General features: G+C 40.5%; 1 pseudogene; it reads right to left on the bottom strand.

Annotated features, from left to right (window-relative positions):
• Positions 1-28,362: 28,362 nt before the first annotated feature.
• On the bottom strand, positions 28,363-59,900 carry LOC128594752 (heterogeneous nuclear ribonucleoproteins C1/C2-like; annotated as a pseudogene).
• Between the last annotated feature and the right edge of the window lie 12,189 nt (positions 59,901-72,089).

The following is a 72,089-nucleotide window of genomic DNA, read 5'->3' as shown; positions in this document are numbered from 1 at the left end:
GACATCTGTACCAGAATGTTTATTGCAGCCCAATTCATAATTGCTAAGTCATGGAAGAAGCCCAAGTGCCCATCGACCCACGAATGGACTAGCAAATTGTGGTACATGTATACCATGGAATACTATGCAGCCTTAAAGAAAGATGGAGGCTTTACCTCTTTCATGTTTACATGGATGGAGCTGGAACATATTCTTCTTAGCAAAGTATCTCAGGAATGGAAGAAAAAGTATCCGATGTACTCAGCCCTACTATGAAGCTAAATTATAGCTTTCACATGAAGACTATAACCCAACTATAGAACAAGACTATGGGGAAAGGGCCAAGGAAGGGTAAGGGAGGGGGGAGGTTTTGGTGGAGGAAGGGTAATGGGTGGGCCACGTCTATGGTGCATCTTAGAATGGGTACAGGTGATTGCACTAATGTACACAGCTATGATTTAACAATAAAAAAAAAAGAGTGAAAGTTTGATCTCTTCTGACCGTATGTGGATACCCTTGATCACCTTTTCTTCCCTAATTGCAATGGCTAAAACTTCCATTACAATGTTAAAGAGCAATGGAGACAATGGGCAACCTTGCCTGGTTCCTGATCTAAGTGGAAATGATTTCAGTTTAACTCCATTCAATACAATATTGGCTGTGGGTTTGCTGTAGATGGCCTCTATTAGTTTAAGAAATGTCCCTTCTATACCAATTTTCTTAAGTGTTCTGATCATGAAGGGATGCTGGATATTATCAAAAGCTTTTTCTGCATCAGTTGAAAGAATCATATGGTCCTTATTTTTTAGTTTGTTTATGTGCTGAATTACATTTATAGATTTACGTATATTGAACCAGCCTTGAGACCCTGGGATAAATCCCACTTGGTCGTGGTGTTTAATTTTTTTGATGTGTTGTTGGATTCTGTTTGTTAGGATCTTATTGAGTATTTTAGCATCAATATTCATTAGTGATATTGGTCTATAATTTTCTTTTCTTTTTGGGTCTTTCCCTGGTTTGGGGATCAAAGTGATGTTAGCTTCGTAGAACGTGTTGGGTAATATTCCTTCTTTTTGTATATTTTGGAAGAGGTTTAGTAGTATAGGTACTAGTTTTTCTTTAAAGGATTGGTAGAATTCTGACGTAAAGCCATCTGGTCCTGGGTTTTTCTTTTTAGGGATATTTTGTACGGTTGATGCTATTTCAGAACTTGATATAGGCCTGTTCAACATTTCCACTTTGTTCTGGCTAAGTCTTGGTAGGTGGCGTACTTCCAGGTATTGGTCAATTTTTTTCAGATTTTCATATTTCTGAGAATAGAGTTTCTTGTAGTATTTGTTAAGGATTTTTTGAATTTCTGAGGGGTCTCTTGTTATTTCATCATTACCATTTCTGATAGATGAAATTAGAGATTTTGCTCTTTTTTTCCTAGTTAGGTTGGCCAAAGGTTTATCTATTTTATTGATCTTTTCAACAAACCAACTTTTGGATTTATTTATCTATTGTATAATTCTTTTATTTTCAATTTCATTTAGTTTTGCTCTCATTTTGGTTATTTCTTTTCTTCTGCTGGGTTTGGGGTTGGAGTGTTCTTCCTTCCGCAGTTGCTTGAGATGTCCCATTAAGTTATTAACTTCCTCTCTTTCCGTTTTCTTGAGGAAGGCTTACAGTGCTATAAATTTCCCTCTTATGACTGCCTTTGCAGTATACCAGAGGTTCTGTTAATTTGTCTCTTGATTGTTGTTTTGTTCCAAAAATTTGGTCATTTCCTTCTTAATCTCGTCTATAACCCATGTATCCTTTAGCATAAGGTTGTTTAGCTTCCATGTTTTTGTATGGGTATGCAGGTTTCTGTTGTTATTGAGTTCAACTTTTATTCCATGATGGTCTGAGAAGATGCAAGGAATAATTTCTATTTTTTCAAATTTGCTAAGGTTACATTTGTTGCCTAGGATGTGGTCAATTTTGGAGTATGTTATGTGGGCTGATGAGAAGCATGTATATTCAGTTCTGTTGGGATGAAAAGTTCTATAGATGTCTGTTAAGTCCAGATGTTGAATGGTTGAGTTTAAATCTAAGATTTCTTTGCTTAGCTTCTTTTTGGAGGATCTATCCAGCACTGCTAAAAGGGTGTTAAAATCTCCAACTGCTATGGAACTGGAGGAAATCGAATTGCTCATGTCTGTTAGAGTTTCTCTTAGAAATTGAGGTGCGTTGTGGTTGGGTGCATAAATATTAATAATAGTGATCTCATCATATCAAGTATTACCTTTAACATATATGAAGTGTCCATCTTTATCCTTAATTATTTTGGTTGGTTTAAAGCCTATTGCGTCTGCGAACAGGATTGCAATGCCTGCTTTTTTCTGCTTTCCATTTGCCTGGAGTATAGATGACCATCCCTTCACCTTGAGTGTATATTTGTCTTTTAATGTAAGATGCGATTCTTGTATGCATCAGATATCTGGGTTGAGTTTTTGTATCCAGTCAGCCAACCTGTGCCTCTTTAGAGGACAGTTTAAACCATTCGCATTAACTGAGAATATTGATAAGCCTTTTTAGAGTCCAGTGGACATTTTTAATCCTTTTGTGACTGTGGAAATTCAAATTTGATCAAAATTTTCTGGGCGAATTTACTTTTGTGGTGGAGGATTATGCTTGTCTTTATGGAGGATAGGTCTGAGAATATCCTGGAGACATGGTTTAGTTATGGCAAATTTCTTCAACCTGTGAATGTCATTGAAGTATTTTATTTCTCTGTCATAAATGAAACTCAGTTTAGCTGGGTACAGGATCCTGGGTTGAAAGTTATTTTGTTTTAGGAGATTAAAAGTCGATGACCATCCTCTTCTAGCTTGAAAGATTTCAGCAGAGAGATCTGCAGTTATTCTAATATTCTTCCCCTTGTAGGTGATGGTTTTCTTTCATCTGGCAGCTTTCAGAATTTTCTCCTTCGTATTAACTTTAGTGAAATTGAGTATGATGTTTCTGGGGGATGTCTTATTTGGGTTGAGTCGTGCTGGAGTTCTGAAACTGTTTGCTATCTGAATTTCAGAATCTCTTGGCATATCTGGAAATTTCTCCTTTATAATCTCATGGAGAAGAGACTCTGTGCCTTGTGAAGCCACTTCATCGCTTTCAGGGATCCCTATAAGACGAACATGAGTTTTCTTTGAATTTTCCCAGAGCTCTCTGAGAGAGTGATCTGTTTTTGTCCTCCATTTCTCATCCTCTTTGAGAGTTTGGGAGCGTTGTCTTCAATGTCAGAAATCCTTTCTTCTGCTTGCTCCATTCTGTTACTGAGGGATTCTACTGTGTTTCTCAGATCTTTGAGGGCTGCAACTTCTTGTCTCAAAGTGCCAAAATCTTTGGTCATTTGGTCTTTGAAGTTGTTGAATTCTTGAGATATTTTTGGGTTACTGCTTGGAGTTCTAATTCAATCTTATTTGCTATCCAGATTCTGAATTCAATTTCTGACATCTCAGCTATTTGTTTGTGGATGGGATCTTGTGCTGTGTCTGCCCCATTGGTCCTTGGGGGAGTTGATCTACTCTGATTATTCATATTGCCAGGGTTTTTCTGTTGATTTTGCCTCATGATTGTTTTTCACTGTTGCCTCTGGCTGTCCTCAGAGTTAGGGAGGTGTCTCTCCAAGATTAGATCCTAGCGGGATCACTCTATTGTTGCTTGATCTTTATAGGGAGTTACCCTGTGTAGTTCCTCTGGGGCTGCTCCAGCTAGGGAGTTCTGGTTGTGGAAGCAGCTCTGGCGTGTGACACACCCAGATCCAGCAACAGGGCGGGAGGTGGTGTGCATGGTTCTGGGAGTGGCTGGCACCCAGTGACTTTGGCACAGAGAGCCCAAGCGTTCAGCAGTCTCTGGCCAGGAGAAGGGCTCTGCGCAGAGGCAGGGAGGGCTCCAGGGGGCATGCGGCTACCAGTATCCCTGGCCAGACGAGTGGGCCAGTGTGGAGGCTAGGAGGACACAGGAGGGAGGATGTAGGATTGCATGGCTTTCGCAGTTCCTGATCAGGGCATGCAGCGGTCCGGTTGGTGCGGGGTCGCGCCACAGATCTTATGGAGGTCCGGGCAGCACCAACCCCAGGAATTTGAGGTTGCTATGAGCTGTGACACCACCGCACTCTAACCAGGGCAACAGCCCAAGACTCTATTGTGCTGAAACCATCTCACTCTGCCCTGAGGGTTAAGGCTGTAAGGCAGCTCCGTCCCTGCCTTTAGGCTGCTCAGTCACCAGGTTACTAGGTCCTGCCCCATCCTTGCTCTGGGAACCTGAGGGTGGAGCTTGCTGAGGCAGTTCTCTCACACAATGGCTCCCTGCAGCCCAGCTCAGTGGCTCTGTCTGGGGCCCCAGACAATGCCCAAAGTTCTCCACACTCCTGCTCAAGCTCTCCCCAAGGCAGTTCAAGTGAGTGCCAAGTCCAAAAACACTGAAACAGTTCACAGGTAAGGCCTTTCTGGTTTGCAGTCTCACTGTTGCTTGTACTTACAGTTGCCGGTGTGATTAGGTCAATCGAACACACGCAACCACTTGCCAGTTTCCCACTGTTTTTGTCCTCCTCTTGGGGTCCAGAAGTCCCTTGCTGACTCCCTGTATCCTCAAAGGGATGATTATAGGAAAATCCCACCAGCCAGAGATGTCTGGAGTCTTATCTCCCCAGACTCACCATGTCCAGTTGCAGGGAAGCTGTTACTCGGCTGCCATCTTTAATCTCTCTCAGAATTTATATCTTTTGTATTTACCTGGATAGATTCGGAGACTATCCTCCTAAGCAAAGTATTACAAGAATGGAAAAGCAAGCTTCCAGTATACTCAAAAATAATATGAAACTAGTAGTTGAACAACTACATGCCCACATGAAAGAAAAGCACAAATTCAAGTTGGGGGAGGGAAGAGGAGGGAGAAGGAAGGGGAAATTAGGAGGGGGTCTGGTAAGCTCTCACCTCCTAGGTACAATGTAGAGGTATATGGCACACCTCCTGGTAGGAGGGCTCAACTACAACTTAGACTTTACCTAACAAATGCAAAAAATATAACCTAATTGTATGTACCCTTATATTAGTCTACAATTTAAAAAATAAATAAATAAACTTTATAGCCTCACGATCCAGCATACTGCCTGGGTCAGAGCTGGTAATCAGTTGATGTTTGCTCTTTCCTGCAATAACGTTGCCATTCTGTTTATGTTGAAGGTAAGGAGAGACAGAATTAATGTGACCATGAGAGATTCATCTTTTTATTCCTATTGTTTCTCTCAGTACCTCAAATATAAGAAGATCTCAATAAATGCTTGTTGAACTAAACTCAGCTGATGTAAGATCATGAGATTCCTTCCTACTCGGGTAGATATTTCTTAAGAAATGTTTTTATTATGTAGCATATCATGGAAATTTATATTTGCTAAACACCTCATAACATGATTATTACTTGATTACTTTTTCATTCCTTCTTGTTCACTGTACACAATGCTCTCTTTCTAGTGTGACAGATCTTGGCGTTAGTAATTCCAGACCTCAGCACTCTCTCATCGTCTAGCCCTAGTGCAATTACGTGAGTGTTTGTGACTCTGGCTGAGTCAGGAAAGTGGATGTAAGTGAAGCAGACAAGGTATAAATGAACAGAGCGACATCTGGAGAGGACTACAGCCAGCACTGCAATCTAGCCTGTCTCCAGCTCACCTCCTCCCTCCCTGATCACTACTTCCTCCAAATCAGCATGTGATCAATCACAGGACTATTCACATGGGCCATGCTGGAGCCATTCCCCACTCACCCTTCATCCCCTTTAGGTAGGCAGAAGCAAGGCATGTTCATGGTCATTTTTCCAAGCACTGTGGCTAAGTTTGGGTCTGGCCTAGATCCCCTGAAAAATGATCTTATGTGTATACTCTTAAATAATCTTTAAAAAATCTCTAATTTCTTTGAGTTTTCTACACTCAATCCACATAGGAATTCCAGCTTGGCCATGGCCGCTTTAATTAAATTAAAGGTGGAAGGAAAATGAGAATTCTAGTCATCCAGGTGGCAGAATATTTGGGTTTAAAGTATGCATACTCTTTCCTGGATCTCTAAGATAGATTTTTATGGTTTTAATCAAAAGTATAAGCTTTCAGGATAATGCTAAGAGATGGTCCATTGAACTGCATTCTTAAACTATGAAAGTCATCCAATCTTCCAACAATTCCTATATTGTAAAATTTTATGTTTCAACTATATTTAATTTTCCATCACCCCAACTCTTGGCTGGACTTCCACATTTTCTCAGTAAATGACTTCTTTGACTTGGCTAGTCATATTATATTTAGCAAAAGCTGGGATGCTGATCACCTCTGCCCCAGTTCCCCTCTATTGGGTCATTTTTGATGCTGTCTTTGACTCTGTCGTCATATTGTGCGTCCCTACATTACCATGCTTGCTCCATGTTCATGACATAGTTCTTATTTGGAAATCCATCCAAGCAGCCCCATCAGCTCACCTAAATTTGCAATCCAAACTGTTGGCTGCAGGAAAGAGGCCTTTGTGTTCTTGCATGACTACAGAGGACTGGAATGTGGTATCTACCCTGTTTCCCCGAAAATAAGAGTGTCTTATTTTATGGTGTGCTCCCAAAGATGTGCTAGGTCTTATTTTCAGGGGACGTCTTATCTTTCCTGCAAGTAGATCTTATTTTCAGAGGATATCTTATTTTCGGGGAAACAGGTTATTAAAATGTTTGTTCAGATGCCTCATGGTGCTTGAATGTCTTACAAATTGGAGGTAGATTCCTTGTTCACAAAGGAATTGTGAACTTCAGTGGCTTCAGTGGAAAGAGAGACCATGCTCTCCTTCTGCCTCATACCTACCATACTTAGGTTTTTTTGGGTCTTGCACAGTGATTGCTCTAAGCAGGAAGAAGTGGGGTGAAGACAGAATTGGAGGATTTTCAGGTTCTAGCTGTGAATAAACCACAGACGATTATTCCAGGGATTGCTGTGCTAGCTCAGGGTGAGTGAGGGAAATATGATGTGGAGCTCCCATTGAACACTCGGGCCTGGGAAATGTGATAGAGGTGCTTCCCTCCTCATGTGAATACTCACAGTTCCTCCAGCCCCAAACTCAAAGCTACTTTCATGCTGATATAGTCACATTGGGCCTTTGATATTGGAAGGTATAAGCAGTGGCACCCAGAGAGAAGGTTGCAGTGGAGATGTTCAGGCAAGGTTTATTGAAAGGGGAGGGTGACCAGCCAGGGCAGTGCAATAGTGGCATCTGTACCTGGTGGCAGTTAGAGACCACTTTTATATGGGGCCATAGGAGGTGGGCAAATTCCACAGCTTGCCTGGAAAATTAGGGTCTTTTGGCATGAACTTCTCAAGGGGGGTGAGCTAGCCAGATCCTTTGTGTCTTTGTTTTAGGAAGAGAGGAAGAAGAGGAGAAAAGGTTTATGTGTGACTGCATTAGGCATCCTAACAAATACACCTTTTCCTCTGACTAAAACACCTTCTTTCCTCCTAGACATTGCCTAGCTCCACTCCCATTCAACTTTCAAAACTCAGTTTTGATGCCATTCCTATGGGAAGCTGTCCTTTATAGGCTCCAAGACTGGATCAGGTGCCCCTCCCACATACCCCTTAGGGCTGTGGGCTTACTTCTGCTGCCTTTTGGCATGTAATTTTGAGGAAGTATGTTTATCCACCCTGTGAGCACTCTCTCTGTCTACACACATGCATACACATGCGCACACACACACTTGCTCACCCTACATTGGTACAGATATGCTGATTTAGATGCACACAGACATATAGGCTGTCTGTACCTTCAGGATGGTGTTCACTCCCATGATTCTTGCTCAAAGGAGGTGGTCAATAAATAGTTATACAATAAATGTTATATGAGGAATAACATACAAGAGTTTGTCCTTCTTACAGTCAACTGCTGTTAAACATTTAATCAGGAATTTTCTGCTCATTTTGATTCTAGCTGATAGTTCACTAATAAAAACCTGGACTTTGAAGCCCAATAACATCTCCCTAGTTCCTGAAATACACCCAATCAGATAAAGTTCGAGGCAGCTGTCAAAAGCAATGTAATTTCATCCCCTAAACAATTTCTGTCAGAGACTCAAACAAATAAAAAACAAACTGTTCCCACTCTTGGGCAAAGATTGTTTATATTGATAGTAGATTGACAAGAACATAGATAGGTCAGCCTATACCTACAACTGAAGCATCATATTAATGCTCACAACATAGCTAAACAAGATCAACCCACAATATAGCTAAACACACACACAAAAGTAAAATCATGAGCCACTTGTAGCAACAAAGACTGAGACAATTCAACCTCATGAAAAATATAAATGCAGAAAAATGTGTATATATACATAGATAAATGGACAGACTGATGGAAAAATTTAAATATAATGAGAGAAGCAAGCTTTTTTTTTTAAGGTTGATGATGAGATGAGCAAATACACTCTATATTGCACGACTTTGTGCTCAAGGATGGGTAGCAAGTGAGAACCATTGGTCAAAGTTGAATGAAAGCTGCATGAAAAATTTGAGTGAACAAGAGAAGTCCAGCAGCTCATTCCAGCTCCTTTGTGCTGGGGCAGGGTTGGGGGCTGTGGGTAAGGAACGTCAATGTGGGTAGACTGGACTAAAGAGAGAAATGAACTGACATGAAGGTAGAGAAGAGATTGAGGGTCAGTATAAGCCATCTTAACCCTTCCCTACATGGTGGCCCAAGACTTAGCTTCAAGCAACCTTTGGTGAAGATCCTTAGTTCCATTCAGTGCTTTCTGGAATAGGAGTGGTATTTCTTTTATTTTCCACACCCACCAAGACTGTGCCTCAGGACCCAATACAGTGTGCAAAATAATGATGATGATAATATCACTTGACATTTATATTGTACTTTGCAAAACATGTTCACACTTCATATCTCACTTGGCATGTATATTTGAAAACATGCTGCTTCCACACCCTACCTGCAAGGCTTTGGGCTGCCAAGCCATCCTCATTCACTGCAACTCCTACCCTCGAGGCCCTTTGTAATGTGCTCAACTCACATGGGCAGTAACAGTGACTCAACTGGGCATGGCCTTCCAAAGGCAGCGTCTTACCACACACCTCAAAGAATTCCCTGAGGCATATTATCTTGCTCTAAAATATTTCTTTATTTTTGATAGCTCAGAATTTCCTTCCAATGCTCATATTCCTCTCTATGAGATAAATCTAAAGATCCTTGCCACTCAAAGTGTGGTCTATGGGCCAGCATCAGCATCACTTGGGGTCTTGCTAAAATGCAGACTGTCAGGGCCCACCCATGCCTTCTAGGACCTGCATTTCAACATAGTCCCAGGGGATTCCTATGCACACTAAAGCTTGAGAGGCTCAGTGGTTATGGTTGCACATAGTACATACATGAAAAATGTTCAGCATGCAAGGCAAAGTCAAAGTTGTTTTTAAGAATTTTGCTCACTGTAAGCATTCATCAAATATATTAATATTTTGTTAGCTTTGCTAGGTTATTGAATACTAAATGATCATTGCTTATACTTCTAAATTTGTAGTAAGTTGGGGAGCAGGTTTCTGTTACTGATTGTTATCCATCTCTAATCCATAAAAGACATTGATTCTAAACTCCTGAATCAATGACTGGAACTTAAGTGTTTAAAAATAGGAGCATTTGGAAAAATCATGGGCTGATTTTACATATTGTTCAGGATAAATTCTTTAATTCCTGAGTGATCTTGATTCATCTAGTCTTAACATATCCAGAATAATTATATGTACTAAATGAATGCAGCTTTATTTATGACAACCAGAAAACTAGAGATTAGAATATTCTCTTGTCCACGAAGGTTTCACGTGATTTATAGAGAGAAAGATCATTGTTTTTACTTGTCAGGGTAACTTTAAAGTTTACAAAAAAAATTAGGAAGGGGGTACTTGAATATCAAGTACACTTGATAGAGGAGAAATTCATAATGGCAGAGTTTGAAGCATCCATGAGGGAATCAAATAATATTGCCTTCTATCTACATAATAAACAGTATTTATGATAGTCAATCGAGCAATCCAAGAATATGAAAACTTTGCTGCCTTGGTTGAACCTAGGGATCATTCATTGCACTTCTTTTCCCTAGCCAAGGGTCCTAGCATAGTATTTGACACAGAACATGCTCATTAAATACTTTCTGAATTTAAGAACTCAAAGTCTTATTTCAGAGAGATTTGCTAATCTGTCAAAAATGAAAAGAACTGACATATTTCAGAAATATTTAGTTGGGCACAGTTTCCAAATCATGACTTTAATCTCTTCTTCCACACCCATCATTCTGAGCTTCTGAAGGTAGAATACCTAAAAATGTGCCCAGCAGAACAGTAAAGCTGCAAGTATTTGCTGGGACTGGTGAACAAGTGTGTTGATCTTTCCATGTCCCTTTTATTATCTCCCATGTGGAGTCCTATGACATAGCTTAATCTGGTAGAAGTGACAATCAGGAACTGGATTGTTTTCTCAAATCAAGGTCTATATGAAGACAAACCAAATATTGAAAAAAATAAGTTCTTACTCTACACATATTTATTGCTGGGTCAGAACAGAACTCATATCTTTGAAAAAGACTTTCATGATAAAAATAATTTTTTTTCCTAATCATAATATATAATTACTGTCAAAATGTATAAAATAAAGCAAAGCACAAAAGAAAACTGAATTTCCTTGTACCTATCACTGCAAGATAGTCATGGGTATTATATAGATAGACTTTCTTTTAATCATTTTTTCCTATGCACATATACATTTTAAAATTTGGAATCATTGCATTCCTGATTTTATATTTTACCCTTCTAGCATGAAGTATTTAACATATTAATAAACATTCCTTGAAGATACTGTATTGATGACTGCACATATGCGTATAAAATGCAGTATTTTAAACATTTTTGTATTCTTGCCATTCTAAACAACACTCTAATAACCATTCTTGTATGTAAATTTTGTCCACATTCTAATTATTTTCTTGGGGTAGTTTTCTAGAAAACAGAAAAGGCTTCCAAAAGAATAGAACCATGTTTATCCCTTCATGTGAAGCTGGAGAAAAGCAATAGTTGGGCATCATTTTAACCCATCCTGGAGGGCATGATCTGCGCAGTAACTCAGGCCTTGCAGGGACCTGTAGGCCCTGGTTCCAGGCCCATCAAACCACCGAGCTTCTTTTTTGTTATTTCTTAAATTTTCTGGCTTCTAAAGGAGAAAGAACTTAAATATTTGTTCCATAAGCTAAGGTAAAAGGAGGAAAAGTGTATTATTCTTGAGAAAGTAATATATTTTTCAGCAATGTGATCTCATCCCACACATCTTTGAAGGACTACTATTAATCTGAAGCCTATTAAAGTTCATAAAACATGCTTTTTCCCTACAACCTTTTATTGGATGTATTTAAGATTTATTTTTATAAAAGTTCTCACTTAGATGAGAATCTTATTATAAAATTATTTTAGGCTCCATGCCCATAGCTCAGTGATTAGTGTGCCAGCCACGTACATGGGGGCTGGCGGGTTCAAACCCAGCCTGGGCTTACTAAACAACAATGACAACTACAAGAAAAAAATAGCTGGGAGTTGTGGTGGGCGCCTATAGTCACAGCTACTTGGGAGGCTGAGGCAAGAGAATCACTTAAGCCTGAGAGTTCGTTGCTGTGAGCTGTGATGCCATGGCACTCTATTGGGGGCAACATAATGAGACTCTGTCTCAAAAAATAAATAAATAAATAAATAATTTTCAAAATCAATAACAGTGTACCAAAGGGCCTAGAGTAAAATTTACTCTTACCAAAGTTAGAAAATGGATTTGCACTTTCTAAAATGAAATGACTTCACCCCCAGTTTTACTAAGAACACATTACTTATGTATTTGTGTATATACTATAATACATATACAAATATATATAATATATAATTACATCCACTTCAATGGTAATTTGAAGTATATAAAGCATCTTGCAAGCATGATGTCTTTTGATAGTCATAATAACAGATCATTTGGCATGACCAATATTATTTCAGGTTTGCTATTGAAAATAATGAGGCTTAAGGTTAAGTAAGTTCCAAGGTCACCTTCCTTGTTTATTGATTCCTAGATGGCACCCCTCACTTCCAGTGCTGCACAGCTACCCTAAGATCTTTCATGAACTTGGTAATTGATTAATCAATCTCATTTTGAGTTCCATCTTGCTGAACAGACAGACAACTTTTACCCTAATCTTCATAGAGATACTAAAAAGAACATAAATCAGTCAGAAAAGTTAGTACACACATGCACATACATATGCACACACACACGTCCTATTCACTAAAAAGGACTGAAGTGGTTGATCGTGACATTAGAGACAGTAATAGTTTCACTAAAAAAGACAACAAGAAGTAAATATTTGAAAATTGAAATGACAGAATCTCCACTATTTATTACATCCGGCATGTTCAAACTCTGGCACGATATCAAAATGATAATTTTTCTTCTTATCAATGACACTTCAAAGACTCATTCAAAAAATGTAGAGTACCATGAATTGATAAAAATGTAAAATAAGAGGTACAAAAAAACCCTTTGTTTTGTTTTACAGGGTTGCTTTTTGTGGGGAGAAGAAGGGGAATGGCTCTGCTGGTGAGAAGTTAAGTACAAACTCAGGGGCCCACATTTCCAAAGTATAGCTCAAAAATAATATGTGTAAATGCTACTGAAAGTTGGAATTTTCCGAGAACCTCAATTTTTGTTATCTGTAACAAAAAAGCAAACTTATTTCATGGGTTAGTATTCAGAACATGGATAGCTTATATAAGACTGCTTTTGTTAAATTACTTCGGTAATTTTACCCAGCAAGATCTTTTAAATAGTATACCTTGGAGAAAACGAATACAATGAGAACTACACCGCAGATATAAAGTGCAGTGTAAATGCTTCCTGATGGGGTGATGAAAACACGAATGATGTCTACAAATTGCCAGTTCTGCCACTATGGAGTGAATTTGGCAACTTTAATCTTGCAAAGTACAGATTTTTAAAAAATGAACATAGGACTCCTTCTGACAGATGTTACCTCTCCAAGCAACACCTGATACATAAGTCTTAAATAATGTGAAGACAAAATTGGGTTCTTAGCTATCAAGTCTGAAACATACATGCCTCTCTTCTAATTGCTGACCCCTTCACTGGGGGAGGGAATGGGGCTCTCTTTCCTATATCCTCCTACTCAGCAGAAGGCATGACTCAAAGCAGTGTTCTTTTTTAAATTTATTTTTATTACATACATTTAAGATTTGAGATGTACAACATGATGTCAGGTAGGCAGATTAACATATTTGTCACCTTCCAAAGTGTTGTTTATTATTATTATTTTTTATAAGAACACCTAAAATCTACTCTGCAGCTTTTGCAAAGGTTTCCAGATGTGACTACATTAAAGGTGGTTCCCTAGGGAAGGGCACATGCCACCAGCATGGGGGCTTACGTTTTCATCAAGTTTGTCAATTTCTAGATACAAGTTTTAAAAGAGAATTCCTTCTCCTTCCCTTCCACCTTCCTTCCTTTTCTTTCTTTCTAACATGAAAAACAGCAGATCACTTGAGTGATAATTTTGTCCTTGCTACTTGCTATAGAATCACTGGTGCCCTCTGTAGCTGAAGAGGGGTCGTTAGCCAGTTCTGCTAATGCCTCCTACTTGCAGTTGAACAACAAAAGTTGTTTTAACTAGTGTGCATAATTTTAGAGAACTAAATATCTTCTTAACACACACACACACACACACACTCACTCAATAGACATACTCAGTAGTTCTCTTACAGTTCCCCAGATCAGGTTTTCTGGCTAAGTTCTAATGTTTGTCAAAAATCCAGTCTTTTGCCTGGAAGAGCTGTGCTGTGACCTGCCACCGCTGCCCGCCCGGACCTCCGTAAGAGTTGCTCCGCAACCAGCGATCTGCGCCCGCCCAGACCTCTGTAAGACCTGCGCTGTGACCCGCAATCGGTGCCCGCCTGGACCTCTGGAACAGCTGCACTGTGACCCGTGACCCTCATGCTTTTGCCCTGGGTAGAATGCTGTGGCGTCACAGCTCATAGCAACCTCAAACTCCTAGGCTAGGCGCCACCCCGATCTCCTTAAGAGCTGCGCTGTGACCCGGACCAGTGACCCATGCCCGCCGGGCCTCCACATGCCCTGACCAGGAACTGCAGGAGCCTTGCAACCCTGCAGTCCTCCCTCCTATATCCTCCCTGCCTCCACACCGGCCCGCTTGTCTGGCCAGGGACTCTAGTAGCCGTGTGCCCTCCGGAGCCCTCCCTGCCTCTGCACAGAGCCCTTCTCTTGGCCAGAGACTCCTGCAGGCTTGGGCTCTCTGTGCCAAAGTCACTGGTTGCCAGGCACTCCCAGAAGCGTGTGCACCACCCCCCACCCTGTTGCTTGATCCAGGTGTGTCAAACTTTGGAGCTGCTCCCACAACCAGAAATCCCTGGCTGGGGCAGCCCCAGACGGGCTACACAGGGTCACTCCCTACAAAGATCAAGCAACAATAGAGTGATCCCGCTGGGGTCTAATCTTGGAGAGACACCTCCCCAACTCTGAGGATGGCCAGAAGCAATGGTGAAAAACAATCATGAGGCGAAATCAACAGAAAAACCCTGCCAATATGAATAATCAGAGTAGATCAACTCCCCCAAGGATCAATGGGGCAGACACAGCACAAGATCCCATGCACAAACAAATAGCTGAGATGTCAGAAATCAGATTCAGAATCTGGATAGCAAATAAGATCAAATTAGAATTCCAAGCAGTAACCCAAAAGATATCTCAAGAATTCAATGAATTCAAAGACAAAATGACCAAAGATTTTGACACATTGAGACAAGAAGTTGCAGCCCTCAAAGATCTGAGAAACAGAGTAGAATCCCTCAGTAACAGAATGGAGCAAGCAGAAGAAAGGATTTCTCACACTGAAGACAAAGCTTTCGAACGCTCCCAAACTCTCAAAGAGGAACACAAATGGAGGTCAAAAACAGATCACTCTCTCAGAGAGCTCTGGGATAATTGGAAGAAAACCAATATTCATCTTATAGGGATCCCCAAAAGCGACAAAGTGGCTTTGCAAGGCACAGAGTCTCTTCTCCATGAGATTATGAAGGAGAACTTCCCAGACATGCCAAGAGATTCTGAAATTCAGATAGCAGACAGTTTCAGAACTCCAGCATGACTCAACCTGAATAAGACATCCCCCAGACACATCATAATCAATTTCACTAAAGTTAATATGAACGAGAAAATTCTGAAAGCTGCCAGATGAAAGAAAACCATCACCTACAAGGGGAAGAATATTAGAATAACTGCAGATCTCTCTGCTGAAATCTTTCAAGCTAGAAGAGGATGGTCATCGACTTTTAATCTCCTAAAACAAAATAACTTTCAACCCAGGATCCTGTACCCAGATAAACTGAGTTTCATTTATGAAGGAGAAATAAAATACTTCAATGACATTCTCAGGTTGAAGAAATTTGCCATAACTAAACCATGTCTCCAGGATATTCTCAGACCTATCCTCCATAAAGACCAGCATAATCCTCCACCAGAAAAGTAAACTCACCCAGAAAATTTTGATCAAATTCCAACTTCCACAGTTGCAAAAGGATTAAAAATGTCCACTGGACTTTCGAAAGGCTTATCAATATTCTCAATTAATGTGAATGGTTTAAATTGTCCTCTAAAGAGGCACAGGTTGGCTGACTGGATACAAAAACTCAACCCAGATATCTGATGCATACAAGAATTGCATCTTAAATTAAAAGACAAATATAGACTCAAGGTGAAGGGATGGTAATCTATACTCCAGGCAAATGGAAAGCAGAAAAAAGCAGGCGTTGCAATCCTTTTCACAGACGCAATAGGCTTTAAACCAACCAAAATAAGGAAGGATAAGGATGGACACTTCATATTTGTTAAAGGTAATACTCAATATGATAAGATCTCAATTATTAATACTTATGCACCTCAATTTGTAAGAGAAACTCTAACAGACATGAATAACTTGATTTCCTCCAGTTCCATAGTAGTTGGAGATTTTAACACCCATTTAGCAATGCTGGATAGATCCTCCAAAAAGAAGCTAAGCAAAGAAATCTTAGATTTAGACATAACCATGCAACACCTGGACTTAACAGACATCTACAGAACATTTCATCCCAACAAAACTGAATACACATTCTTCTCATCAGCCCACGGAACATACTCCAAAATCGATCACATCCTAGGCCACAAATCTAACCTCAGCAAATTAAAAAAAATAGAAATTATTCCCTGCATCCTCTCAGACCATCATGGAATAAAAGTTAAACTCAGTAATAACAGGAACCTGCATACCCATACTAAAACATGGAAGCTAAATAACCTTATGCTGAAGGATAGATGGGTTATAGACGAGATTAAAAGGAAATCACCAAATTTTTTGAACAAAACAATCAAGACACGAATTACCAGAACATCTGGGATACTGCAAAGGCAGTCCTAGGAGGGAAATTTACAGCACTGTAAGCCTTCCTCAAGAAAATGGAAAGAGAAGAAGTTAATAACTTAATGGGAAATCTCAAGCAACTGCAGAAGGAAGAACATTTCATTCCCAAACCCAGCAGAAGAAAAGAAATAACCAAAATCAGCGCCTGTAGTCCCGGCTGCTCGGGAGGCTGAGGCAAGAGAATCGCGTAAGCCCAAGAGTTAGAGGTTGCTGTGAGCCGTGTGACGCCATGGCACTCTACCCAAGGGCAGTACAGTGAGACTCTGTCTCTACAAAAAAAAAAAAAAAAAAAAAGAAATAACCAAAATCAGAGCAGAATTAAACGAAATTGAAAACAAAAAAATTATACGATCAATAAATCCAAAAGTTGGTTTTTTGAAAAGATTAATAAAATAGATAAGCCTTTGGCCAACCTAACCAGGAAAAAAAGTAAAATCTCTAATTTCATTAATCAGAAATGATAAAGATGAAATAACAACAGACCCCTCAGAAATTCAAAAAATCCTTAATGAAAATTACAAGAAACTTTACTCTCAGAAATATGAAAATCTGAAAGAAATCGACCAATACTTGGAAGTATGCCACCTCCCAAGATTAGCCAGAACAAAGTGGAAATGTTGAACCGCCTATATCAAGTTCTGAAATAGCATCAACTATACAAAATCTCCCTAAAAAGAAATGCCCAGGACCAGATAGCTTTACATCAGAATTCTACCAAACCTTTAAATAAGAACTAGTACCTATATTACTAAACCTCTTTCAATATATAGAAAAAGAAGGAATATTACCAAAAATATTCTATGAAGCAAACATCACCTTGATCCCCAAACCAGGGAAAGACCCAAAAAGAAAAGAAAATTATAGACCGATATCAATAATGAATACTGACACAAAAATACTCAATAAGATTCTAATAAACAGAATCCAACAACACATCAAAAAAATTATACACCATGACCAAGTGGGATTTATCCCAGGGTCTCAAGGCTGGTTCAATATACGTAAATCTATAAATGTAATTCATCACATAAACAAACTAAAAAATAAGGACCATATGATTCTTTCAATTGATGCAGAAAAAGCTTTTGATATATCCAGCATCCCTTCATGATCAGAACACTTAAGAAAATTGGTATAGAAGGGACATTTCTTTTTTTTTTTTTTTTCTTTTTTCCAGCATCCTGTTTTTTGTTTTTTTTTTTTTTTTATTGTTGGGGATTCATTGAGGGTACAATAAGCCAGGTTACACTGATTGCAATTGTTAGGTAAAGTCCCTCTTGCAATCATGTCTTGCCCCCATAAAGTGTGACACACACCAAGGCCCCACCCACCTCCCTCCTTCCCTCTTTCTGTTTCCCCCCCCATAACCATAATTGTCATTAATTGTCCTCATATCAAAATTGAGTACATAGGATTCATGCTTCTCCATTCTTGTGATGCTTTACTAAGAATAATATCTTCCACGTCCATCCAGGTTAATACGAAGGATGTAAAGTCTCCATTTTTTTTAATGGCTGAATAGTATTCCATGGTATACATATACCACAGCTTGTTAATCCATTCCTGGGTTGGTGGGCATTTAGGCTGTTTCCACATTTTGGCGACTGTAAATTGAGCTGCAATAAACAGTCTAGTACAAGTGTCCTTATGATAAAAGGATTTCTTTCCTTCTGGGTAGATGCCCAGTAATGGGATTGCAGGATCAAATGGGAGGTCTAGCTTGAGTGCTTTGAGGATTCTCCATACTTCCTTCCAGAAAGGTTGTACTAGTTTGCAGTCCCACCAGCAGTGTAAAAGTGTTCCCTTCTCTCCACATCCACGCCAGCATCTGCAGTTTTGAGATTTTGTGATGTGGGCCATTCTCACTGGGGTTAGATGATATCTCAGGGTTGTTTTGATTTGCATTTCTCTAATATATAGAGATGATGAACATTTTTTCATGTGTTTGTTAGCCATTCGTCTGTCATCTTTAGAGAAAGTTCTATTCATGTCTCTTGCCCATTGATATAAGGGATTGTTGGCTTTTTTCATGTGGATTAATTTGAGTTCTCTATAGATCCTAGTTATCAAGCTTTTGTCTGATTGAAAATATGCAAATATCCTTTCCCATTGTGTAGGTTGTCTCTTTGCTTTGGTTATTGTCTCCTTAGCTGTACAGAAGCTTAGAAGGGACATTTCTTAAACTAATAGAGGCCATCGACAGCAAACCCACAGCCAATATTGTATTGAACGGAGTTAAACTGAAATCATTTCCACTTAGATCAGGAACCAGGCAAGGTTGCCCATTGTCTCCATTGTTCTTTAACATTGTAATGGAAGTTTTAGCAGTTGCAATTAGGGAAGAAAAGGTGATCAAGGGTATCCACATAGGGTCAGAAGAGATCAAACTTTCACTCTTCGCAGATGATATGATCATATATCTGGAAAACACTAGGGATTCTACTACAAAACTTTTAGAAGTGATCAAGGAATACAGCAATGTCTCAGGCTGCAAAATCAACACCCATAAATCTGTAGCCTTTATATATACCAATAATAACCATGCTGAAAAAACAGTCAAGGACTCTATTCCTTTCACAGTAGTGCCAAAGAAGATGAAATATTTGGGAGTATACCTAACAAAGTAAGTGAAAGATCTCTACAAAGAGAACTATGAAACTTTAAGAAAAGAAATAGCTGAAGATGTTAACAAATGGAAAAACATACCATGCTCATGGCTGGGAAGAATCAAGATTGTTAAAATGTTTATACTACCCAAAGCAAGATATAATTTTAATGCAATTCCTATTAAAGCTCCATTGTCATATTTTAAAGATCTTGAAAAAATACTTCGTTTTATATGGAATCAGAAAAAACCTTGAATAGCCAAAACATTACTCAGCAGTAAAAACAAAGCTGGAGGAATCACACTACCAGACCTGAGACTGTATAAATCCATAGTGATCAAAACAGCATGGTACTAGCACAAAAGCAGAGAAGTAGATGTCTGGAACAGAATAGAGAACCAAGAAATGGATCCAGCTACTTACCGTTATTTGATCTTTGACAAGCCAATTAAAAACATTCAGTGGGGAAAAGATTCCCTATTTAACAAATGGTACTGGGTAAACTGGCTGGCAACCTGTAGAAGATTGAAACTGGACCCACACCTTTCACCCTTAACTAATATAGACTCTCACTGGATAAAAGATTTAAACTTAAGACATGAAACTATAAAAATACTTGAAGAAAGTGCAGGGAAAACTCTTGAAGGAATCGGCCTGGGTGAATATTTTATGAGGAGGACTCCCCCAGGCAATTGAAGCAGTATCAAAAATACACTACTGGGACCTGATCAAACTAAAAAGCTTCTGCACAGCCAAGAACATAGTAAGTAAAGCAAGCAGACAGCCCTCAGAATGGGAGAAAATATTTGCAGGTTATACCTCTGATAAAGGTCTAATAACCAGAATCCACAGAGAACTCAAACGTATTAGCAAGAAAAGAACACGTGATCCCATCTCAGGGTGGGCAAGGGACTTGAAGAGAAACTTATCTAAAGAAGACAGATGCACAATCTACAAACACATGAAAAAAACGTCATCATCCTTAATTATCCAAGAAATGCAAATCAAAACTACTTTGAGATATCACCTAACTCCAGTAAGAGTAGCCCACATAATAAAATCCCAAAACCAGAGATGTTGGCGTGGATGTGGAGAAAAGGGCACACTTCTACATTGCTCTTGGGAATGCACACTAATACGTTCCTTCTGGAAGGATGTTTGGAGTATACTTAGATACCTAAAAATAGACCTGCCATTTGATTCTATAATTCCTTTACTAGGTTTATACCCAGAAGACCAAAAATCACAATATAACAAAGACATTTGTAACAGAATGTTTATTGCAGCCCAATTCATAATTGCTAAGGCATGGAAGAGTCCCAAGTGCCCATCGACCCACGAATGGACTAGCAAATTGTGGTACATGCATACCATGGAATATTATGCAGCCTTAAAGAAAGATGGAGACTTTACCTCTTTCATGTTTACATGGATGGAGCTGGAACATATTCTTCTTAGCAAAGTATCTCAGGAATGGAAGAAAAAGTATCCAATGTACTCAGCTCTACTATGAAGCTAAATCATAGCTTTCACATGAAGGCTATAACCCAACTTTAGCACAAGAATATGGGGAAAGGGCCAAGGAAGGGGAAGGGAGGGGGAGGTTATAGTGGAGGGAGGAAAATGGATGGGGCCACACCTACAGTGCATCTTAGAATGGGTACAGGCAAAACTTACTAAATGCAAAATATAAATGCCTACATACAGTAACTAAGAAAATGCCATGAAGGCTACATTGAACAGTTTGATTAGAATATTTCAGATTGTATATGAAACCAGCACATTGTACCCCTTGCTTGCACTAATGTACACAGCTATGATTTAACAATAAAAATAAATTAATTAATTAAAAAAAATTCAGTCTTTTCCTTATCCTCATGCTAAAGTGTGACCTGGCTCCTTTATGTCTGTTGTACCCACCAATCTCTGTACTGTCCACTAGGTCTTAACCTGGCAGCTCAATGGCATCATATGGGCTGAGGACTTTTAAAAATTGCCCCATGCCAGACCCCATGACAAGGGACTCTGACTTGAGTGACCTGAGCTCAGGCTTCAATATTCTTGAACGTTTCCCCCAGTTGTGAAGGAGCAGCCACACTGGCTTGGCTCATGCCTGTAATTCCAACACTTTGGGAGGAGGCCAAGGTGCGAGGAGTGTTAGAAGCCTGGAGTACCAGAATAGCCTGGGCAACATAGCAAGACTCCATCTATAAAAAATTAGGAAAAAAATTAGTTGGGCATAGTGGCACAGCCTGTAGTCCCAACTACTTGGAAGGCTGAGGCAGGAGGATCATTTGAGCCCAAGAATTACAGACTGCAGTGAGCTATGATCATGACCCTGCACTCCAGCCTGGGTAACAAAGTGAGACCCTGTTTATAAACAAAACCCAAAAACTATTGGCTAGTTCTTACAACATTGTAGCTCCAGATGGACCCTAAGACCTACTGGGACAAGTTACAGAGAGATTTTAAACTGAGAACTCAAATGGGGTGTACTCTAGCAATAGTATTTTAAACAACTGAGCTGGGGGACCCTTTGGGATTTGGCTCAATTCATGCTGTGACACACTGGGGTGGTTTGCCTGGGATGTGGTGTTTGGGTCATCCTGATTCCAGGTGCACTGGCAGGTCTGACAGCATGGCCAACACTGTTTGCCTGTCAGCAACTTCTCCCTGGCAAACCTGTTATACTGGCCTCTGAGTGGAGGTTTTCCGAGTTCTTGGTGATAACTGGGGGAAAAAAATTAGAATGCACTATTTAAGCCAAGCAACAGATTTTTTTTTTTTTTTTTTGAAAGCGAAAGCACACTCTCAGGAGAGAGAGCAGACAGGATCAAAAAAAAAAAAAAAAGAGCATCAGTGGTGGGAGGAAGTGGTTTTATGTCTTTTGCAGTTTTACTAATTGAGGGGAAGAATATTAAAGACCAAGGGGTTGGCTTTTACTAAGAATTTAGGTAGTAATTCTTAGAATCGGGTTCACTCCCATTTTTATACTTCATATAATTGTTTTGAAATTGTCACAGTGATTTCAAGGGTGGAGAAGTTTTAAAACCACAATGTAAATGATACTGTAATTAGCCAAAGTTCATGTAAGGTAACAGAGCTGACAAGCCAGGGAAGGTGTTTTTTTGCCTGTGGCCATCAGCCCCTCTACTTAGCTTCTGCTTGAGAGTTGTTTACTTTAACACCTCCACCCAGTCTTCAGTCATCTTACTCTCTTACTCCAACAAACCCACAGAGGCCTTGGGAACATCCCGGTCCTATGAAGCAGAGTCTGAGAGACACTAGAGGCCTTGGACACACACATGCTCCCTCTTGGTGGGCTCAGCCCATCCTGTGAGTACTGGTTTTACTTTGATTTTAAATCTCGACTCCGCTGAGAATATGACATTTCAGGGAACTTGCTCCATTCTCAACATTCACCAGACTTTCCCCTCACCTCTATCACAAGGGAGACATGTGTTGTAGAGGGGAGAAAATATGCAGAGCATTGTTTCAGTAGCTACATCTTCGCCTCCATTACTGATCCTTCAGGTTGTTAAAGCAACCATTTGGGGATGTCCAGGTGTGAATATGTATGTGTGCACGGTGCACATTTGTGCCTGCTTCTTACCTTCATGCTCTGGTTCTAGTAGTGCCTGTTGTCTTTGATATGAGCTGTACCTAGATTTTCTTGTGGATCAGCACTTTGGGCTCCTCCTATGTCACCCTAATTGTATCAAAAAGAAAATCAGGTCAGTAAATGTGGCTGCCCAAGATGTTGCTGGCACCTCAGATGGATCCTGAGAGAAGTGATTGCAGAGAAGAGTGAACAGTCTCGAGTAACTCCTTTGTCGCAGGGATCAGCTACCCCATCTTAGGCAAGTCACTTTCTCTAAGCCTCAGTTACTCTGTGTATCATAAAAATTGCTGTGAGAATCCAGTGTAATAATGTCTATAAAGTGTTTAGCAGAGCCCTGGCACGCAGTAAGCTTTAAATAAATAGAGAAGCTCATACATTCTTTAACAGAAATTTACTTCACCTGCTCACCAGAACAAAGGACTACCATTTTTTGCCCCCTCCTTGGTCATCTGCATGTGATGGAATTGCTAGACCTCTAGTTCCTGTGATGATTTAAATGCTTTGTTCAAAGGAAAGATTCAGTAAGGCTTCAAAGGAAGATGCCCTCAGGTGAGTCCATCTCCAGGAAAGACCCCTGGAAGGGGAGGGGGCATGGGAGGCTGCTCAAGGCCATCCCTCCCTTCAGGAGTCCGGACACTCTCCAGTCCCTCTCCTGCCTGCTTGGGTGGGCAAAGAGCTGTTTCCCTTACTTCTTGCAATACAGTGAATGCGGCAGAGAGAGGGCTCAGAGTCCCACTTCAACCTGTGTCCTCCTTCCTGGAATGACCGGACCTCAGAATATTTGAGCAACAAGGGTTCTGGCACCACACCTACACCCCTTCTGAAGGCCCAGTACTCACTGCTCACTCTGCAGTCAGCAGGAATTTCATGGTGACTTCCAGAGGCCAGATTAAGTCAGAGCCTGACACAGATGCAAATCAGAGGGATTTTATTCCATAATCTGAATGGATCTTTTGTGCCTCCAGGAGAGAAATGGAAACCAACGCACTCCCCTCCTTCCCAGTTTCCATCTCATGGCAGTGGAGGTGACAGCTTGGTGGCTCATCGGGCTGCTTAGGACCCTCCTGGGCTTCCAGTATAAGGCACAGGAATTTAATAATAAGGTAGGGAGAAAAAGGTCCACTCTGATAATGCCCCTGTGATTTAGGGTCCCCAAATTCAGTCTCTAAAAAATAACACATGGATCCCTCTTCTCTCTTCAAAGGCGATTTGAGAAACTCCTTGACATGTAAGTCATCATTTGTTTACAAGGCCCCATTTCAATGATCAGTTGGAAGCTAATGTTTCACAGACCACATGTCTGCAAGCTCACCTCCCTCATTGTTTATGGAAGAACGGAACCGAGATTTCCCAGCGGCTCTTCCCAGGGCCTGGCCTGCGGGGCGGGGCGGGGCAGCCCTCCCCGCCACGGGAATCTCTGGGCTCCGGACGGTTCAGTGCGTGGGTGGTAGACAGATCAGCCGACTGGGAAGTGCGGGCGTCAAGGCGGCCACCCAAGACTTCGGGTCACCGCTGACCTCGGGCGGAGCTCACATCTAGGCGCTGGAAGGGTACCTGCTCTCCTGCCAAGACAAACGGGCCGCGCAGGCGCGGCGGAGGGAGGGGGCCGGTTCAAATAACCGATTTACGAAGATGCGATGATGCGATGATGCTGTCTGCGTTGGGGGTAACTAAAGGGCCCAGGCGCTGCTCCAGATCCCAGATGGAGTGAGCATTACTAGGCATCAGGGCAGAGTTCTAGAAAAGCGCTGGCTGCGCTCCTGCCAGCCCTTGCTGGGGTGGTTCTCTGCCGATGGGATTCTGAACTGCTATTTGTTGTCTTTAGTCCTGAGAATCCATCTGGTTTTGATTCAGGTGGCCGCAGGCTTGCCTCAGAGGTGAAAAGGGTGTGCACCCAAATTGAATTTCTCACAGATTTCAATCCAGAAGAATCCCAGTCTTCTCACACAAAGCCCACTATGCTTGGGCAGGCCCTCTAAACCTGGCATAAATCAATTTCACCTGTTTGGCTAAATGTGCACGTGTTAACCTAATGAAGGCGACGGGTGCAATCGGATAGTTTCTGCATGTGTTCTGATGTGGAGGGAATGCGGGGGTGGGGGTGGGGTACTGACCTCTCCCTGACCTTCTCACTGCTCTTTCTGGTGAGGACAGTGGTTCTGTGTCCTGTGGGGCTGATATGGGTCCTTGGGCTAGACTCAGTTTGGGTAGTTCTGCATATATTATAGAGTCCTGGGTCCCAACTGAACAGGATCTAGGGAGAAGGTTTTGTATCTAATTGAGAGAGTATACCTAAATGTGAGCCCTTCAAATTAAATTTTCCCTTGAGGGACTTATATACACAGTTGCCTCTTGTTTCCAAGGTCAAATCTTGAAAACAGGACTCATCTGGGCAATATGGGCAGTATATATTGCCACACTGAAACACACATTTGTTAAGATGACTATTCCCTGATAAACATTAAATATATGAATATTTATTTTATCAGAAAAAGAAAACAAGAAGAATCTTCCTACATCTAGCCACCACATGGGCATCCTTGGGAACTGTAATTTGTCATCACAGTTACTTTTCCTTATTGAATACATTGAGTCAAGTGAACAAACAGGATGGGCAAACTGGCTGGTGGGCCACATCTAACCTGCAGACTGTTTTTATGAATAAAGTTTTATTGTGACACACCCACACCATTGGTCTGCATCTTGTCCCCTGCTGCTTTCTCAATGGCAGTGTTTACTGGTTGTGGCAGGAATGGCAAAGCTGAAAATATTGACTATCTGCTCCTTTACAAAAAAATTTTGCTGACTCTGAAATGTTGTGATTCTGTTTTCCTGCACTTGGAGGATGATATTTGCTTTCTTTTGTAAAGATTAATCCAAATCTACAACTCCTTCCCAGCAACCAAAAAATGGGCAGTATCACAAGGAGGGACGGGGTTGGGAACCAAAGGGAGAAGCCCTGGGTGAGGTGGCCATTCAGATATCTCTAGCAGTCATTTCATGAATTATTCTTGCATCCAAGTGAAAATGAAGCCTGATTTCCTATTCAGAAAAATAGCAATCCATCCTAAAGTCAACCACACTAGATAACATCTGGTAAGTGCTCAAAACTGGATAAAAATCTTGAAATTGCTCAGTTTTCAAACACACACTGGACTGTTTTTTTTCCAGCTTCGTCCGTCAGCATCTTGGGAGGGTGGTGGTGGTGTCATCAAGAGCCTTTAAAGGTTTTCATGTGAAAAAACAGCTTGAAATGATACTATCTCCACAGGAAAAACAGATCTGTGCAAGGGTCAGCCATTTGAAGTTCTGATTTCAAGAGGAAAGTAGAAGGAAGTGTGGAAAATAAAGACAGCATCTGCCTCTGGATGAATGCTAAATTCTTCTGTGACTTGGCTCACGTTTTCTTTTAGCCACAGAGTACAGCATGATTCTGGGTTCACTCTGTGACAAACGGACCACACAAAACAAAGAGGGGCAATGCTGTGAGCTAACACTGTTGCTCTTGATAAGCTCTCCGGGGTACGATTTCAAGGAGTAAGTTAATGGCCTTACTACAAAAGAGTCCCAGGGGTCCCTGAAGCTTGACCCCAAAACTTGAACTCTACCTGAACTGATTTTTTCTTTTTCCTTTTTTGAGGTTTGAAAACATTTAATCAACTCCCCTCCCAGGACATTTGATTTCTCTGCAGTCCTACACTTCTGGGCTCCATCTGGGGGAAGAAGTGCCAAAACCACCATTCGAAAGGCTGCCCCGGAGGTATTTTCAGCCCGACTGGAAGCAGCAGGTAACGGAAATCTTATGAGAAAGCTTGCTCTCAGGAGGGTTTCCTAGTCGGTTTTGCTGACCAAAGCATTTCCCAGGTTCGGATAAACCTTGAAATACAAGTGCACTTTGAAACACTTTCTTGGTTCTAATTTCAGTTAAAGAACTTGGAAGTGCTACCCTTGCATTTTGCCTTCCCTGTTTTTGTCCTGTAGCAGAAGTACTTCCTGGACTCCCTAAAGCATTTAGCTTCCTTTCCAGAAATTCTGCCATACTGTTGGACAAATGCTTTTATTCAGTCATAGAGCATCTATTGATCATCAACAACATTCCTGTCATATGCTTATAGGTGGGTTTGGAGCCTGATATCCTTGAATTCAAGGAACTCAATCTGGCAGAAAAGGTAGACACACTTCCACATGAGGTTACATGTAACATTAACTGTCTAGATGAAATACAGTGGGAGCAAACAGCAATGGTGGAGGTGCATAAGGAGTTAATAATTTTTTATTTTTTAAACAATGGATTACAAATTTCTTTCCCCAAAATGCCATTTGTTTTGTTAAAATGGTCTAATTTCTCTGAAGAAGACAGGCATACGGCCTACAGATACATGAAAAAATGCTCATCATCCTTTATCATCAGAGAAATGCAAATCAAACAACTTTGAGATATCACCTAACTCTAGTAAGATTAGCCCATATCACAAAATCCCCAAGCCATAGATGTTGGCATGAATGTGGATAAAGGGGAATACTTGTGCACTGCTGGTGGGAATGCAAACTAATACCTTCCTTTTGGAAAGACGTTTGGAGATCACTTAGTGATCTAAAAATAGACCTGCCATTTGATCCTGCAATTCCTCTACTAGGTGTATATCCAGAGGACCAAAAATCACTTTATAACAAAGATATTTGTACCCAAATGTTTATTGCAGCCCAATTCGTAATTGCTAAGTTATGGAAGAAGCCCAAGTGCCCATTGACCCGTGAATGGATTAATAAATTGTAGTATATGTACACCATGGAATATTATGAAACCTTAAAAAAGATGGAGACTATATCTCTTTTATGTTTACATGGATGGAGCTGGAACAATTCTTCTTAGCAAAGTGTCTCAAGAATGGAAGAAAAAGTATCCAATGTACTCGGCCCTACTAATGAAACCAATTTATAAGCATCCACACTTCTATATGAATGCTATAACCCAACTACAGCCCAAGATGAAGGGGAAAGGGGGGGGGGAGGAGGGGGGAGGGAGGGTAATTGGTGGGACCACACCTATGGTGCATTTTATAAGGGTACATGTTAAATCTACTAAGTGTAGAATATAAATGTCTTAACACAATAACTAAGAAAATGCGGTAAAGGCTATGTTAACCAGTTTAATGAAAGTATTTCAAATTGTATGTAAAACCAGCACATTGTACCCCATAATTGCATTAATGTACACAGCTATGATTTAATAAAAAAAAAATTGTGAAAAAATGGTGTAAATAAATAGACTAGGAATGGTAGGTAGGTTTTCAATGCTGAGCTCATGTAAAGGACTGGTGGCATCTCTTTGGAGCATAATGTTGAGAAAGATCCTGAGGTTGTATTTGGTCTCAACAGGAAATGACAGCGATTGATTGGTTATCATCAATGCCTTCTGTGGAGGGAGAAACAACAATCATGCTCCAAACATGCCAATCCTGAAGTAGATCCAGCCCAGGATCAGTCAATGCAGAACTACAACAGGGCATATCCATTGGCTCTCTCAGCCCCAACTATGACCTACAGCAGAATCCCTTGGAAGGCATTCTTTTTACACTAATTGGTATACTCTGTAGGTCAATTGCTAGTTCCTGAAACATAAGAAAACTTAGAGGAAAATCAGATACAATAATATGTCCAATAGACCCCCCAATCTGTGATTTTATAAGGGGGTCTCTACTGCATTTAATCACTCCCCCACCCCAAGAAAAAAACCCAGAAAAATAAAATCTTCCCACAACTTTGAAAAGGAGCCATGGCCTGTCACTGGGTATAGACTCCAGGAGATTTTCTTAAACTAAATTTACCAAACCAGAAGTGAGAATTTCTGAGTAGAAACTGTGGTATCCACCTAAATGTGTGGCATATGTGTGCTTGTTGAGACATGAAATTCCCAACTAATTCTGGAAGACTGAAGGCCCTGCCAGGATATCCTGACAGCTGGCTGCCAGGCAGCTTCTGGTGATGATATACAAGAAAATATTTATCATCCTGGGGCTCAGAGGGAACTTGAGATACCATGAGCAGAGTGCTATAAACCTGTCTGAGTATTTCTAGTATTATTCTTATTAAATTAAGGTTCTATTAAAATGAAACATGTTACTATTTAGATTTCTGTCTGCTTGGCAGGATTTGCTTCATAAATCTTGCAGAAGAAAATTGGCTCATTGGAATTGGCTGATTTCGTCAACATCAAGAAAATGGCTACACATTTTTTAATTGTTTCCCTTGAAAATAATTGTTAAACTGTCTCACAAAAATGTTTTCCTTACTGCACTCTCAGTGAGTTAAAAATGCACACCCAAGATTGCCAATTGGCATAATCTGTTGCGATTACAGCAGACAGGCAATGGGAATGTATGAAGTGATAGTTGGGGGAAGGAGGAACTGCTTTTCTTTGCATATGCAAGGTGATTCTTTTTGTTTTTAATTAATTCCTTAAAGTAAAAGCACTTTCCACCCACCAGTGTTTCCTAATTAGGGGACATAAAAAATGAATGAAGAAACAAGCCTCAAACAAAGAGTGTTTGGTGCTCCCATTTCAGCACTAATTAATTACTGTTGTACATGGGAGCACATTTTCCAGAATCTTTGCCTGGACCTAAAGCAGGATATGGGACATGTTGCTCCAGGCTGCACATGCGGGTGGAGGCACATTCATAGCCAACAGGAGCTTTTGCTCCACACTTTTTTGGTATAAAGGATGATGTAAGTCAGTGTTGGTTTATGATTCTAAAATGAGATGCTTTTTTACTTCAGTTACGTTGTGGTGGATCAAGCATTACAAGATAAGCCTTAAATAGGAGTGTAGCCTTACCAGAAATGAATGCATGTGTTTGAGCTTCCAGATACAATGGTCATATGCTGACATCTTGAACTACACAGGTATACAAGCTGTTCTTTTTTTTATTATTATTATTTTGCATATTGACATCCAAATGTTTTCGCATCATTTGTTAACAAGATTATCCTTTAACTACTGAATTGCCTTTGATTAAAAAAAAATAAGTTGACTATATCTGTGTAGCTCTATTTCTGAGTTGTCTATTATGTCTTGTTTATATATATGTCTATCCTTTGGCCAATACTATGCTATCTTGATTACTGTAATTTTATTGTAAGTCTTGAAATTAGATAGTTGAGTCCTCCAACTTTGCTCTTTCTTTGCATTTCATTGGATATTTTAGGTCTTTTGTCTTTCCATGTGAATTTTAGAAGCAGTTTACCAGTGTCTACGGAATAACTTTCTGGGATTTTGATTGGGATTGCATTTAATCTATAGATCAAGTTGTGAAGAATTTACATTTTAACATTATTGAGTTTTACAGGCCATGAATATGATATATTTCTCCATTTATTAGACCTTCTTTGATTTCTTCCATCAGTATTTTGTGGTTGTCTAAATATATAATATGCCTATAAATGTCTACATAGATTTATGTGTACACATTTTTTAATTGTTTCCCTTGAAAATAATTTTTAAACTGTCTTACAAAAATGTTTTCCTTACTGCACATATTTTATTAGATTTATAACTAAGTATTTCATTCTTTGGTGCCATTGTAAGTGGTATTACTTCCTTATGTTCAATTTTCAATTGCTTGTTGCAGAGAAGTTGCAGAAAAACAAATGATTTTATATACTGACCTTTTATCCAGACACCTTGCTGTATTTGTACAGATCATGCAATCTGTAGACAAAAAGCTATTTTATTTCATTGTTTCCAATACATAAATTTTTATTCCTTCTTTTATCATATTGCACTAGCTAGGATTTCCAGTACCATGCTAAATAAGGGTAATGAAAGAGGATATCTTTTCTTGGTACTTATTTTAGGGGGAAAGTGTTTATTTTCTTACCATTAAGTATGATGTTTGCTGTAGGAATTTTCTTGAGGAAGATCCCTGTATTCCTAGTATGTTGTGTTTTTATCATGAATGGGCATTGAATTTTTTTCAAATTATTTTCTGTGTTAAATGATATGACATTATCATTTGGTTTAGCATATTGGTATGGTGGGCTACATTAATTGCATTTTGAATATTGAGTCAGCCTTGTGGACTTAGCCTTTGTACATAATTGTTTTTATGCATTGTTCAAGTTGATTTACTAATATTTTGTTGAGGATCTTTTATCTTTGTGTCTATGCTCATAAGATATGAGCATAGATGTGATCTTTAGCTTTTTTTTTTACTGTCTTTAACTTGTTTTAAGTTAGAATAAGGGTAATGCTGGCCTCAGAATGAGTTAGGAAGCATTTATTCTACTGGTTGTAGGTTTAATTTGCTCTTTTTTCTATAGTTTTCACAAGTGGAATCTTAATTTTTTATTTTAACACTATTTTCTTTTCTAGTGTGGGGTTATACATGATTTGATGCTAAATTTCCCACATGCACTGCTCTCACCTCATCCACAAATTTTGGTAAGTGGCATTCCCTTTCATTTAATTCAAAAACTTTTAAATTTGTCTTGACCCATGGGTATGCATATACTTACTTATACATTTGTAAATATATGCATGTAAGTATATATAAGTATGTATAAAGTATATATAAGTTATAAAGTATATGTAAATATATATAAATGTATAAGTATATGCATATAAGTATGTTGTTTAATTTCCAAGTATTTGGGAATTTTTCTAGCTATTTTTTTTTTTTCTCGGCCGGGGCTAGGTTTGAACCTGCCACCTCCGGCATATGGGACCGGCACCCTACTCCTTGAGCCACAGGCGCCGCCCATTTTCTAGCTATTTTTGTTACTGACTTCTAGTTTATTTTCATTGTGGTCTGACAGTCCATTTTGTATAATTTCTATCCTTTTAAATTTGTTAAGGTGTACTTCATGGTACAAAATGTCACCTACGTGTATCTTGGTGAATATTTCATGTAAACTTGTGAAGAATGTGTTTTCTGTGGTTGCTGCATGAAATCTTCTATAAATGTCAATTTGATCAACTTAATTTATAGTGCTGTTCAGGTCATTTATATCCTTATTAATTTTCTGCCTGCTTGAATGATCAATTACAGAGGACTATTGAAGTCTTCAACTACATTAGTGGCTTTACCTATTTCTTCTTTAAATTCTGCCTGTTTGCTCATGTACTCCAATGCTCTTCTGTTAGGTGCATGAACTTTTAGGATTGTTATGTCTTCTTGGAGAATTGATGCCATTATTAATTATGCCCTGCTGCTCATTGTCCCTGATTAATATTCCTTGTTTTGAAGTCTGCTTTGAATGATTTTTTCCCCTCCAAATGCCTAGTTTAAAAAGGACTTGTTTATTTTGAGGAAAAAATGTTCCAAAACAAACATCAAGTTGTTCACAACAATAACCCACGGTATCAATTTTAGAAAACTAGTCTTAAGACTATTATGCTAATTATTTTTCTAGAGGATGCATTTAACTTCCCAACTCTCATTCACAAAAATACATTGTTACATTTGTGTTAAACTGCCCCACATAGCATTCTTCTATGGCAGGGGTCCTCAAACTGCGGCCCGTGGGCCACATGAGGCAGTGTGATTGTATTTGTTCCCATTTTGTTTTTTTACTTCAAAATAAGATATGTGCAGTGTGCATAGGAATTTATTCATAGTTTTTTTTTTTTTAACTATAGTCCCTCCAATGGTCTGAGGGACAGTGAATTGGCCCCCTGTTTAAAAAGTTTGAGGATGATTGTTCTATGGGGTATAACACACATACTTCTAACTCAAAACTGCTTTCAGGTGCTACTTTAAGTAAATGAGATTGCCTTTGTAATTAGGGAAGCAAATACTGAACTCGTGTGAATAGAGAGAACTGTACTCCCTGCACAACAAGAGATTATTTTGGAGACAGCTGATAAAAACCATATGTCCTTTTCATTGGTAAGTCAAAAAAAGATATCAAAATTAAAAGTAAAACATTACAGAGTAAAACTTAACAAAACTACTAGGAGCATCAAAGAAAGTGAAAATGGGACAGGGTGCAGGGCAATAAGAATTAATAAACATGGGAAGGACAAGGGTCGTAGAACAGAAAGCATGTGCTGAAGAATATGTATCTAGGGGAGAAGATCTGGTGAAAATTTTGATCTAGATAAATGCCTAGGTAAAGAAATAATAGGATAAAATTTCTAAATCCCCTATGTGCTTAAGAGTCACCCTTACCTTTGGAGCTGTCAGTGTCATCTTCTCCTTCCTCAGCCTCTTTTCCATCATCCTTGATCGACTCCAGCTGGTCACCCCCCCAATCTTCATTATCATCATTATCCATTAGGTCCCCTCCTCAGCAATGGCCCCCTGGACTCCATCTTCACATTAGTCTCATCTTTTTTCGGGAGCTGCTATTCTGCTCCTTTTCTGACTTGTCATTCTTCATTTCTACTGCTTCTTGTTTGCTTTGTTCCTTCTTAGTGTTTTCCAGTAGATAATCTACTTTTTGCTTTATCTGGGTCAATTTCTTCTTAGTGGCCTGAAGGTCATCTCTTCTCTCATCTTTCCAGACTTGGAAGAAGAACCTCACTATCCACTCTTAGAATTGAAGCCACTTTCCCCCCTTCATGAGATATTACCTGATACATGTTTGCATTTCAAGGGCAGCACAGCCTGAGCAATAAGAGGAGATGGAGGAGTAGGAGGAACATGTGCTAGGTAACTGTACATCCTGTCATAATAATCCCATTGGAAGTCATAGTCCAAGTCAAAAGAGGAACTAAGTAGAGAGGACGGAGAAGGGTGTTCAGGTACTGACCCCTACATGTCCACTGCAGATTGTTTTGCACCTGCTTTTCATAGATTTACTTTTGGCTCTGTGGCCAGATTTATATAAAAAACTTAACCAGCAAGCATTCTGCCATCCTTTTCTGCTACAGCAGCCAGGAGATTTCTCTCATTAAAATACTGAATAAAGGCAAAGCCCATATGAATGGAGCAACCCAGTTTTGCCATATTTTGAGAGGATTGCCCCTACATCAGACTTTTTGACCACAAGAATGCTGAGGTTCCCAGTAAATACATGGGAGTTCATGGAGAGAGAATCTGTCTTGTTGGTAACATTGCTAGCCCTTGTGTTTTGGTTTCAAGTCTCCTCATGAAACTGAAAACTGTAGCTGAAGATCAAAAACACTCACAGAGTGGGAGAGGGTAAAGAGATTAAATTCTGAGTCTCTTACTCCCAGGTACTACTTGGAGAAGCCAAGTGCTGCTTGAGGTTGACATTGCAGCCACAACTGCATGGTATTCATCTCTTCAAAAATGCTGAATGAAATTAATATAGATAATTGAGCTCTCTTTTGGTGGAATATATTTCTCTTTCCCTATACTTTTAACCCGTCTGAGTCTTTCAAAGTAGGTTTCTTGTAGACAACATGTATTTGAGTCTTTTTTTTTTAACCCATTCTGACAACTTCTCTTTTAACTATTATATTTATATCATTTACATTTAAAGTTGTCATTGATCTAGTTGGATCAATATCTATCATGTTTATGATTGTTTCTATTCATTACATTTGTACATTGTACCCCTTTTGACTATGGTTTTCCCCCTCAGGTGAGATAAGAAAGCTGAGGAGTTTCAAATGGGAGAAATACTTCCCTGAACTGGGATAAATCTCCTGCAAAGTCTTTTCCCCCAGGAGGTTATGCCTTTGTTATGAGTATTTTCACCCTGATTACTCTTTCCCTACCCACCCATAAAAGGATCTTTCTTGGATCTTCACCTTAAGAAACTGGTGAGATTCTTAGAAGTAAAAGTCTTAAAAATGTAGTGACCAACCTAGGATACCTGGGAATTTCTCACTCTTATGGCAGCTGATATTCAAGCTTCCAGTAATTCATTAAAATTATTTGCACCAGAATGTTTATTGCAGCCCAATTCATAATTGCCAAGTCCTGGAAGCAACCCAAATGCCCATAAACCCATGAATGGATTAACAAATTATGGTATATGTATACCATGGAATACTATTCATCCATTAAAAAAATGGAGCCTTTACATCTTTTATGTTTACCTGGATGGAGTTGGAACATATTCTTCTTAGTAAAGTATCTTAAGAATGGAAGGAAAAGTATGTAATGCACTCAATGCTATTATGAAACCAATATATAATCACTTACACATTTATATGAATGATAAAACACAAATATAGTCCATTAAGAAGGAGGGAAGAGGAGGGAGAGGGGAGGGGAGGGTAAGTGGAGGGAGGTGGAGGGCATTTGGTGGGATCTTGCCTAATGTGCACAATGCAAGAGTACATTTCAAAACAACTAAGAGTAAATTATAAATGTCTTACCACAAAAAAAAAGTAAGTGAGGTGATGGTTATGTTAATCAGTTTGATTTAAGCATTCCACATTGTATATCAAATTATCACATTGTACCCCATAAATTTTTACAGTTATGATTTAATGAAAAATTAAATTTAAAAATGTAAGTGTTCCTACCAGTTTATGGCTTTGGCATCTTTTGCTCTGGTAAGCAAATCTTGGTTGCATCTCTCTGTATGTGCCTTCCTCTTCAGATTTTGGGGTGGTAGTTTGCCTTCTATGATAGGTCCAGGAAAAGCAATCAGTTTCAGTTGGACAGCTTTTTCTTGATCTCATAATGAGAACAATGACTTCCAAGGTCTTTACATATCAGAATTGAAACTGAAAGTTCTGAAATTGTTTCTTTGTTTAATTAAACTTTTGATTTTGAGATAACGTCTATGACAACTATATAGTACCACATTAGAACCAAGAGATTGACGTTGGCACTGTCAGATGTAGAACATTTCTATCACCACAAAGATATTTCATGTTGTCTTTTTATAGCTATATCCACTGGATCATTGGCAACCATCAATCTGGCAATTCTTTGTCAGTGCAAGAATTTTATGTAAAAAATACAATATGTAACTTTGGGGATTGTTATTTTGTTTTTTTTTTACTCACTATAATTCTCTGGAGATTCATCCAAATTTTGGATGGTTATTTTCTTTTTCATTGCTGAGTAGTATTCCATAGTAATGATGCACCACAGTTTGTTTAATAATTCACCCATGTTAGGACTTCTGAATTGTTTCCAATTTGAGGTTATTATGAATAAAGCTGTATAAACATTAATGTAAAGGTTTTTGTGTAAACACAACTTTTTATTTCTCTTGAAATAAATGCTTGGGAATGGAGTTGCATATTTAGCTTTTGAGAAATTCCCAAACTGTTTCTCAGAATGTCTGTACCATATTATATTACCACAAGCAGTGTATGAGTGATCCAGTTGTTTTGTATTCTCGACAATATTTTGTTTTTTTACTATTTTTTATTTTAACCATTCTGATAAATGTGTGGGTATAAGTCATTGTTGGTTTAATTTGCATTTTAATGGTTAATGTGTATGTAATATTGAACATCTTTTCATGAGCTTATTTGCCATCTGTATATCCTTTTCTGTAACATATCTGTTTATTACTTTTTCTCACTTTATAATTGGATCTTTTTTGTGTTGAGTTTTGAGTTTTTTTATTTTTAATAGATACTAGCCCTTTGCCAGATATGTGGTTTTCAAATAGTTTCTCCTAGTCTGTTGCTTGTCTTTTTATTCTCTTAGGAGGACTTTCACATAATAAAAGTTTTTAGTTTTGCTGAAATCCAATCTATTACTTTCTTCTTTTATAAATAACGCTTTTGGTGTCAAGAAAACAGTCTAAGACAAGTCTAAGAACTCTTTGCCTAGCCTTTGTTTCCAAAGATTATCCATGTTTTTTTCCTTAAAGTTCCATAATTTTACATTTAAGACTATGATCAATTATGATTAATCTTTGTATAAGGATTAGGTCAAAGTTTTCTTTTTGGGGTTTTTTGGGCTATTATGTCTACTTGTCCACTATTTGTTGAAAAGGCTATCCTTCTTCCATTGAAGTGCTTTTTGAATCTTTGTGAAAAATAAGTTGGGCATATTTATGTGCATCAATTTCTGTGTTTTCTGTTCCACTGATATGTATACCTATGCCTCTGACAAACAACAAAGTCCTCATTACTCTAGTTATATAATGAATCTTAAAACTGGGGAAACTAATTCCTTAACTTTATTTTTCTTTTTAAATTGTTTTTAGCTACCTATTTTTTTTTTTTTTTGCCTTTTCACATAAATTTAGGATAAGTTTATCTATATCTATAAAAAATCTTGTTGGGATTTGGTAGGAATGTCATTAAACCTGTGTATTAATTTCCTAATACTTCTATTACTTCTATAACAAATTGTCACAAACTCAGTGGCTTAAAACAACACAAATTTATTCTCTTATAGTTCTGGTAGACAGAATCTGAAATCAGCCTCACTGGGCTGAAGTCAAGGTATTGACAAGATTGGTTGATTTTGGAGGCTCTGAGGGGAAAATCTGTTTTCTTGCCTCTTTCAGCTTCTAGTGGCAATACTAGAAGCAATACTCTTGGGCAATATTCCAATCTCTGGCTTCCTTTGTTACCTTTCTTAATTCTCCCCCTGTATCACATATTCCGCTGGCTGCTTCTTATAAGGACACTGTGATTGCATTTGGGAACCAGAAAATAACCTAGAATAATTGGCCAACCTGAAAATCCTTAGCCTAATTACACAAAAAAATATTTTATTAGTCATATATAATATATGTATATATATCATCATAATCTACTGGTATACATTATCCCTGTTCAAGTGAATTGTAGCAACTTATTTCCCTTTATGCCTTTTTTTTTTCTTGTTAAGACAGAGTCTCATTCTGTTGCCCTAGTAGAATGCTATGGCATCATCATAGAAAACAGCAACCTTGGGCAGTGCCTGTGGCTTGGTGAGTAGGGTGCTGGCCCCATATACCAAGGGTGGTGGGTTTGAACCCAGCCCTGGCCAAACTGCAACAAACAATAGCTGAGAATTGTGGCTGGTGCCTATAGTCACAGCTACTCAGGAGGCTGAGGCAAGAGCCCAAGTCCAAGAGCCTGGAGGTTGCTGTGAGCTGTGACACCACAGCACTCTACCAAGGGCAACAAAGTGAGACTCTGTCTCTAAAAAGAAAGAAAGAAAAGGGGGGGCGGAGCATGATGATGGACAGGATGGATGTGTAGCCCACCTCTCCCAAGCCATCAGGTGAGAGGAAAGGTGGTCTGGACCTTCCCTGTGGGTGGATTATTGGCGTGGACAGACAGCTGGAGACGCCCAGCGAACTGGCAGATTGCTATATATGAGGGGTAATTTAAAACCACAGACTCTGTTGTAGAGATTCTTCCCTGCTCGGCCGTGCCAGCCAGCAGACCCCAGCCCTACGGAGGGCAGCAGCTTGTAAATGCTGACAAAACCCAATTGACAAATAATTATTCCTGAACTGAGGGAGGCATCCAAAAGGAGAGCCACTCAAAACCACGGGGAGCTGGGCAAACTGTTGGACAATTGAAGGGAAGGGATCCTGCCTGGGAAACAGACATTTTGAACTACCCAAAAGGGCGGGCACCCTTCCCCCAGGTGTTGGAGGGGGCTGGCGGTTCAGGCTGCGTGGCAAACTGGTGGGCGCCGATCCAAAAGGGAAACTCTCAACCATAAAACTCAGAGTAAGTCCCCCGAACGCTCCAACCACGGGAACCGGCTACAGCTACTGAAGCCGTGGACCCGGCTTTAGCTGCTAAAGCCGCGAAGTTGGCTTCAGCCCCGGGAACCAGCCACAGCAGATAAAACCACAAACCCACCAACGACCGTGCGAACTCAGCACCACTCCCCCTACAGCCGATTGCAGTCACCAGTTTGCAGGAGAAACTGGGAACAGAGTGGAAAGACTTAAGAAGTGTGGACACCTGCACTGAGTGGGAAGGTTGGTTGCAGGTGCTGTCTGGAAAAGAACAGCCCAGGTTACACAATTCTTAGGTGACAAACTTTTACAGAAATTCCAAAATGGCGATCGCCATGGAAGGTGGTTACCATGGTAACAGTATAAACTGTAAATCAGGTATAAGCCTTGGAACCACTCACAGCACCACCTAGTGTCCAAAAGTATATTGCAATATGAATATATTCCTACGAAAGTTGATCCCTACAGCAGACATATAGATATATATAGGTATATTTCTACATGCAAGAATATTTTTGTAGTTGGTGCCTTTTTTGTTTTGTTTTGTTTTTTTTTTGTTTTCGTGGTTTTTTTTTGTTTGTTTGTTTGTTTTGTTTTTGTCTGTTTTTTCCTCACCATTTTCTTAGAGGAGATTTTGATAATTTTTTATTATTACTTTTTATATAGATATATTTTTTATTTCTATGTATTCTAATTTTAATTTCTTCTTTCTTCTCTTTTAACATTCCTACTAACACCACTTTTTTCTCTCTTTTTTTTCCTTTCTTTCAATTATTTTACGATAATCACTATTTTCATTGCAGTTGTTCTTATATTGCTGTTGTCGTGGCTGTTACCTGTATGTCTATGTGTTTCCGTCTGTCTCTGTATCTATGGGCCCGTATGCCTGGTAACCTTTGTATCTGTTTATTTGTTCATTTGGTCTCAATGAGCTTGGTGTTACGACCTGCAACTCTGAGCTCCTAGCACTCCCCTCCACTCTCACTCCGTGATCTGGAGACCTGCACCCCCAGGAGTCCAGATTCTTGGGTGAACTCTTGAGAGGTGTAGACAGGACCTGGACTGTAGCTGGCCAGTGGAGCGAGAAGACGACGGTCAGCTAAGAGGGAATTACGCTGGAGCGGTGGTGCCCCGAGGTGCAGAGCAACAGCTGTCTTCAGCAATAACAAGGCCCACCCCCAGATATCCCATAGCCTCTCCTCCTGTCTTCCTGGGCAACCATATGAGGCCGAGCATCTTCTCAGATGGCAACCACCATGGAACAAACCTGGGACTGAAACACAGGCCCCGTGAGTAAAGGGTTTGCCTGAGGCGGCACTGACCTGGGTGGAACACGGGGACTAGAAAACACACCTGCAGAGCCAGGAAACTCCCAGGGTGGGGCTGATCCAGAGGACCGCTTTACTGAGCCTAAGACACACCTGGCCATCAGGGGATCACCAGGCTATAGACAAAGGAGGCCAAGAGGCTACAGCTGACAACTGATCGTGCTGCAAATACAAACCCGCAGGACTAAAGACAGGGCCTGAGGCACAGGTTCTGGGAACTCAAATCAGCCTCTCCTCTGCAGAGGAATCTAGCAGGGTCAGAAACAAACTCCCACAGGGTTGTTCCATTCACCCAGTAACATAAACTAAGGGTGGGGCTGGAACTGAGGGAACACCTCCAGCCTCCATCAAGTGCCCAAGGTTGACAGGCCACACCACCCCCTGCTGGATAAAGACAGAGAGTAGAGGCCTAGACAAGCAGACACAGACTACCCTGTGACTTAGGCAGGTGCAAACCCCTTGAGTATCTGCTTACTGCAGACAACTGACTGGGTCACAGCCCTGTGGGGTTAGCAGCGACTGGGTGTGACAGAGCTGCAAGTAGGGAAGGAGGCATCAATCTTCCAGACTGATCTATTTACTGGGTGGCTCCTCCTGACTCCATGCAGCACTGGAGCAAGCCATATTACAGCAGTCACCAGACCCCTGTGATCCAGTTCCCAGGGACCTCTTGAACTCTCCCACCCAAGACAGCTGCTGACTGAGACAATTGATTTGGACCTTTTGAACTGAGCCACTCACCTGGGGACTATCCAGGTGGTGCCCTGGGTGTGTGGTTGTAGGAAGGTTTGATTTTCCTTTTCCATTTGTTGTCTGTGGTGGGTGGGGTGACTTAATTGTTGGTATTTCTCCATAGCTAAGACTTCAACCCAGAGTAACTGTTTCACTAGGGTCAAATAGAAACCAGCTGAAAATAAGACAGAACCACTTAGCCCTTCTACACCAAACAGGGCCCCAGTTTCTCAGCACTGTACGGGTCCTCGACAAAACACCAGGGGAGAAATAAAAGGGAATAAAACAATCATGGGGCGGAATCAGTGGAAAAACTCTGGTAACATGAATAACCAGAATAAATCAACCCCTCCAAGGAAAGATACAGCAGATGTAATTGAAGATCCCATTCGCGAACAACTGGCTGAGATGTCAGAAATCGAATTCAGAATTTGGATGGAATACAAGATTAACAAAATGGAACTAGGAATTCGTGGAGAAATTCAAAAGCTGTCTCAAGAATTTAATGAATTTAAAGACAAAACCACCAAAGACTTAGACACACTGAAGCAAGAATTTGCAGCCCTCAAAGATATGAAAAATACAGTAGAATCCCTCAGCAACAGAATGGACCAAGCAGAAGAAAGGATTTCCGACATTGAAGATAAAGCCTTTGAACGCTCCCAAACTCTCAAAGAGGAAGAGAAATGGAGAGCAAAAATGGATCATTCTCTCAGAGAGCTCTGGGATAACTCGAAGAAGGCAAATATCCGACTCATAGGAATTCCTGAAACAGATGAAGTGGCCTCACAGGGTGCAGAGGCCCTTCTGCATGAAATTATGAAAGAGAATTTTCCAGACATGCCTAGAGAACCTGAAATTCAGATAGCAGATAGCTTCAGAACCCCAGCACGACTCAACTCCAATAAGACATCCCCCAGGCATATCATAATTAACTTCACTAAAGTTAATATGAAGGAGAAAATTCTGAAAGTGGCCAGGCGAAAGAAAACTATTACCTTCAAAGGAAAGAACATTAGAATGACTGCAGATCTCTCTGCTGAAACTTTTCAAGCCAGAAGAGGGTGGTCATCAACGTTTAATCTCCTAAAGCAAAATAACTTTCAATCCCGGACCTTGTACCCAGCTAAACTGAGTTTCATTTATGATGGAGAAATTAAATACTTTAATGACATTCATATGCTAAAGAAATTCGCCATAACCAAACCAGCTCTTCAGGATATTCTCAGACCTATCCTCCATAATAATCAACCCAATGCTCTACTACAACAGTAAACTCACTCAGAAACTTCTGATCAAACTCCAACTTCCACAATGGCAAAAGGATTAAAAATGCCCACTGGACTTTTGAAAAACTCAATACCCCAAATTTCACCAAACTTATCAATACTCTCCATTAATGTGAATGGCTTAAACTGCCCTCTAAAGAGACATAGGTTAGCTGACTGGATACAAAAACTCAGGCCAGATATTTGTTGCATACAAGAGTCACATCTTAACTAAAAGACAAATACAGACTCAGGGTGAAAGGATGGTCATCCATATTTCAGGCAAATGGTAACCAGAAAAAACAGCTATTGCAATTTTATTTGTGGATACAATAGGCTTTAAACCAACAAAAGTAAGGAAGGACAAAAATGGTCACTTCATATTTGTTAAGGGTAAGACTCAATATGATGAGATTTCAATTATTAATATCTATGCACCCAACCAGAATGCACCTCAATTTATAAGAGAAACTCTAACAGACATGAGCAACTGGATTTCCTCCAACTCCATAATAGTCGGAGATTTTAACACTCCTTTGGTAGTGATGGATCGATCCACCAACAAAAAGCTGAGTAAAGAAATTCTAGATTTAAATCTAACCATCCAGCATTTAGATTTAGCAGACATCTACAGAACATTTCATCCCAACAAAACTGAATACACATACTTCTCATCAGCCCACGGAACTTACTCCAGAATCCATCACATCTTAGGTCACAAGTCTAACCTCAGTAAATTTAAAGGAATAGAAATTATTCCATTCATCTTCTCAGACCATCATGGAATACAACTTGAGCTGAGTAACAACAGGAATCTGCATACTCATACAAAAACATGGAAGTTAAATAACCTTATGCTGAATGATAGCTGGGTCAGAGATGAGATCAAGAAGGAAATTGCCAAATTTTTGGAACAAAATGACAATGAAGACACGAACTATCAGAACCTCTGGGACGCCGCAAAGGTAGTTCTCAGGGAAATTTATAGCACTGCAAGCCTTCCTCAGGAGAACGGAAAGAGAGGAAGTAAGCAACTTAATGGGACATCTCAAGAGACTGGAAATGGAAGAACACTCCAACCCCAAATCCAGTAGAAGAAAAGAAATAACCAAAATCAGAGCAGAACTAAATGAAATTGAAAACAAAAGAATAATACAACAGATCAATAAATCAAAAAGCTGGTTTTTTGAAAAGGTCAACAAAATAGATAAACCTTTGGCCAACCTAATCTCATCAATCAGAAACAACAAAGACAAAATAACAACAGACTCCTCAGAAATCCAAAAAAATCCTTAATAAATATTACAAGAAACTTTACTCTCAGAAATATGAAAATCTGACGGAAATTGACCGTTACTTGGAAGCACGTCACCTTCCAAGACTTAACCAAAATCAAATGGAAATGTTGAACAGGCCCATATCAAGTTCGGAAATAACATCAACCATACAAAATCTCCCCAAAAAGAAAAGCCCGGGACCAGATGGTTTTACATCAGAATTCTACCAAACCTTTAAAGTGGAATTAGTACCTATATTACTCAACCTGTTTCAAAAGGTAGAAAAAGAAGGAAGACTACCCAACACGTTCTATGAAGCAAACATCACCCTGATCCCCAAACCAGGAAAAGACCCAACAAGAAAAGAAAATTATAGACCGATATCACTAATGAATATAGATGCAAAAATATTTAACAAGATCCTAACAAACAGAATCCAGCAACATATCAAACAAATCATACATCATGACCAAGTCGGTTTTATCCCAGGGTCTCAAGGCTGGTTCAATATATGTAAATCTATAAATGTAATCCAGCACATAAACAAATTAAAAAACAAAGACCATATGATTCTCTCAATCGATGCAGAAAAAGCTTTTGATAACATCCAACATCCCTTTATGATCAGAACACTTAAGAAAATCTGTATAGAAGGGACATTTCTTAAACTGATAGAGGCCATCTACAGCAAATCCACAGCCAATATCATATTGAATGGAGTTAAAATGGAATCATTCCCACTCAGATCAGGAACCAGACAAGGCTGCCCATTGTCTCCATTTCTTTTTAACCTTGTAATGGAAGTTTTAGCCACCACAATTAGGGAAGAAAAGGCGATCAAGGGTATCCACATAGGGTCAGAAGAGATCAAACTTTCGCTCTTCGCAGATGATATGATTGTATATCTGGAAATCACTAGGGACTCTACTACAAAACTCTTAGAAGTGATCAAGGAATACAGCAGCGTCTCAGGTTACAAAATCAACATTCATAAATCCGTAGCCTTTATATATACCAACAATAGTCAAGTTGAAAAAACAATTAAGGACTCTATCCCATTCACAGTAGTGCCAAAGAAGATGAAATACTTGGGAGTTTATCTAACAAAGGACGTGAAAGATTTCTATAAAAGAACTATGAAACTCTAAGAAAAGAGATAGCTGAGAATGTTAACAAATGGAAAAATATACCATGCTCATGGTTGGGAAGAATCAACATTGTTAAAATGTCAATACTACCCAAAGCAATATATAATTTCAATGCAATCCCCATTAAAGCTCCACTGTCATACTTTAAAGATCTTGAAAAAACAATACTTCGTTTTATATGGAATCAGAAAAGCCTCAAATAGCCAAGACATTACTCAAAAATAAAAACAAAGCAGGAGGAATCACGCTACCAGACCTCAGACTATACTACAAATCGATAGTGATCAAAACAGCATGGTACTGGCACAAAAACAGAGAAGTAGATGTCTGGAACAGAATAGAGAACCAAGAGATGAATCCAGCTAATTACCGTTATTTAATCTTTGACAAGCCAATTAAAAACATTCAATGGGGAAAAGATTCCCTATTTAACAAATGGTGCTGGGTGAACTGGTTGGCAACCTGTAGAAGACTGAAACTGGACCCACACCTCTCACCATTAACCAAGATAGACTCTCACTGGATTAAAGATTTAAACCTAAGACATGAAACTATAAAAATAGTAGAAGAGAGTGCAGGGAAAACCCTTGAAGAAATTGGGTTGGGCGAGTTTTTTATGAGAAGGACCCCCCAGGCATTGAAGCTGCTTCAAAAATACACTATTGGGACTTGATCAAACTAAAAAGCTTCCGCACAGCCAAGAACACAGTAAGTAAAGCAAGCAAACAGCCCTCAGAATGGGAGAAGATATTTGCAGGTTATGTCCCCGACGAAGGTTTAATAACCAGAATCCACAGAGAACTCAAACGCATTAGCAAGAAAAGAACAAGGGATCCCATCGCAGGCTGGGCAAGGGACTTGAAGAGAAACTTCTCTGAAGAAGACAGGTGCACGGCCTTCAGACATACGAAAAAATGCTCATCATCTTTAATCATCAGAGAAATGCAAATCAAAACTACTTTGAGATATCATCTAACTCCAGTGAGACTAGCCTACATCACAAAATCCCAAGACCAGAGATGTTGGCGTGGATGCGGAGAAAAGGGAACACTTCTGCACTGCTGGTGGGAATGCAAATTAATACATTCCTTGTGGAAAGAGATGTGGAGAACACTTAGAGATCTAAAAATAGATCTGCCATTCAATCCTGTAATCCCTCTACTGGTCATATACCCAGAAGACCAAAAATCACATCATAACAAAGATATTTGTATCAGAATATTTATTGCAACCCTATTCATAATTGCTAAGTCATGGAAAAAGCCCAAGTGCCCATCGATCCACGAATGGATTAATGAATTGTGGTATATGTACACCTTGGAATATTATGCAGTCTTAAAGAAAGATGGAGACTTTACCTCTTTCATGTTTACATGGATGGAGCTGGAACATACTCTTCTTAGTAAAGTGTCTCAAGAATGGAAGAAAAAGTACCCAATGTACTCACCCTTATTATGAAACTAATGTAGGACCTTCACATGAAAGCTACAACCCAGTTACAACCTAAGAATAGGGAGAAGGGGGAAAGGGGGGGAAGAAGGGGGGAGGAGGGGTGGAGGGAGGGGGATTAATGGGATTACACCTGCGGTGCATCTTACAAGGGTATATGTGAATCTTAGTAAATGTGGAATGTAAAGGTCTTAGCAAAATAACTTAAAAAAGGCCAGGAAAGCTATGTTAACTAGTGTGATGAAAATGTGTCAAACGGTCTATGAACCAAGTGTATGGTGCCCCATGATCATACTAATGTACACAGCTGTCATTTAATAAAAAAAGAAACTAAAAAAAAAAGAAAGAAAAGAAAAGAAAATAGCAACCTCAAACTCTTAGGCTTAAGCAATTCTCTTGACTTAGCCTCCAGAGTAGCTGGGATTACGGAAATGCACCACAATTCCTGGCAATTTTTCTATTTTTAGTAGAGATGAGCTCAAGCAATCCACCCACCTCTGCCTACCCAAGAGCTAGGAATACCGGTTATGAGCCACTGTGCCTAGGCCCTTTATGTTTTTTATCTTCCCCCATTTATAGTATTTATAGTATAATTTTTATTATAATTTTCTTAAATAGTTCTTCTGAAAATATTTAGAGCTACATCAGTTATAAAGCATAATGTAGAGAACTCCAGAGGAGAAAAATATATAAAAATATATTGTTTTTACCCATATTTTATTCTTTTCATTTCTCTTTCTTTCTGGTATTTTATTTTTATTTATTTTTTACTTGTTACAAAACTTACTTGACTTATTCTCTTTGTGTAGGCTTACTGGTGGTGAATTATTTTCATTTTCCTTCATCTGAAAATATCTTAATTTTCTCTTCATAGGTGAGGGAAATGTTCACCAGATATTATTCTGGTGATATCAGATTCTGGGTTGACCATTCCTTTATTTCAGCACTTGAAAAATGTTGTGCCACTTCCTTCTGGCATCCATGATTTCTGATGAAAAATCTGCTGACATTTCAATTGTTTTTCCTCTATAAATGTAAAGTGTCACTTGCTGCTTTTAAGATTTTTTTCCTTTACTTTTTGTTCTTAGAAACTTGATGTGATACATCTTGATATGGATTACTTTGAGTTTATCCAGTTTGGAGTTTGCCTGAATCTTTAAATCTTTTGCCAAATTTGGGGGATTTATTTAACAATTATTTCTATAAGTACTTTTTTCAGCAATGCTTTCTTTGTTTCCTATTTCTGGGACTCTGATGACTCTGATATTAGATCTTTTATTTTAGTCTCACAGGTCTATGACCTTTTATTTTATTTTTTCTTATCATATTTTTTTCTAGTCTACTTTCATTCAGTTGCTCAGATTGGGAAATTTCTTCTGTTCTGTCTTCAACTACTAAATTTTTCCCTTGTCCCCTCTGTTGTGCTGTTGAGCCCATCATTGAATTTTAAGTTTTTGGTTATTGCATTATTTCCATATAGTTCTTCTTTATGCCTTCCTTTTCATATGTCTGTAGGCTGTGTGTCTGTCTTGTTCAGAAAAGTTTCTCTTCAAGTCCCTTGCCCAGCTTGCGATGGGATCACTTATTCTTTTCTTGCTTGTATGTTTGAGTTCTCTGTGGATTCCGGTTATTAAACCTTTGTCGGAGACATAACCTGCAAATATCTTCTCCCATTCTGAGGGCTGTCTGCTTGCTTTACTTACTGTGTTCTTGGCTGTGCAGAACCTTTTTAGTTTGATAAGGTCCCAGTAGTGTATTTTTGAAGCTGCTTCAATTGCCTGGGGGATCCTCCTCATAAAGTACTCACCCAGACCGATTTCTTCAAGGGTTTTCCCTGCACTCCCTTCTAGTATTTTTATAGTTTCGTGTCTTAAGTTTAAATCTTTAATCCAGTGAGAGTCTATCTTAAATAATGGTGAAAGGTGTGGGTCCAGTTTCAGTCTTCTGCAGGTTGCCAGCAGGTTCACCCAGCACCATTTGTTAAATAGGGAATCTTCCCCACTGAATGTTTTTAATTGGTTTGTCAAAGATCAAATAACAGTAAGTAGCTGGATTCATCTCTTGGTTCTCTATTCTGTTCCAGACATCTACTTCTCTGTTTTTGTGCCAATACCATGCTGTTTTGATCACTATCGATTTATAGTATAGTCTGAGGTCTGGTAGTGTGATTCCTTCTGCTTTGTTTTTATTTCTGAGGAATGTCTTGGCTATTCGAGGTTTTTTCTGATTCCATATAAAACGAAGTATTATTTTTTCATGATCTTTAAAGTATGACAGTGCAGCTTTAATAGGGATTGCATTAAAATTGTATATTGCTTTGGGTAGTATGGACATTTTAACAATGTTGATTCTTCCCAGCCATGAGCATGGTATGTTTTTCCATTTGCTAACATTTTCAGCTATTTCTTTTCTTAGAGTTTAATAGTTCTCTTTATAGAGATCTTTCACGTTCTTTGTTAGATAAACTCCCAAATATTTCACTGCCAAAGGAGTGTTGAAATCTCTGACTATTATGGAGCTGGAGGAAATCAAGTTGCTCATGTCTGGTTAGAGTTTCTCTTATAAATTGAGGTGCATTCTGGTTGGGTACATAAATATTAATAATTGAAATCTCATCCTATTGAATATTACCCTTAACAAATATGAAGTGATCTCTCTTATCCTTCCTTACTGTTTTTGGTTTAAAGCCTATTGTGTGTGCAAATAGAATTGCAACACCTGCTTTTTCTGATTACCATTTGCCTGAAATATGGACGACCATCCTTTCACCCTGAGTCTATATTTATCTTTTAAGGTAAGATGTGACTCTTGTATGCAGGAAATATCTGGCCTGAGTTTTTTTATCCAGTCTGCTAACCTGTGCCTCTTTAGAAGACAGTTTAAGCCATTCACATTAATGGAGAATATTGATAAGTCTGGTAAAATTTTGGGTATCAAGTTTTTCAAACATCCAGTGGACTTTTTTAATCCTTTCACCACTGTGGAAGTTGTAGTTTGATCAAAAGTTTCTGAGTGAGTTTACTTTTGTGGTAGAGGATTGGGATGGTCATTATGGAGGATACTTCTGAGAATATCCTGAAGAGCTGTTTTGGTTATGGCAAATTTCTTCAACATATGAATGTCATTAAAGTATTTAATTTCTCCATCCCAGGAATGGATTAACAAGCTGTGATATATGTATACCATGGAATACTATTCAGCCATTAAAAAAAATGGAGACTTTACATCCTTCGTATTAACCTGGATGGACGTGGAAGACATTATTCTTAGTAAAGCATCACAAGAATGGAGAAGCATGAATCCTATGTACTCAATTTTGATATGAGGACAATTAATGACAATTATGGTTTTGGGGGGGGACAAAAAGAGGGAAGGAGGGAGGGAGGGGGTGGGGCTTTGGTGTGTGTCACACTTTATGGGGGCAAGACATGATTGCAAGAGGGACTTTACCTAACAATTGCAATCAGTGTAACCTGGCTTATTGTACCCTCAATGAATCCCCATCAATAAAAAAAAATAAATAAATAAAATAAATAAATAAATGAAACTCAGATTAGCTGGATACAGGATCCAGGATTGAAAGTTATTTTGCTTTAGGAGATTAAAATTCGATGACCACCCTCTTCTGGCTTGAAAAGTTTCAGCAGAGAGATCTGCAGTCTTTCTAATATTCTTCCCTTTGTAGGTTGGATTTCTTACGTCTGGCTGCTTTCAGAATTTTCTCCTTCATATTAACTTTAGTGAAGTTAATAATGATATGCCTGGGGGGTGTCTTATTCAGATTGAGTCATGCTGGGGTTCTGAAACTGTCTGCTATCTGAATTTCAGAATCTCTTGGCATGTCTAGAAAATTCTCTTTCATTATTTCATGGAGAAGGGCCTCTGTGCCTTGCGAGGCCACTTCATCACTTTCAGGGATTCCAATGAGGCATATATTAGCCTTCTTCAAATTATCCCAGAGCTCTCTGAGAGAATGATCTGTTTTTCCTCTCCATTTCTCTTCCTCTTTGAGAGTTTGGGAGCATTCAAAGGCTTTGTCTTCAATGTCAGAAATCCTTTCTTCTACTTGCTCCACTCTGTTACCGAGGGATTCTACTGTATTTTTTCAGATCTTTGAGGGCCGCAAATTCTTGCTTCAGTGCATCCAAATCTTTGGTGATTTTGTTTTTAAATTTGTTAAATTCTTGAGACAACTTTTGAATTTCTCATTGAATTTCTAATTCCAACTTTTAAATTGCTCCTCGAATTTCTAATTCCAAATTTTCCTCCATTCTATTAATCTTGTTTGCAATCCAAATTCTGAATTTGTTTTCTGACATCTTGGCCAGCTGTTTATGAATGGGATCTTCAGTTACATCTGGCATATCTTTCCTTGGGTGGGTTGATCTATTCTGGTTATTCATGTTGCCAGAGTTTTTCTGCTGATTCCACCCCATGATTATTTTACCCCGTTTGATTTTTCCCCTGGAGCTTTGTCGAGGACCCATACATTGCTATGTCCTGAGAAACTGGGGACCTGTTTGGTGTGGTGGGGCTAAGTGGTTCTGTCTTATTTTCAGCTGGTCTCTGTTCAACCCTTGTGAAACAGTTACTCTGGGTTGAAGTCTCAGCTGTGGAGAAATACCAGCAATTAAGTCACCCCGCCCACCCCAGGCAACACTTGGGAAAGGAAAATCAAACCTTTTTACAACCACACACACAGGGCACCACTTGAATAGTCCTCAGGCGATTGTCTCAGTTCAAAAGGTCCAAATCAATTGTCTCAGTCAGCACCTGTGTCAGGTGGAAGAGTTTAAAAGGTCTCTGGCAACTGGATTGCAGGGGTCTGGTGACAACACAGATATGGCTTGCTCTGGTGCTCCATGGAGTCAGGAGGACCCACCCAGCAAATAGATTAGTCTGAGAAGGTTGATGCCTCCTTCCCCACCTTGCACCTCTGTCACACCCAGTCACTGATAACCCTGCAGGGGCTAGTGAACAGATACTCCAGGGGCTTGCACCTGCCTGAATCACAAGGAAATCTATTTCTGCTCAGCCAGGCTGCTGCGCTCTGCCTCTATCCAGCAGGGGGAGGTGAGGCCTGACAACCTCGGGTGCTTGATGGAGGCTGGGGGGTGTTTACTCAATTCCAGCCCTGCCCCTGATTGATGTTACTGACAGAACAGAACAGAACAACTTTTCGGGAATTTGTTTTTGTTCCTGCTAAATTCCCCTGCAGAAGAGAAGCTGTTTTGAGTTCCCAGACCCTGTGCCTCAGGCCCTGTCTTTGCCCCTGTAGATTTGTATTCAGTTAGCTATCAGTTCTAGCCTCCTGCTTTCCTTTGCCTATAGGCTGACAATCCCCTGAGGGCCAAGTGTGTCTTAGGCTCAGTAAAGCGGTCCTCTGGGTCAGCCCCGCCCTTGGGACTTCCCGGCTCTGCGTGTGTGTTTCTAGTCCCCACGCTCCACCCAGACCAGTACCGCCTCAGGCAAACCCCTTACTTATGGGGGCCTGCATTTCTGTCCCAGATCTGTTCCACGGTGGTTGCCACCTGAGAAGATGCCTGGCCTCCTCTGGTTGCCCAGGGAAACAGGGGGTGTGGCTTCAGAATATCTGGGAGTAAGCCCTATTGTTACCAAAAACGGCTGCTGCTCTGCGCCTTGGGGCACCTCCGCTCTGGTGTAGTTCCCTCTCAGCCGACCATCCTCTCCTCACTCCCGTGCTGCAGAATCAGCACTTACCAGCTGCAGTCTAGGCCCTATCCACACCCCTCGTGAAATCACCCAAGAACCTGGACTCCTGGGGGACAGGCCTCCAGACCTCAGAGTGAGAGTGGAGGGGAGTGATGGGAACTCAGAATTGCAGGTAAAGAATATATACAGTTCTATAAAGTTTTATGCTTGGGAGGAGAATGCCATGGCACCCTAGTAGGGGAGGTAGTTCAGTTTTTAGAGGATCTCTCCCGTGGAGTGTAGTGGGAGGACCTTTTAACCCTGCTCGTTTGTTTGTGGGACACTCTGAGCTGTTCTCATGGGGGAGGGGACTCCAGTCCGCTTGGTGATGGATTTTGTGCCTTTTGTTTGTATCCTTGGGGTCACAGCTTGCCTCAGCGGGGTTGATGTGCATTCTTCAACCTTCTCTCTTGGTGCAGCTCTAATCCACCAGGTTACTTGCTAAATTTCTTTTCTTTAACTCTCCTTCTGGACAGGAGCCTCTGTGGAAAGCTGGCTTCAGTCAGCCATCTTGTCTCTGCCCTCCCTCTAGTTTATTTTCTGAGTCTAAAAGATATATATGTTCATTAGATACATTTTTCAAATTGTGGAGAATATTTTTAAAAAATCATGTGATCCCTGACATGTCCAGTGTATTTTCTTTTATTTCCAATTTCTAAAAATTCACATGTGAATGATAGATCTTTTTTCTAAAAATAAGGATTACTAAAATTTACTTTTATGTGTTATATTAGTATATAACACACTATGTGCATTTTTCTTATAAGTTTTCTCTGAAAACATAGTTTCTAATAACTGCATAATATTGTCAACATGGTTGGATTTAACCACTGCTTTATGTTGTACATGAAACAGTTTGTAATTTTCTGCTTCTCCAAATAATGTTATAATAAGAACTATACTTATAGACATATCTTGTATGCACTTTAGATTATTTTCCAGAATAGATTCTGAGAAGATTAAAAAGATATGTGTAATTTTAAATTTCTTTATACACATTGCCAGGCTGATTGTAGAAAGAGCCAATGCATTTGCAGTCCACGAGAGTTCCAGGGCTTCTGCCATCCTTGCTGGCTTTGAGTGTTATCACATGTAAGATTTGCTATGGGTAAGGACTTCCCAAGGAAACTTGGGAAACTTGTGTTGCCCTTGGTAGAGTGCCGTGGTGTCACAACTCACAGCAACCTCAAACTCTTGGGCTTAAGCAATTCTCTTGACTCAGCCTCCAGAGTAGAAACCAGCTGTTTCTTTCAAGGTGGAGACATGCCCACCCTGTTTCCTTGAAAAGGACAGACACCACCCAGCTGTGGAGCACTGCTTGAAACCTTGCTTTATATGAGTTTAGAAAAGACTGTAGCTATTGTTTGTGAATAACCTGGCAGAGAGGAATCTCAGCACTGTGAGAAGGACAGGATGATGTTACCTCTGCTGCCACCAAGAAATCTGAAGTTCTACTTTATAAAGTGATTATAAACTCTGACAAATTATTAATCTCATTTCCTGATTCTTTTGAAAAGAATTTGAAAAGGGGGTTGGAGGTAGGGAAGGCATTCCAGATACTTAGGTCAAAGTTCTCTCTTCTGTTCCTCCTAAGGCAAGTTGTAGATCCTTTCTGAGCTTCAAAGTTTTGCCTGCCCAAGCAGAGGGCTGGGTAAGATGATTTCTGGGGCCACTTCCAGCTTCATTGTCCTGTTGTCTCATTGTGGTTAGAGGAACCCAGGTGCTGGTGCAGCTACTGTGTTGCTCCAAGAAGCCACATGGCCTCTGGCCTGCTCTGGTCAGCAGAGCCTCACCCGCAGGACCTCCACCTACCTACCTCCAACCCCAGGTCCACATATAAAACCTACCCCTTGTAAAAAGATAAAACGACAACACATTCAGCTATACACCAAATTGGCTTTTATTCACGAGTCATGAATCAGGGCGAGCTCCCACTTGGCAATGGCAGACAAATGGGTTTTGTAAGGTGGGAACAGGGAAACAGACCAATAGAAAAAACACTGGATAACACCATTTAACTCTTTGCAAGGCTTAAAAAGTGTAACTTCATTAGTAAGCTCACTCAGGTAGACTGGGGTCTCTTGTTTGGGGGAAAAACTAGTCTGTTTGGGGATCTACCTGCTTCCTTAAAGTTTCAGTTTAATGATGTGGCATTTAGTTGGAGTGACTCCAAACTGGTTTGGTCTGGTCTGCTGGGGCCTAAGGCAGGAACTCAGTCCAAAACAATGGCCTCCCATCATTTTTGTTTAACACTGGGTTTCTCTAACCTATTGACCTATTTTTAGAGGTGGAATCCACCTTCCCTGGGCTAGAGGGAATGGTGGGAGGCACTGAAATGGAGGAACACAGGAAATGTATACATGGTGTCTCAGTTCCAAAAGGCTTCCATGGAGTTGGTGGGCTGCAGGCTGATAGATGAAGTGTTTCTGACAGGGCCCACATTCAGTCAGTGTGTTCACAGCTCCTACCACCATAGGGCCCAGGACCCGGGCTCCAGCCAGCATAGCCTGTGCAGTCATACATTGCAGCCGTGTTTGAGGAGTGAGTTCAGTGGGACTGATGAGATCCACATTTGCAGTCTGCAGCCAGCCACACACAATATTATCAGTGAATAGAAATTGTCACTGTGTGTTTCTGCTCGGATTTTGGCAGGCAACCCTGACAGGATAGTGCATCATTACAGACCTAAATGAAGTCAGAGTCCCTTCTCTACAGATAGCAGGGCTTGGACAGACCAGACCATCCGTAATGAACTGCATTCCTAAAGCACCCAGGGAGTCTGGAGTTGCCACAGAGACATTCCTGAGAGGAGTCAGCAGTGCTGTCCCAGGAGGGCAGTGTTACTAGGCTAGTGATAGACACAGGGCTTGTGTGGGCAGGGCTAGAGGGCGCTGGGATTATGGAAGTATCTGGATAGCTCTGGAAAAATCTAGTAGCCATATTTAACAGGAAAAAAAAAGGTAAGTGTGGGAGTGGCAATATAGAACTTCTTGGAAATAAAGAGGAAGAAAGTAACAAGTCTGTATTCTCTGCCTTGGCCTGATCTCAACGTACCCCAGGCTTCTGACTAGACTACTCCACTTGGATTTCTGATGTCATTTCTGACTCAATTTATCCAAAACTGAGGTCATCCTCCCCCAAACTGCCTTCTTGGCCTAATTCTGTTAGCAAAACCACACTTGCAGACACCCAGAACAGGGCCTTCACTTTCTCCCCTTCATGAGGAATCTGTCCCAGCCCTGTTGGTGATCATCAGTCTCTGGATGTGTTTCTCTTTCTGACCTTTCTGAGTCACAATTTTGAAGTCATTGCTCACAAAAGTGAACCAAATTAAAGTTACTGGAAAAGAAAAAAAAATTTCAAAAAGGAGAACTAAACCCAAAATTGAGCTAGCCTAGGGGACACCCTATTGCTTCATCCTGCAGACACCAGCCCAGCCAGGACAGCACCACACTGCTCAGCCTCGCATGTCTCCTGAGCTCCCAGTGAGCCAGAGCCCACAGCCCACAGCCCACAGTGTTGCCTGCTTCTTTCCAGAATGTAATGGCCTGCCACATCGATTCCCAGGTCTTGGAACTGCCTTTGTGCCGAAGCCTCCAACCTTGCCTTTCCTGGCCTTTGCTACTCCCTTTCAAAATGCTGTCAATCTGTCTTCCCACCTGAGTCATGAAATTTCCTTTGTCCCTCTGAACTCTGCCTATCTCTCAAAGCCCAGCTTAGCTGTACAACCTCTGACTTGTGTCAGTTCTTCTCATTGGTACCTGCTCTGAGATTCTTCTTCACCCACAGCAAGGCCATGGCATGGTTATAAACTCAGGCCCCTGAACCAGATGTCACCTATAAGTATTAGCTGTGCAATTTTGGTAACTCACTTAACATTTCAGAGCTTTCATTATCTTACCTGTAAAAGGGGACTAATCATAGTTCCTAACTTAAAAGGGTTGCAGAGAGAATTAATTAGGATCTCTCATATAATTTGCTGAATATAATGCCTGGCAATTAATTAAGAATCACAACAAATTCTTGTTGTCATTATTTTACTTTTTTTTCCTCCCATTTCAACTTTTCCTTCTTGGTTGGTTTGCTTTAACACAGCCATCTTGTCTACCTTATTGAAACATAAGTTCTTTTATTTTTCAGCTTAATATAAGGGTACAGACGATTATGTTACACTGCATTTGTTAGGTAGAGTCCAAGTTATAGTTGTGTCCCTAACTCAAGGGGGACATATACCCCAACATTGTGCCTTTTAGTTGAGAGCTTACCAATCCCCTTCAGATCTGTCTATGTGGAGGAAGAAGAAATGGGGCTTTCTTTATCTCTAGTGACTAATCATGGGCCTGAGAAAAGGAGGAAGAGCCACCCAGGAAAGGGGACATAGTCATTCAATCACCTTTCACCTCAGCAAAGGATAGGATAATGTGATTTGGCCTTGGGGAATTTATAAAGCAGGTGAGAGAAGGGTTGATGGGGAAACACAGCTCTTAGATTGAACATTTCAGGCTCCACATGAGAAGGAATTAAAAGAGAGTGGAAGAAAGATACCAAATAGTAGCACTTGCTGTTGGACATTTGACGATTTTATTTGATCCAGGAACAAAACAGAGTCCCTTCATTTCAGAATATAAATTCCAAAACCATTTCTCATCAAAGAAAACTGAACTAAAGGTGAAGTTGAAAGATAAACCAATAAAAGGGAATTAAGGGTAGAAAAAATGAACCAAAGTATTCTAATATTCTTTTGGTATGTTGTGCTAAATGGAAAGACAAGCAAAAACACCCCTTAAATCCCTAGCTGGTTTTCCAGTCTGGGACTTATGGGAGAGCTCTTGCTTGTCCTATTGTTGTTTTAATCACCCTCAGGGCCCTGATACTTATCGCATTTGATTGATTCATTTCTTCCTTATTGACTTTCCTATCTCTAAAATGCACCATTGTATAGAATCTGGGCACGGCTACAAAGATTACTCCACAACTCAACGATGATCTACACTACATCCTGAGTCTCCCTCTCTCCTGTCTCTAACCTGAAGACAATGAACAAACTCAGTCAGCAATTCACATCTCCAGCCCAACACTATCCTTGTCAGCCATGGGGTTAGACCACAGGGGGGAGAAAAGCAATCAGAAAGGCACATTTGGGGTAGAAAGACCATGGTTTGGGCTTTCACTGGAAAAGTGGAAGAAAAGGATGCTTCAAAGGACTGGTTCTTCCACTAAAAAGAAAAGCAAAACAAAATGGCAACAGCAATAAAACAAAACAAATCAAGAATGGTGGAATAATCAGGCACATGATTTAGTAAAGGTTTTTTGGCTGAACTCAGTGTTTTGGTTTCAGTAGCCAATATGAGATGGAGGTTGGTGTGAGTTGGAAGGGGGCATGTTTGCATCCTAACCTGTGCTTTTTGTGCAAATTACTACTGGACTTAGCCTGTGAGCAGGCAAGGAAACATAAACGATTGTTTTAGGGTAGGCTTCTGGTTCACACCCGCCTATTAAAGATGTCAGCTTTCAAAATTATATTTGCAGCCTCTGTAATGAAAACCCAGTCAGGACAGGGGCAGCTGTCTTGTACCACAGGCAGAAATGAGAGTAGGAATAGGGTACTTGCACCTGGATTGGAAACCTTTGCAGGTGGATATCCTTTCTCTTCAATGATTTTCTTTTTTTATTTTTAAAAATTTTAATTAATGCATAATGATTGTAGATACTTATGGGGTACATAGTGATATTTCAGTACATACAATACAATGCACCCTGATCAGATCAGGGTGATTATTGTTAATAACATATTCATCATCTTCTTTGTGCTAGGGACATCCAGTATCCTCCTTCTAGCTTTTGAAACTATATAGTACATTATTGTTAAATATGGTAATCCTGCAGTGCTGTAGAACACTAGAACTATTCCATCTATCTGGCTGTGACTTTGTATCCTTTAACAAATCTCTCCCTATCCCTTCCTTCCCCTACCATTCTCAGCTTCTAGTGTCCTCTGTTCTTTTTTTAATACTTTTTATGAGATCAGCATTTCTACTTATGAATGAGAACATGGGATGTTTGACTTTCCGTGCCTGGCTTATTTCAGTAATATAACATCTTCCAATTCCATCAATGTTACTGCAAATGACAGAATTTTATTCTTTTAAATAGCTGAATAGTATCTCACTATGTATAAAAACAACGTTTTCTTAATCCACTCATCTGTTATTAGACACGTAAATTGATTCCATATATTGACTAATGTAAATAATGCTGCAGTAAACATGGAGGTGCAGATGTCTCTTCGATATACTGATTTCCCTTCCTTTGGATAAATGCCCAGTAGTGGGATTGCTGGATTGTGTTTGTAATTTTTTCAGGTACCTCCATACCATTCTCCATAATGGTTGCACTAGTTTACATTCCCACCAACAGCATATTAGAGTTCCCTTTTCTCTTCATCCTTGCCAGCATTTGTTGTGCGTGTGTGTGTGTGTGTATGTTTCTTTTTTTGTCTTTTTGATAATTGTCATCCTAAGTGGGGTGAGATGATACCACATTGTGGTTTTGGTTAGCATTTCCCTGATGATTTGTGATGTTCAGCATTTTTTCATTTATTTGTTGGCCATTTGTATGTCTTCCTTTAAGAAATGTCTGTTCAAATCATTTGCCCGTTTTTTAATATGATTGTTTGTTTGCTATTGAGATGTTTGAGTATATTTTGGATATTAATTCCCTGTTGAATAAGTGGTTTGAAAATATTTTCTCCCATTCTGTAGGTCGTCTTTTTACTCTGTTGATTGTTTGCTTTGCTGTGTGGAAGCTTTTTAGTTTGATACAGTCCCATTTGTTTATTGTAAAAGTAAAAATAAAGGTCTTATTCGTAAAATTTTTCCCAGACCAATATCTTGAAGAGTTTATCCCATTTTCTTCTAGTAGTTTTTAAGTTTTAGGTCTTACATTTAGGTTTTTATCCATTTAGCATTGATTTTTGTATTTTTTTTTTTTTTGTAGAGACAGAGTCTCACTGTACTGCCCTCGGGTAGAGTGCCACGGCATCACACGGCTCACAGCAACCTCTAACTCTTGGGCTTACGTGATTCTCCTGCCTCAGCCTCCCGAGTAGCTGGGACTACAGGCGCCCGCCACAACGCCCGGCTATTTTTTTGTTGCAGTTTGGCCGGGGCTGGGTTTGAACCTGCCACCCTCAGCATATGGGGCCAGCGCCCTACTCACTGAGCCACAGGCACTGCCCGATTTTTGTATTTTTGAGAGGTAGGTGTTTAACGTCACTCTTCTGCACATGGATAGTAGCCTACACTAGAGGGAAATGGTGCTGTTGCTGCATATATGCCTCGCATCTACTTCAAATGGTAAAGGTTGCAAAAAAAAGTGTTACTATTTGGCAACCCTGCAAAACTTATATTAGATAGTCTCAAGATATAAGCACATTTGTAGGCTTAAACTAAAACAGTCTTTCCTTGTACCAGATACTAAACCCAGAAATTCAATAGCAAAGTTTTGGTTATCAGCAGGACTTTTATCTGCTCTTTATCTAACTTTAACTCTGTGCTATCTTCTAGCTATTGTCTGCATCTTTCAGCCAGGGAATGCTGAGAGAACAAAGCGCAACTTCACAATTCATCTAAACAAAATATAATTGAGATGGAAAATCTGCAAAAGACAAAAATTAAAACAACTCAAAGCAAAAATCTCTTCTCTCCTCTCCCTCAAACACAATTCCTTGTGGAGCCAAATATTAGTGCCTTTTAGACTATCTTCCATGGATGTTGAGAATTGACCATACAGTGTTTTAAAATTACTGTCTCCAGATCATTGCTGGTGACCATAAAGTTGTGCTTTTCCCTGGGTCTGAGAAGAAAATATTCTTGGGAGCTTGCCGGACTTTTATTGCTGTGACCCAGCCATGTGCTTACCAGTGCTGGAGCCAACGAGGGTGTCTGAAAAATGTGCAGAAATGTGTGCTCATTGACTGCCTGGCATAGGCTTCTCCTAAGGTAGAAGAATAAGATGTTTTCCTACCAGAGTTTAGTACCCTGTTAATGAGAACTAGGAGAATACTTTCTGATGTACCTTTGACTCTGGCAAGGTGAGATGCTGTAGCTGGTCATTCCACCTCCAAATTGAGGACATTGTTGATCCTGAGATCTTAGAGACATCTGGTTCTTAATAACTAAATAACTGTCAATAAAAGTCAATGGGATATAACATCATGATATATAATTTAAAATATAATGTCTATAATATTGCACAGTACACAGAAATACCTAATGTTATACAGCTTCTACTGCTTCTGCTTATATCCATTTTCACAAATGCAGTATATAATACAGTACAATAATATATAATGTGTTATACATTATCATAGAATATACACATATATACATATCATGGTATGTAACATATAATTACATTCTTATAATATGATATATTATTATTATTATTTGATCATGGCTGTTGGTGTTCCTAGACTGGCAGAGCTCAGCTTTTAGCCCTCTCTAGGAATTACTCTTGGCTGAAGACAGCCACCTTACCCAAGGTTCCTGCCCTCTTGCTGGGGACAGCCTGCATCCAGATGACTGTTGATGCAAGGTATTCGGGCTTGGCCTTCTTACCCCAGTTTGGGACAGCTTTGCAGGACATCCTCAGCCTTTGAGCTCCCTATGGGTTCAGACCTTCATTCTTGCCCAATCCTGCTCTATCCCCTGCTTTCGTAGGTGTCCTTCCTGAGAGTACTCCCTAAGGAGCTCCTGTATGCTCCTCACCTCAGGGCTGCTCACCTCAGGGCCTGCTTCCTGGGGACCTAATCAGAACCTGATGGCCCCTGGACTACTGAGGAAGCAAACACCAAGGGGATTCCCAGTGCTGCGCACCTGCCACTGGCAATGTGAGTCCATCACTGGTGGTAGGTGGGTACCAGAACAGTGTGGGGTGGTGAAGCTTACCCTGGAGTGGCAGGGATGGCATGGAGATGGAAAGAAGGGCACCAAAGCACTATCTATATATCAAATGTTTGAGAAATACAGAGGAACTAGAAAGTACAAGGACAGTAGCATGGAAAGACTATTGTTAAAGAGGGTAGGTTCTTCAGAAAGCAAGATGAAAAGCTGAAAGGGAGCACTTAGCAGTGAACTTCTGGGCCTGAGGGCCCAAGGCCATAATGATCAAATAGTAGAAGACTCCCATGTCCTGTGGCCAAAGGATAGCATAGGCCAGTGCTAAGCTCAGGACCAAACATCAGAATGAGTAGAGAAAGCGGGATTGTAGACCTAGGCAGGTCTGCTAAGCCAGAGCCAGGCACCTATGTGGAAAAGAGTGGGACCCTGGGTCATAAGTTGGGGACATTTGCGTGGAACACTTGGAAATTTTGAATTCCCACATTCCTTTGAACTTACTGGGCTGCCAGAGCAACCCTTTTCTTCCCATTTGAGCCCTATTTGCCTTCCCTTTGTGCAGACAAATGCAGAGGCCTCTCTCCTGTATGACCACACATGCCTGTTGCAGATTTGCCCTGACTCTCTGGCCACCCCAGACCACTCCCTATTATTAAGTCATGGCACAACCTGGCTGGAGGTATGCTGGGCCCAGGAGAGTAGGCCAGGGCTTGTCCTGAAGATAGCTATGGGGCACAGGCAGCATGGGCTGCAGGGCTTGGGAGAGGATGGTGGGACTGGATGTCAAGGGTTTTGGAGCCAAAGTCACAGAAGAAGACAATCTGGATACAGGGATGCAAGATTTAATACCCTGGCCAGGACCTCTGACATGGTGCTAGTATGACAGCTTGAAAAAGCAGTGGTCTACACCATGTGAAGTAGAAAAGTCCAAATTACTCAGCACCTGGAGGAAGAAAGGATTAAAAGGTAAGGCCAGAAAGCCCCACAGGTGATCATGTTCTGTAGGAGGGACTTGCAGCATCTCTGTTTACTTTAGCACTGAGGAGCATTATTACGATGGAGCCATAGCACACTTAACAAGCTTGGTAGCAGCCTCCCTATACACAAAGGTTATTCCTGGGGGTCTGTTGCAGAATGGAGTTCCTGGATGATGATAGCAAGGAAACCCCTGGAACAGCAAAGGCCAGAGGAGAGGGTCCCAGCATCAGTTATCCTGAAGAGTGATAAGATTAGAGGAACAAGCAGAAGGCCCATCTTATAGGCAGCTATGGAGGTGACTACTGATAAGACCTCCTTGGGGCAAGAATGAGTGCAGCTAGCAAGAGGACTGATCACTCAATCAGGAACCAACAGATGTCAGGATAGATGCCCATGAGCCTAAGGACAGTTGTCTCCATAAAAAGTCAAGATTCTCTTGCCCTACTTCAAGTCTCGTACCTGTTGACTAAAGAAGGGTTAGGCCATCAGGATGAAGACCTAAAGTACCATGACAAGCACATATGGTGGTTCCTTGTCCTTCCCTAAAGGGACCTATAGGCATTTACTCAGACAACTGAACACTAGGGAAATGAAAATACCCAAATATTTTGAGGATGATTGGATACAAGATTCACATTGACATTAATACCCAGGGATCCCAAATGTCATTGCGTTCTCAGCCCCATTTCAATAGAATGGAGGCCAGGCATTGAATAGAATCCACTGGGCCCACAGACCCACTCATAGTTATTTTCCCCTTCCTCAAATGTATCATCAGAATGGACATATTTGATAATTTGCATAATTCTTGCTTTGGTTCATCAGCCTGTGGAATAAGAGATACAGAAGTGGGGAAAGCCAGTGTGAAGCCTCTGAGGTTTCCCAGCCCTCCATGAAAGAATAAATCAGGAACAAAATTGCGTGTTGGGGGAATGGCAGAGGTAAGAAGCACCCTTGTAAACCTAAAGGATGTAGTCCTCCATCACATCTCCATGTAATCCACCAATTGTTCCCCAGAAGACCAAAACAGGCCAAGGAAGACAGTAGTGAGCTACTTGAGAATTCAACCAAGTCACTGCGCAACTGCAGCCCCTGTGCCTGATGTGGTATCTTTGCAGAAGCAGATTAACAATATAGCCGTTAATCTTCTTTTCCAATCTTTAGGGAGAATCAAAAATAACCCACATTCCTTTGGAACAGACAGTGATGTACAATTCTACCACAGAGCTATGAAAGTTCTTCTACCCTCTGTGATGATTTAGCCTAGGGAGACCCAGGCCATTTGAACACCCACAGAGCCTCACACTGGCCTACTGTGTGGGTGAATCCCTGCTAATTAGAGCCAGTAAGCAAGACATAGCAAGTCTATTGGAGGCTATGGTAAAACATATGCACTCTATGAGGTGGGAAATAAACTCTGTGATGATGTAGGTAGAGGCCACCAACTAGGTAAAAGCTGGAGGATCTAGGGGTATGGGCATGCCAAGACATCCCTCCAAAGTTAAGGACACATTATTGCATCTCACACCTCCCACCACAAACAAGGAGGCACTTTGCCTGAGAAGTTTTGGAAATAGCATATTCCACACCTAGTCCAGGTGTATAGAATTTCCTAGGGCTGCTGTAATAAATCACCACAGACCAATTGGCTTAAAACAACAGACATCTTTTCTCTCACAGTTGTAGAAGCCAGAAGTCTAAAAATGAAGATGTTGGCAGGGCCCAGCTCCCTCCAGAGACTCTAGGGAAAGACCCTTCTGTTTAGCTTGTGGCTCCTGGTGTTCCTTGGCTTATAGAAGCAACCCTCCGATCTCTGCCTCCATCTTCACATGGCCTTTCTCCCTGTGTATTTCTGAATGTTTCAAGTCACCCTCTCTTTTTGCTTATAAGGACATTTGTCATCGTATTTAGGGTCTTTGCTAAATCGAGAATGATCTTATTTCGGGAGCCACACTTTAAATATATCTGCAAAGACATTATTTCCAAAGAAGGTCACATTCACAGGCAGTGGGATTAGGAATTGGATACCTCTTTGGAGGGTCAACATAATTCAGTCCACTATGCTGTATGATACAAAAGGCTGTCAACCTTGGGTGGGTTACAGAGCAGGCTGTGGTGCAAGGAGGTGGCCCTGCCAGGTGGCCACACAATCTAGCAGACTCTACAGTAGAGAGAGCCTCTGTGGGGAAAGATCCACGTGGAATATTAGCAAGCTAAAACAGTGGGAGGATTACTAGTCCCGAAGGTTTGGGATCAGGACCCTGTCATCCCAAGAGGACAATTATTCACTTCATGGAAAACAGCTTCCAGTGAGCTACTAGACCAGCGGTTCTCAACCTGTGGGTTGTGACGCCTTTGAGGGTTGAACAACTCTTTCACAGGGGTCGCCTAAGACCATCCTGCATATCAGATATTTACATTATAATTCATAACAGTAGCAAAATTACAGTTATGAAGTAGCAGCAAAAATAATTTTATGGTTGGGGGTCACCACAACATGAGGAACTGTATTAAAGGGTCAGGGCATTAGGAAGGTTGAGAACCAAGGAACCTCAAAGCGAGAACTGAGTTCCATCAGACCCACCAAGTTGTAAGGTTGGGTGGGCCCAACAATCCTTACACAGCATGAAGGTGGCACTCTGGGAGGATGCCAGGCTAGAGGACCCAGATGAGCCACATGAGCAGATGTCCAGACCCCATGCCCCTGGGGTGAGGGGCAGCAATGCCTCTCCCTTAACCACTCCGAGCCCCTCATGGGGAGGAAGTCTCTCCTGGCCAGTTCAGGAAGGAGGAACAATGCCGAAATCTATTCACAGAGGATCAGCTCAGTGTGCGAGTGTCAGCCAAAAATGGGCTATAGCAGCTCTACAGCCTCACCTGAGGGTGGCATTGAGAGACAGTGCCACTAAGTGAGCTGCCAGGGCCTGCAGAGGTGCCTGTTGAGTGCAAGGGAAATCTAGAATGGACAACACCCTCAGTGCCCCCCTGCCCCTTTGCAGCAGCTGAGGCTGCAGTGTGTCCTGCTGCCTTCCACATACAGGCTTTTCCTGGGGAAAACATTCTCACCAAGCTCATGGAAGCTCTCGAACTTCTGCAGGAGGTGAGGCCCGGCCAGGCAAATCTCCCCTACAGGCACTGCTGGGCTCCCCGTAGGACCTTGCACATTTCCCCAGTTGTGCTAGGAGCACTGCACACAGACAGCTCTACCCTTGTCCTTCCCAGGACTTCCATTTGGCTGGGGCTTCTCAACCTTGCATTATTGACATTTGGGGGCTAGTCATCTTTTGTTGTGGAGTCATCCTGTGCATTGGAGGGTGTTCCCATCATCCCTGGTGTCTACCCACTGGATGTCCTCTCCCTAGTCATGACAACCAAAACACCTGCAGACATTGCCAGATGTCCCCTGGGGGGAAAAATCAGCCCATCTGAGAACCACTGCACCAGGCTGAAGAGAGCCACCTTGCCAGAGCCACACCCCCTTCTTGGAGCAGCCTGCCTCTGGTAACTGAGCTCGGAGCCTGCACGCTTAGGTGATCCTGAGGACTCTGCCAGCCTTGGAGCACCTGCGGGGTTGCTGAGGTGCTTTCATTGTGACAACTACTGCACGGCCCAGCCTCTTCCCCTGCCTACATTGCTCCCTCCCTGTCCCTGACGGGTGCTCTCCCCATGGGGCTCTGTAAGGATCCCCATACATAAATCCCCACCTCAGAGTTAGCTTCTTGAGAACCTGGCCTGAAGCAGTGGTCATCTTCCCTTTTTCCAGAATCCACCTTAACTAAAACAACAAACTTTGTAGTTTTTCTTTGCTGAGTTTGGTGAGATTATTCCATAACAACATCAAACAATTACTGCTCATTGGCCATCTACAGATTGCATTCATGGCTTGAATGCATAAAACAAGAAAAATTTAGGTCCAGGGCCAGCTACATGACTTTCAGGGCTCTTATTCAAAAATCATTAAGAATTTCAAGACAATGACCAGCAAAGCATTAAACCCAGCACAGGTCCCTTCTGAGCTGGGAGTAAAGGGGGAGCCATGCATTTGCACAAATGATGCACTGGGGAAGCCTATTTTGCCTGCCTGTTTTCACGAGACAGGTGTCCACAGATTAATTACATAATAAATTGCCTTATTGCAATTGTGAGAAGTGTCATGGTGGAGAGAGGAAGGCTCCATGTAAGCTAACAAGGGAGTCAGACCTTTCTGGGTGGGGATTTGTGCAATGGAAGGATTATGTCCTCTGAGGCTTTAGCCCCTCAGCCTGGTTTCTCCTTATGTGACCTGCTTGCCTGATAGTAGGCAAATGGCAGTTTCTTAATTCAATACCATTCAGCCTCTATTACTCAGGGAAAATAAGCCACAGATGTATGACTTTTTCCAAATGCTGCACCACACTTCCTTCATGTAGAAATAATTCCAGAAAAAAAAATTCATTAAAAGAAAAAAATGCTGTTGAAATAAAGTGAATGGAAACGTAAGGAGGTCCTTTACTAGTTTAAGAAAATAAAACAAAATCCAAAATATTCTGAGACACGCATTAGGGAATTAGAGGGGATCAAAAAGTCCACAGACGGGCCAGTTATGCGTCAGGTTCAGAAACTGATTTAATTCTACGCTAACAGCAAGGAGAGCTCAGTGCTATTCCCAGCACTCAGTAATTCTGAGAAAGTCACTTCAGCTTTCTGTTCTTTGTGTGAATAATGAAAAAGAGTTGGTCTGTCATTTTGGATTTCATGACTACAATTAGGATGGTTCTACGAGGATGCTTTGAGCTAGCTCTTCTAGACACACAAACGCTGTTCTTACTCAGCAAGAAGTCAAGCTAAGGTTAGTTTCCTCCACTGCCACACACAGCCACGGGGAATGCAAGCTCTACCCAAGCTCCATTTGTGACAGAGAATGGGTCTGCCTGTGGGGGTCACTGGACCTTCAGTGCCCACACCCTCCCATTTTGGCAGGGCCTATTTTTGAGCCAAGTTTTGGGGAGAGGAGCCAGCACCTGGTGCCCTCTGTATCTGACTATACTCTGAAGTATACAGCCTCTGGGTAGGGTTGATGCCAACATTTATTTTTGTCTTCTCTTAAAGGGCAATGTTTTAAACTGTTCTTTTGTCCTGGTAATCCTTTATACCTTTCTTACAGACCACACATCTCCACCCCTTTCAGGTGTGCAGCCACGAGGGCACGCGGCAGCAATAGCTTGGGGACTGTCCATGGTAGGAGCTGCAGCTGTGCATGGCTGACATTAGATCCCCACTCCGGAGGCCAGTCTGCCTGCGACCAGGGCCAGCACTGTCCAGCCTCCTCACGTACATCACCCCACTCCTCTCTTCTGTGCATAGCACATGGTACAACAGAGTCACAGCAGCTTGGGGAAAAACTACAAAAAGTAAGGATCTTCTGTGGCTCTGGGATACAAAATAACTTCTCAGGGTGGGAAGTATCGCAGTAGCGATACTCAGGCTGGGAACAAGCTTCTAGGGGTCTGGGAACCCACTGAGATCACCTGAAAAAATTGTGTGCATGTGCATAGGTAGATGTATTTTTTTTTTCCACTGAGGACAGTGAGGAGAATTTAGCCCAGAAAAGTCTAGACTTTTAGCTCAGAAATGCACAAACACTGATTCTGAAGCATCTCTAAGGAGTGTTCTTGCAGACAGGAAATAGTTACTTCCAGAAGGGTCACTCTGTGTCTGTTGTGGTGCTTCAGAGAATCAGAACTGACAGCATCTCTCTCTCTCAGAATTGGCTGCCTTATACAATTGTGAGGCTTGCAAGTCTGAAATCCTCTGGGACAGGCTGGAAGACTAGAAATTCACTAAGGAGAGTTGATGCTATAGTCCTGAGGTTGAATTACTTTTTCTGGAAACCTTATCTTTTTCTCTTAAGTCCTTCAGCTGATAGAACGAGGCCTACACACACGGTAAAGGATAATCTGCTTTATTCAAAATCTACTGATTAAAATACTAATCTTACCTAACTGGTATTGGGCACCATAGCCTTACCAACTTGATACATAAAATTCACCATTATACATCCCCATCCTGGAAAAGCTCTAGATGTTCTTAATTGCAGTGAATAATTCCTATTATTATACCAACAGTTAATAGCTCAAAAATCCTCTTTGATAAGCTCATAGTTCTAGTTCTTACACTTACCCAAGCTCATGGCTTCTTTTCTTACACAGCCACATCTCACATCTCAAAACCTACAGTCACTTCTGGCAAATAAGCACAAAAAGGCTGTGTTTTTTGTGGAGATGAATGTGAGTGAACATGGTGTGTGTTGCTTCTAGGCAGAAGCTATAAGCACCAAGCCATGATTCCTCATATCCTGTCCATGGCCTGTGTTGATTGTAGAAGGTTTTGTCTGCCTGGGACCCTGAGAGACTTTGGTGAGAACAGCCTTCCTCTGACCCAGGTCAGACATGGAGTATGAGTGAGAAATTGCTTGTTACTGCAGCATGGCCTGGGCCATCCTGGCTATACCAAGCCATATGAGACTTTCACAGCATAAACCTCCCCCATCTTCAATGTGAGCAATGGATCCAAGCTACTGGAAACCTTCGGCTCCTTGGGTTTCTCAAGACCATAAGTTTCATCACACTGAGGGCTGTGGGAATGTCCTTGTTCTTGCTTATGTCATGTAAACCATGTCCTTTATTGCTATGATTAAAAGTTTGTGTTCCCCCCCAAATTCAACTGTTAAAATCTTAACCCCCAAGGTGATGGTCTTTGGAAATGGGGCCTTTGGGAAATGATTAGATCATGAGGGTGGAGCCCTCTCGTGATGGGATTAGTGTCCCTATAAAAGAGACCCTGAAGACTCTGAAGTAGAAACAGAAAATTGCCATCTGCAAACCAGGAAAAGGACCCTCATCAGACACTCACCAGAGGATCCATCAGCACCTTGATCTTGAACTACCCAGCCTCTAGCACTAAGAGAAAGAAATTTCTATTGGCTACAAGCCACACAGTCTATGGTAATTTGTTATAGACTGAGACACCTGTGAACACGGATGCAGAGGTAGACTTTCACACTTTGAAAATTATATTAAGAAAAAGAATTATATCATGTAAAACGCTGCACTAGTAGTATGAAAATTTTCAATGCAATTAAATTGAGAAGAAAGAGATGCAGAAAATTAGAAGAGACCAATACCGTGGAAAAGATTGACAAAAGTTGTCCAAAAACTAGCTCCCCAAAGTTGTGTAAGCCAATTGTTTTTTTCCTTATGGTTTCAGGTTAATTGAGGGTGCAAAGAATTAAGTTACAATGTTTTATCTGTTAGGTAAAATCCTCTTATAATTGTGTCCCACTCCCAGGAGGTGTGCCATGCACCCTAACATTGTGCCCATTAAGTGGAAGTACACCCATACCTCCCCACTCCTTCATTCCCCCGCCCTCGACCTTGAATTGGTCTTATGTGTAAGCCAATTGTTTTATAGGCAAGTCCTCCTGAAGTTTTAAGAAATAAGAATAAGTCATTTTAGAACAAGTAGAATAAGAAAGTCATATCAAGTAATTTCACTGACAAAGAGTGAAAAGGAAAAAAATCTTTAAATAAATCTCAGTTTTGAATACTAAGGCATAAACTCATAATTAGGTAGGGTTTATTCTAGAAATTAAGGCTGACTGATAGTAGTAAATCTACTTGCATCTTTGACTCAAAGCACATGAGCACAGGATATTCTCATTCATTATCTTAGTAGACAGACAATAGGCATTTGGTAAAACTCAACATTTATTTTTATTAGGAACCCTCAGAAACCCAAAATCAGATGTTTCCTTAATATTATAAAAAAATGTCTATTTGAAACCAATAACCAACATTGTACTTAATGGTGTCAATAGGAGACAATTCTATTAAAGTCAAGAGAAGGAGGCTTATGGCCACCACTCTCATTTACTGTTACTGAGAAAAAAGAGGATGATGAGAGAGGAATAAACATTGATGAATTTGCAGCATTTAATTATCCTCACAGATAAGAAAATTCAGAGTTATTCAACTAAGAAATTAGTTGAAAATTGTCTGCAATATTTTAGAACTAATCAGCAATTGTAATGAGGCATCCAGCCACCACAGACAGTTATAAAAAACAAATACATGGACAATAATTAAGTAGAAATGCGAAGAAGTTTAAAATCTCCTTAAAATATGTGGAATGTTTATGAATTAAATGTAAAAGAATATGCTTAGAAAAAAAGCCTTTAAAACTTTTTCAAATGGCAAAAACTTCTGAATCAATGGAAAGGCGGATCATGTCCCTGAGTGAGAAGACATAGAACACCCATGTAAGTTATCCTCAAAGGAACATAAATGTTAATGCATTCTCAATTACAACCCTGACAATTCTTTAACTTTTAAAAATAATTGTAAATTTTAATTGGAGGAATCAGAAAAATCAAAAATATCTAAAAATGACTTTGAGACCTTATTTATCACACATCAATGTGATTATGCTACAGAGTTAAAACAGTTTTCTATTAACTCAAAAAGAGGCAGACCAGAATTAAAAGCAATATACAAGTCCAGAAACAGGAACAAGTGTGTATAACTATTTAATATAGGATAAATGTGGCACTTCATATGAACAGGGAAAAGAAAGATTATTGAATGTATTAAGAAAACTGTCTTTCTCTGGAAAAAATTAAGTAAGCCTTTTATCTTAATCCAGATATCAAAATAAATTCCAGATGCATTAAAGAGATAAGATGTAAAAAATGAAACCTTACAAGAAGCAGAAGAAATTTAGGTAAATATTTATATAATTTTGGTGTTTGAAGAGCATTCTCTAAAAGTAACACCAAGGGTAGGAATTGTAAACTAAATTATCAATAGCTTCTGAGCAAAACGAAATGTCACTTCGTAAAGTAGAAAAATATTTGCCACATATATTCCAGTTATGGGACCAGCTGTCCTTTATATATAAAGAGCTCTTGCATGTTAGTATGTAAAAGACAGACTCTAAGGCCAACAATTCCACTTCCTGAAATTTATCCCAAGGAAATAGGCCTGGAGGAGGTCATCACAGAACTTGCCCTGTTAAACTCCCCATGGAGTTAGTTGAGGAATCCACCTTTCTTAGAAGAAAGCAAATGAACCTCAGGCAAGATGATGGCAGGACCCCCATGGTGACAAGAAGGGATACTCATGAGGGCAATGCCACACATCACCAGTTACTGCACGGGACAGCTTGGGAACACAAAGAAGGCAATAAGACCAGAAATCGTGGCTCCTGCCTGTAATCCTAACATTCTGGGAGGTTGAGGCAGGAGAATCACTTGAGTTTAGCAGTTCCAGACCAGCCGTAGCAACAGCAAGACCCCATTTCTATTAAAAATAGAAAAATTAAAAATAAAGAAAAATTAGCCATACATAGTGGCACATGCCTCAGCTACTTGGGAGGCTAAGGCAGGAGGATCACTTGAGCCCAGCAATTTGAGGTTACAGTGAGCTGTGATGATGTCAGGCACTGTACCTGGGGAGACAGAGTGAGACTAAAAATAAATAAAGGGGTATTGTACCAGGATGAGTGTCAGAATCTAAAGAAAAAGATCCCCTCTTTCGGGGCCCAATACAAAATTGTAACACTCGGCCAGAGTGGCAGAAAAGCCTGAAAATAATCCTCCAAACAACCCTAGGATTATAAGTAGTCACTCCTTTTTAAAATTCAGGAAAATAAAGCTGAGAAATATTTTGTTACCAAAGCTTTCATTCTTGAAAGGGAGGAAACAGATCAAATCCTTATCTTCTGTTTCTAAAGTCTTTGCTCTTAGTCTATATTCTTTCTTGGGTGACTTAAAATATGTTTCCGCTGCTTTCCTTTTTCTTGCAGGATCGTGGTAAGAGAAAGTATTTTTGTGGGAAATGTCTGTGTGATAGCCTATAAACTAAGCTTGGTCAAGGGCAGAGTTTCTGAGGGGAGCGGTTCACAGTTTCATGGGCCTCTGGACTGTGTTCTTAACTGTTTGCATAAATGTACCCAAGAGGTCTGGAGGGTTTGAAAGAGGAACTCTGTGTGTTCAAGGTCAGATTTCACATCACAGTGTTGCAGCTAAATTACAAGTCCTTCCACTTAGCTGTGAACAAAGGCCAGTGATCAGTGATTTAGGGGTGCACAGAGGCATTCCAAATTCTTTAAAAATCAGTTTCTTTTTGTTTGCTTGTTTTTTACCAGGTTTTGGAAAGTCAGGCTTTGAGAACCTTGAGCGCCATTGCAGAGACTTTTGTGAACGAATGTTTGTCAGGAATCAGTTACGGGGCCTGAGCCTGTTTACTGGGTTATTGAAAGATTAAAACAAATCTTGTACAGGCTTGTTAAGATCCTAAATGTGGAGGTTATGTCTTGCCTCCCTTGCTCTTTATTTGCTCTCAGACTGTTTCACCTGACCTGTCAAGGCACACAACTCACTGTTAAATCATAGTAAACATGGATATTCTACTCCCTTCTTCTAGTCCAGGGGTCAATAAACTTTTTCATTAAGGGTATATTAAAGACTGATGGTCTCTCTTACAAATTCAACTCTGCCATCAAAAAATACCCATAGGTTGGCGGCGCCTGTGGCTCAGTGAGTAAGGCACCAGCCCCATATACCAAGGGTGGCAGGTTCATAACCCAGCCCCTGCCAAACTACAACAAAAAAATAACCGGGCATTGTGGTGAGTGCCTGTAGTCCCAGCTACTTGGAAGGCTGAGGCAAGACAGTCACCTAAGCCCAAGAGCTGGAGGTTGCTATAAGCTGTGATGCTTGCCCTTCCTCAACCAAGGGCAAGAAAGTGAGACTCTGTCTCAAAAAAAAAAAAAAAAAAAGCCATAGATACTCCTCAAACAAATGGCTGTGTCTGTATTCCAATTAAATTTTATTTACATAAACAGGTTGTGGGCTGGATTTGGCCCATGGGCCATGGTTTGTTGATCTCTGTTATAGTCAGAATATTGAACTTCACTTCCTATT

Source organism: Nycticebus coucang, chromosome 9, assembly GCF_027406575.1.
Source record: "Nycticebus coucang isolate mNycCou1 chromosome 9, mNycCou1.pri, whole genome shotgun sequence".
NCBI lineage: Eukaryota > Metazoa > Chordata > Mammalia > Primates > Lorisidae > Nycticebus > Nycticebus coucang.
Note: the sequence above shows the minus strand (reverse complement) of the source record. Positions and strands in the feature narration are given on the sequence as shown.